General features: G+C 30.6%; 13 non-coding genes across 13 annotated transcripts; all 13 read right to left on the minus strand.

Annotated features, from left to right (window-relative positions):
- Nucleotides 1-17,657: 17,657 nt before the first annotated feature.
- Nucleotides 17,658-17,731, minus strand: TRNAN-GUU (transfer RNA asparagine (anticodon GUU)). The gene has a single exon. It is a non-coding gene; the product is annotated as a tRNA-Asn (tRNA).
- A 3,770-nt stretch (nt 17,732-21,501) lies between these two features.
- TRNAN-GUU (transfer RNA asparagine (anticodon GUU)) lies at nt 21,502-21,575 on the minus strand. Its single transcript has one exon. It is a non-coding gene; the product is annotated as a tRNA-Asn (tRNA).
- A 2,082-nt stretch (nt 21,576-23,657) lies between these two features.
- Nucleotides 23,658-23,731, minus strand: TRNAN-GUU (transfer RNA asparagine (anticodon GUU)). Its single transcript has one exon. It is a non-coding gene; the product is annotated as a tRNA-Asn (tRNA).
- A 1,681-nt stretch (nt 23,732-25,412) lies between these two features.
- Nucleotides 25,413-25,486, minus strand: TRNAN-GUU (transfer RNA asparagine (anticodon GUU)). Its single transcript has one exon. It is a non-coding gene; the product is annotated as a tRNA-Asn (tRNA).
- Nucleotides 25,487-27,497: 2,011 nt separating this feature from the next.
- TRNAN-GUU (transfer RNA asparagine (anticodon GUU)) lies at nt 27,498-27,571 on the minus strand. Its single transcript has one exon. It is a non-coding gene; the product is annotated as a tRNA-Asn (tRNA).
- Nucleotides 27,572-29,575: 2,004 nt separating this feature from the next.
- TRNAN-GUU (transfer RNA asparagine (anticodon GUU)) lies at nt 29,576-29,649 on the minus strand. Its single transcript has one exon. It is a non-coding gene; the product is annotated as a tRNA-Asn (tRNA).
- Nucleotides 29,650-31,658: 2,009 nt separating this feature from the next.
- Nucleotides 31,659-31,732, minus strand: TRNAN-GUU (transfer RNA asparagine (anticodon GUU)). The gene has a single exon. It is a non-coding gene; the product is annotated as a tRNA-Asn (tRNA).
- A 2,021-nt stretch (nt 31,733-33,753) lies between these two features.
- TRNAN-GUU (transfer RNA asparagine (anticodon GUU)) lies at nt 33,754-33,827 on the minus strand. Its single transcript has one exon. It is a non-coding gene; the product is annotated as a tRNA-Asn (tRNA).
- Nucleotides 33,828-38,011: 4,184 nt separating this feature from the next.
- Nucleotides 38,012-38,085, minus strand: TRNAN-GUU (transfer RNA asparagine (anticodon GUU)). The gene has a single exon. It is a non-coding gene; the product is annotated as a tRNA-Asn (tRNA).
- A 2,008-nt stretch (nt 38,086-40,093) lies between these two features.
- Nucleotides 40,094-40,167, minus strand: TRNAN-GUU (transfer RNA asparagine (anticodon GUU)). Its single transcript has one exon. It is a non-coding gene; the product is annotated as a tRNA-Asn (tRNA).
- Nucleotides 40,168-44,247: 4,080 nt separating this feature from the next.
- On the minus strand, nt 44,248-44,321 carry TRNAN-GUU (transfer RNA asparagine (anticodon GUU)). Its single transcript has one exon. It is a non-coding gene; the product is annotated as a tRNA-Asn (tRNA).
- A 4,083-nt stretch (nt 44,322-48,404) lies between these two features.
- Nucleotides 48,405-48,478, minus strand: TRNAN-GUU (transfer RNA asparagine (anticodon GUU)). The gene has a single exon. It is a non-coding gene; the product is annotated as a tRNA-Asn (tRNA).
- Nucleotides 48,479-58,615: 10,137 nt separating this feature from the next.
- Nucleotides 58,616-58,689, minus strand: TRNAN-GUU (transfer RNA asparagine (anticodon GUU)). The gene has a single exon. It is a non-coding gene; the product is annotated as a tRNA-Asn (tRNA).
- Nucleotides 58,690-72,089: the final 13,400 nt, after the last annotated feature.

A 72,089-nucleotide genomic window follows, 5' to 3' on the forward strand; every position in this document is an offset into this window, starting at 1 on the left:
CAAGCATCTCAATCAGATATCCACATAGCACGCGCTATAACCACACAAGGGGGCTCAATCAATAGGTTTGACTGCCGAAGCAAGTCGTCTGTACGGGCTGGGTTTGCTCTTAACCTTGCCATTACGAGGCTAAGGTGAAGCAGATGAAAGGTGAAGTGAGGATCAGACCTCACAGCTCTTATCCCTAACCAGGGAGAGCTTCTGACAAATGAGCATGGGTCCAGAATAGGGGAACCCTTCTATACTCGATGATTCTGACACAATGTGCACTGCACGGATCTTGGGCTTATAATCTCAATGCTACAACCATGTAATGGGAGCAAGGAGAAGACTCAACTGAATAGTGGGGGGTAGACTGCATACCCCTACCTTCCACCAATTGCCTTATTTAAAGGACTTTCACCTGCTTGGGCTTAAAAATAAACAACCACAATCATTGCCTCTTAAGGAGGACTTCAGACATTTTGCCCGGCCCGGTAACAGCCGGGTCTCCAGACTACATGAAGTTAGAGAGTTATACCTCTATGCAAGTTGCTTAAGCAAAGCAAAGCAAAAGTTCACAAGGAACTGAGCAACTAAAAGTACCTGGAAACAGTCAAACACAGTTAGTACTCAGACAGACAAAACTAAACAGCAAAAGTTCAAACAATTAGAATATACCACTCAATGCACAACACAAGGCAAGCTCAAAGCTTAAGCCTAAGCTTCACCACCTACAAAACCAAGTTATGTTAGTGTACAAACATCAAACAACACCATTTCAATCAATTTGATTCATTCTCCATGTGCATTATGCCTTTGATCCTGAAAAATCAAGCAAATATTAGCAACTAGACCACTAGGCCAAGCCTAGGGTCCAAAAGCAATAAAAATCCCTCAAACAGCAAGGCATTCACAAACCAATCTCAAATTAAAGTCAAACAAGAGCAAACATCATTGGCCTCATGTTTATATCATCCATCATGTTCATGTTATGCACAAAACAAAGCAAACTGGTTCAAATGAGGCACCAAGCATACAAACAGAACTATTGCATTCAAATCCACATCAAAACAATTCCAAAAATTCTCAAATTAATTACACCTAAACAGGGGATATTCAAGGTCTACCATGTCAAATTTGAGCTCATTTGGGAAAATGGAACCATGTCAATGAAAATCAACAAAAACAGACACAATTATAGGCTCCAAATCACAACATCAACACATGCTTCCACTTCAAAAATTCATATCTCAATGAAAACAATAAAGAAATGGATGAGACCAAAACAGGGAGGTCCTAACATGTGTCTACTACAATCATATCAAATTTCATGTCTATACAATACAATATGAGCATTTCACATTCAATCTACCAACCTATGTCACACAAGCTTGCACAATTGGTCAACAGAAATGAAAAATCACAATCAAATTGAAAATGCAATGTAAAATTCCACAAAAATTCACAGAGCATCCTAACATGTTAACTAACCATCATGCAAAATTTCACTTCAATCCAACAAGTATAGGTCACTCAAAAAAATCCAACAAGTTGACATAATGAGGTGTGACACAAATTGTCACACCTAAGTTCCAAAATTTGCTGCTCAATGACCAGGTATCAAAAATTCATGAAATTTACATGGAAATGAGCATCAATCAGTCAAGAATCATCACAAAAATTTTCAAGAATTTATTTAACACTATGAGCATTTCATGAACCAAATGGTAAAATGTATCAATTTTGAGCACATGTGAAATAAGCCTAGGTCAAACAATATTTTTGCCATGCACAACTTTGACCAATAGGTCAAAAATCATCTACATCCAACAAGGAAGTCAAAGAAACAATCCTCATATTTTTCTGAATTTTCTATAATTTTTTATGAATTTTTTAACATGTTAATAATTTTTTAGAATTTTTTAGAATTAATATTAATTAAATAATTAACCAATGGCAGTTTGGTAATTCCTGGGCGCGGGGGAGGGAAACTTCCAATTTGAATATTCAAACTGAAATTTGGATCAAACGCCTTGCCATCATCGTTCCAACTCAACTTTTTCCAGAAATATCAAGAACGCTCAAGAACACTCATTCTTCAAACCGTCACCAAAATGAACGAATAGATATCCGTTGGAACCGCACGAACGCGTAGATCACAAATATGAACTCCAATTAACCTAACAGTCCCTAAATCTCAAGAATCGAACGCGTTAGGGTTTGGTTACAAAACTTCAATCCTAGATTTCTCCCTACACAGTCATCCATTTGCAAAACCAAAACTATCATCATGACCTACAATCACTACACTACAAGACGCACATGAACATTGAGGCAAAGGCGTGATTCAAAAAATAAGAACCTGCTATGGCAGTGACGATTTCGTTGTTCTTGGAGCGTAATTCCTTCAAACAGATGTTATATAATGATGAGGAAGGTGATTGGAAGCCTTTGCCTAGCTCGAACCTGCTCCAGTCATGTGGAATTGGAATTTGCCATTGATGATGAGTTCTTGAACAGTCGCGATCGGCCAAGCTTTTGAGGTTCTTGATCACAAACAGATGGAGGAGAAGATGATGTGAGTTGAATGCAAAAGGAAGTTCGAGATTTGGTTCAGATTTGATGAAGTTTGATGAGATTGAAGCTTTTGTGTTCTTGATGAAATTGAGAGAATTGCAAGGGTTTTTTGATCTGAATTTGGTAATTGTGAAATTCTGTTATGATTAGGAAGGGATTATGATTATATATGAGTCCTTAATCCATGCTTAATCCACTTAATTAGCCAAATTGGAATGTTAGTGTAAATGGTTATTTGTAAGAAAGGGCAAAAATGGAATTTCCATGTAACAGCCAATGCCACCTGTTTTGACAGCACATACACCTTCCAATTATCATATGTGAGCTGTAGAAACTTGCCTCATGCTCATTGGTTGTGTAAATCTCAAAATCACCATGTGGATGCATTTGTCCATTTTTAACCATTGCATTTTTCAAGCCAAATCTCAATTTACAAGGCCTATGCATGAAGTGATGATTCCAACAAATTTTAAATGCCATTCATGAGGTGTAGCAAAAATCCCCACTCAAAAATTCCAATTATTTTGAAAGTTGGACAATTTTGCCCTTGGTCCAATTTAACTGTCCAGTTGAAAATTGACCTTTTGCATTGACCACTTTTGGAAAAATCCAATTATGCACCATGAAAGTACATGTCAAATGGAGTTTGTGCATATAAAGAACTTGCAATTTGGACAAACCATGTGGAAGTTATGGCCTCCTGATTATGGGTCATTTTTGAACTTCACTGAGCCATAATTTCCCAACCACACATGGGATTTTCAAGTTCTTGGACTTTTTGGAAAGGTGAGAACAAGATCTACAACTTTAATGTTGAACAATTTTTCATTTGAAGCTTCCTTGGACACGTGGCTTTGAGGTCAAAAACTTTCCATTTTTGGAAACTTCCATTACAAGTCACTTTCTATTTTTGGCAGTTTTTGTCCTGACTTGATTTTCTCCATTCTTAAGCTTTGAGATGTCATATAACACTTGTCCCAACATGAATGAAGTGTATCCAACTCATTTCCACCTCCAAATTCATCAGATCATGTACTGTTGACCACAGTTGACTTTTCATCAGATAGATAAATTTGGCAATGCATAGATCAAACTGAGCCCCAATCCTCAACTGAAATGGCTCAAGGGTGAAACCCTAGCCTCAATAAGCACAATATAATCACAAAATGAACCCCATAATCATCACAGACCTCATCTCCTGATCCAGCCCTGACTGGCCCAATGCAACTGATTAGGGTTGACCAGTGGTCAAAACCCTAATCTCAAGGAATGAGCTTCAATCTTCTGATGACATCCAATCATGATGATGATGATGTATCAATCCAATCAATATTAAGACCAACACCCTTGAGAATCATAACACCCTAATTCACAGCCCAATCCTCAGATGGCCCATGATCAGTCAATAAACCCTAGGCTTGCACTCGACTTCCTATCTCCTGATTAAGACTTGGGAAGATGGCTTGCATAATGTAACCACATGATATGCAACATGAAATGCCTAATGTCCTAAAATGAAATGCAAATATGTTAATGCTATCCCAAGAGAGGAGGGCAAATTTTGGGGTGTTACACCTAACTCCTTCATTTTTTACGATTTTGAGGTCAGACCAAGTGCATTGGAAAGCTTAATATGTCTACTTCAATTGTTATGTTGGACAAGTTTTCATAATCCTAAAATAAGTACATGTGATAATACAAAATATTATAGGTCACTTTGGATCAAAGCCATTGAATCTTGAAAAAGTCCAACTTCAAGTGCCCATAACGTTCTCATTTAAAATCCAAATGATGCACAATTTAAGTCCAAATTGATTTTTTTTGAAAATATCAACAACTTTGATGTTGGAGGTTTTGTCATTTCAAGCTTTCATCATTGAAACAAAAGGGCTTGGTAGACATCTCCTTTAACACAAACACATGGTTACTTCTTCTCCCCCTAAGTCTGTACAACACAGACATCTCCTTTAACAATAACAGCACCTGTAATAACAGCACCTGTAACAATCAGAGTCACCCTCTGACATCTGCTTCAACATCACATGTGCACCACATCTGACATCTCCTCCAACATCTGTAAACAGAACAGCATTCTGTCTTACATCAAACACATCTCCTTCAATAATAGTTGTTCATCTGTTCAGCTACACCAGCACATACATCTCCACATAGCTCCACATATTTAATTGCTCCACATAATCACTTCTCCCCCTTTTTAGTCAAAATAGACCACAGGTGACCAATTAGACAAAATAAATGTCAATCAGCCTAGCAGAGAATGTCACAAGAGATGTTATAACATATAAAATGTTAAAACATAATTGTTAGGAGATACAAACCATAATTATACACAGCTGTAATAGCTGAGATAATTAGAAATCCATGTAACTCATTAAGAGCCCAAAAATTACATCAAGGCATCAGTAAGGACTGCCACAAAATTACACACATTCCAAAAACAATAAAACATCCAAGCTTCCGAAACATAACATCATCCAGAACAACATTCAGAACAGGGGGACCAGTCTTCAGCACACAGCACACACAATCTTCATAACAAGGGGAACCATTACCACTCAGTTTGAGGAAGGAGCATCATCTTCACCTTCAGAATCAGAACTGCCACTAGATTGAGCATTGGACCTCTCACTTGAGGTATTGGCATCTGAATCCTTAGTCTCACCAGCCTTCTCCATCTCTTCCTTCTCTAAGCTACTAATAAGAATCTCCAAAGCCTCTTTCCTTTCCTTGGCAACCCTAATACCAGTATCCAGCTCCTTACAAGTTTCCTTCAATTGATCAATCAAGCTACCTTGAGAGGCAGGCTCCTTCCTTGCAGATGTCATGACAACATCATTGACATGGCTTCCTTCAAACAACTTGTAGTGAATGGACAGTGGAGGCTTCCTTCTGCTGGGAATATCACTTGTGTTGAGAATGCCTGGTTGCTGGCTTAAGATAATGCCACAAATGATGGATGGAAAGGCAATAGGCAGTTTTACTGCATTAGTAGAGGCATGTCTAACAATTTGATCAAACATAAACCTTCCAAAATCAAAGTTTAGCCTGGTTCCAATAGCATAAGTGATTCTTCCAAGACCATTAGAGATGGTTGAGATATGGTTAGTTGGTACCCAGTTGGTTGAACCAATCTTGTGCAAGATGGCATATTTAACAATTAACTTGCCAGCTGATAGATGCTTCTTACTAGGCCATTCCTTGACTTGGCCAGCAGTAATAGTCCTACAGACTTCATTGTCTGTAGCCTCTAAATCCACACCTCCTTCAGTTTCTCTCCCTAGGAACTTGTTGATTATGGTTGGGGAGAACCTCACACATCTACCTCTTACAAAGACCTTGCAGAATTCCTTGCTACTCTTTTCAGAAATATCCTCTGGGATATTCACAACAAACTCTTTCATTAACCCTTCAAAACATTGGGGCAAAGCAACAACAGTTTTCATCAGACTATCATTCTTGATCAATTCCATCACTTCCTTCACTTCTACAGCCTCCTTTCCCAGCTCCCTTTCAACAACAACCCTCCTTTGAATGACAAACTTCCACTTGGCAGCACCATCTTCTAGATGGAAAGAGATGTTGTCTAAGTGCACAACTGCCACTTTGGCTGGGGACTTTTGAACAGCCTGCCTTTTAGCAGGAGAGATGTCTGGGACATCGTCTTCGACATCCTCTTCAGAGTCAGAACTCTATCTGACCTTCCTCTTCTTAACCTTAACTTTACTCCATGATTTGGAGGGTCCTACACCAGCAGTCTTCTTCCTAGTTCTGGCTGTCAACATCTCAGCCACAGTCTTCCCTTTTTTGGTCTTCAATTTCCTAGCAACACTTGGTTTTACATGATGAACCAAGGTGTCCTCTTCTTCTTCTGAACTCTCTTCCTCCATATTAATAACATTCTCAGCAGTCTCATGAGAAACATCTGCTGGTTTCTTACTAGGCAAGGTTTTACCTAGAGAGCATAATCCCTCAGCAGCCATTTCTTTCTCTGATCAGATGAATCATCATCTTTCTCAGTTTGGGGTTCCACCTCAGGTGAGGGGTCCCTTCTAGACAGAGGGGTAGAAACACCCTTGACTGCATGCCCTTCGTTTAGAATCCTAGTTACTAGGTTCCTAATGGTTCGATTAGTAAAGTGCATGTCATCCTTATGAGGAGGTTTATCAGGAATGTTACCTTGATTACTTCCAGCCGTGGAAGAAGGGCCAGGGACGTCTCCTGGAATAACAGAGAGGGGAATAACCTCCAGAATATCTTCAACCAAAAACTCCATGGAGGGAGTCCTTCCTTTGTGAGTGGGTTTTGATCCTGAGGATGAGGGATGTTGTGACATTTTGTTGGACTTTTGAAAAAAATCTCTTTGCCCCAGCAGAGGTTTTCTGAGAAGTTGGATGAAGATGGAAATGGTTGTGTTGAGGTAGCGTGTGGAAATGGCATAGATACTAGTTCCAATACTAGGTAATGATTTATCATTAATGTGGCTCTTTCTTTTAAGTGGGAAGACAATATTTTTATTAACTTTTCCACTCCACTTTAATTGCTATAACTTCACAAGAATCAAAATCCCCAATTTCCCTCTTAAACATTCAAACTGATTATCATCCAAAACCCTTGCAAATTTGTCAGCTAATTGCATTTCATGCTTTAGAGCTGTGATTTTGTCTTCCACAAATTCTCTAATGGAGTGATGACAAAAATCAATGTGCTTGGTCCAACTGTGCTGAATAGGATTTTTGGACATAGTTGTAGCACTCAGGTTGTCATAGTACAATGTCATGACATCGTGTGTGACATTGTACTCAGTCAACATTAGTTTCAACCAACCCTGTTGAGAACAGCTACTTCCAGCTGCTATATATTCAGCTTGATATACAGCACAAACACCATTTTCATCTTTCAAAGGAGCAGGTGTCCTTTCACTCTCCATCCCAATCTGCTTAACATTTTTCTTGGCACATTCGCTTTGAGATAGACACATAGACCCATCTATCTGCTTGACTTGTAGCTCAAGTCCAACAAAGTTCTTTCCAACTTCAGATTGCATATGACTAGCAACATGTTCAACCATTTGATCCAACCTCCTATCTATTTGAGCCACCATGAGCTTTTCTCCTTTGGAAGTGATGTCAAGTCTGAGTTTCTGGTGTGACATCCTTGTCTGACATTTCCCACAGACTTGTCTTTCATCAATCTTGGGAGTTCCTCTAGCAGATATAATCATCTTCATCCCTTTTTCTTTGACTAAGGTACACTTTGAGGAATAACCAACTTGAGAGCTCCACATGTAACAATTGTCTTTGGTCCTGACTCCTTTCAGGATCACCTCAGTTTCTTTGTTAGTAATCAGACATTCAGTTTTAGTGAAGTTAACATTTAGACCTTGGTCACATAGTTGACTGATGCTTATTAGATTTGCAGTCAAGCCCTTAACAAGTAGGACCTTGTCAAGTTCAGGAACTCCAAGGCAATCAAGCTTACCTATCCCCTTGATTTCACCCTTTGCTCCATTACCAAAGGTTACATAGCTTATGGCATGAGGATGAAGGCCAGTTAGCAGGTATTTGTTTCCAGTCATGTGTCTGGAGCACCCACTGTCAAAATACCAATCTTCTTTGGCTGAAACTCTGAAGGAAGTGTGAGTTACTAGACTTGTAACATTAGTCTTAGGAACCCATTGCTTCTTGTTGACAGGCCTGTGATGTTTGGGTCTTGGTTGATAGTGAGTCTGATGATGAACAGGGCTAGGATAACCATACAACATATAGCAGAAGGGCTTCAGGTGGCCAAATTTTCCACAGTAGTGGCATCTTCATCTTTGGTGTTTCCCTTTCTGCTGTCTTCCCTTATGATGTTGTGACATATGATGTGACATCTCAGGTTTGCTTTTAATATGGTTGGTCATCTCTTCTAGTTTAGAATTTAAGAACATAGCTTCAGTTTTTAACTTGGAGATGGTTTCCACATGTTCTGCCTTCTCATTCTCCAGTTGTACTATCACTTTCTTCTGGCTTTCAACTTGTTGACTTTCATCTAGCTTGTCATTCAGAACCACTGCTTCTGTTTTTAATTTGGATATGGTTTCCAAGTGTTCTACCTTCTCATTCTCAAGTTGAGTTATTATCTTCTTCTGGCTTTCAACCTGTTTACACACCTCTGCACTTTTGTGACACAACTTTCTGTAGGTAGTGGCCAACTCTTCAAGGGTTACTTCATCATCACTTGAGTCATCCTCAGAACCCCATCTTCCAGTCAAGGCAGTCACCAGATTTGCAGACTCTTCTATTTCACTCTCATCAGACCAAGTGGCAGCAAGACTCATCTTCTGTTTCTTGAGGTAGGTTCCACATTTAGTTCTAATGTGTCCATACCCATCACATTCATAACACTGTACTTCTTTTCCTTCTTTGGGCTTATCATCTGACCTTGTTCTTTTTCCAGCATTGTTGGATTTACTGATGTCAGATGAGATGTTCTTGACATTAGCCTGAGATCTAACATCCATCTTTTTCAACAGTCTGTTGAACTGTCTTCCCAGCATTGCTACATCATTTTCCAGATCTTCATCAACATCCTGACCATTTTCATCCTCTGTGTTTGACATGAAGGCTATGCTTTTGGTTTTCTTTTCAGATCCATCACTCATTCCCATCTCAAATATTTGGAGGGGCCCAATTAGCTCATCAACTCTCATAGTGGAGATGTCATGAGACTCTTCTATGGCTGTCACCTTCATAGAAAATCTCTTAGGGAGTGACCTGAGTATTTTTCTTACTAATTTTTCATCTGACATCTTCTTTCCCAGGGCTCCTGAGGCATTAGCAATTTCAATGATACTCATATGAAATTCATGAATATTTTCATCTTCTTTCATCCTTAAATTTTTAAACTTGGTGGTGAGCAGCTGTAGTCTAGACATCTTTACCCTAGAGGTGCCTTCATGAGTGGTTTTGAGAATCTCCAAAGCATCTTTAGCCACCTCACAGTTGTTTACCAACCTGAAGATATTCTTGTCTACCCCATTGAATATGGCATTCAATGCTTTAGAATTTCCAAGGGCTAGATCATCCTCCTCCTTTGACCATTGTTCTTCAGACTTCTTGTCAGTTGTGGCTTCTCCCTCCTTAGTAATTACTGGATGTGCCCAGCCTGTTAACACAACCTTCCAAGCCTTATTATCCAGAGATTTTAAGAAAGCTACCATTCGAGGTTTCCAATAGTCATAGTTAGATCCATCCAAAATTGGTGGCCTGTGAATAGATCCTCCATCTCTCTCCATTATACCAGAAAGTATTGTCCCTAGATCTCACCCAGAACCAGAGCAGGATGCCTGCTCTGATACCAATTGAAATTCTGGTATCAGATATGAGATGTCGAAGGTAATGTCACGACACTAATATCTGAATAAAACACACAGGATAAAGATAAAGAATAGTAATGCAAGAGAAACAAGCAATTGTTAACCCAGTTCGGTGCAACTCACCTACGTCTGGGGGCTACCAAGCCAGGAAGGAAATCCACTAAATAGAATCAGTTCAAAGACTCTCAGTACACTCCATAAGTTACAGTCTTTTTCACCTAATCTCTACCCGTGTGATTTCTACCTAAGAACTCTTAGATATGAGAACCCACTCACTCCCCCTCAATCACACCTGTGATTATAAACAACAATTTCTTATGAAAAGAAGACACTCTTCAAAGACACACACTTGATCTTCAATCAAGTAGACACACACTTGATCTTCAATCAAGTAGACACACACTTGATCTTACTTAATAGCTTCAATCAAGTAGACACACACTTGATCTTACTTAATAGCTTCAATCAAGTAGACACACACTCATGCTTAAAAGCTTAGAGTGACAAATTACAACTCACAAATCAGACCAATTCAATCATCTATGGATGAATTGAATGGCTTACAAGTCACACGACCAAACAAGACACAAACCCTTATTCTCTCTCAGTATTTCGCTCTGTATTGGTTGTGTATCAAATCAGGTTTTTCCATGTCCTATTTATAGAAGCATTTAGCTGGGCTTAGACATCTTGAAAACACTAAAACTATTTTCCAATTAAATCTTCTCATGACAACTGGTTAGATCTCTTTGGAAAACAAGTAAATCAGGTTGCAATTAATGATTGAATGTGATTGTGAATCAGATCTTCAATCATACATAGATTGCCATTAAATGCGCAATCACATAACACATAACATTCACCCTGAATGCTCTGTGTACAGGATGTCATGACATCGGGTCTGACATCCTGGAACAATCCTGCATAATTCCATTTTAAATATCCAGCAGGTACATAATATCAGATGCCATGACATCGTGTATGACATCCTGAAACAATCCTGCATAATTATATTTTTAAACTCTAGCAGGTACATAGATATCTTAAGTTAAGACATCACATGCAACATCTTGTGAAAACTCTTTGTTTTACCAAAATTGCTGCCAACACTTAGAACCAACATGTTTGACTCCATTTAATTCATGGTACCGCGTGCTTGACTCATGTACATGGTAAGCGCGCGCTTGAGAGCCGTCTGATCAGCCATGTCAATTAATGAGCTCTGATCAGACGCCTGTGATTTTTTCTATTTTATTAATTTCTATTTTATTTTCTTTTAATCCATTTATTTTCAAAAATTCATAACTTCTTTATTTGGAATCAAAAAAAATATGGGACCAATTGCAAAAAATTTCTCTTAAATTCTAATTTCATAAAATGATTTTTAATTATTTTTGTGATTCCATTTAATATTTTTTGTGAATTATTTCATTTTTGATTGTTTTTAATTCATTTAAAATACTTTTTGATATTCAAAAATGCCAAAAATATTTTCTTAACATGTATGAATGATGATAAGTCTATGAAAAATATTCTCATCAATTTCTTAATTGGTTTAAGATTTATTTGAGATTTTAATTCATATATGTTATTTTTCTCCATTTTTAAATTGTTTAAAAATAGTTTCTGTTTTCAAAAAATGTTGAGAAAATTTGTCAAACTTTGTTTGACCGTGTTAGACTTATGATGATCCAATTGGACTTATCCAAGTTGATTTGAATTGGATTTGAAGTTTGACCTTTATTTGTTCATTTTATTTTAGGCATTATTTTAATTCCAAAAAATACCAAAAATATGTTTGACCTTTCTTGACTTCTAATCTTCACTTCACTTCTGTTTACCATTTATTGATGTTGATTCCATTCATGTTTGATCAATGTGTGTTGGTTATGACATTTGATTTCTCATTTTGGTTCATTTCATTTCCATCTTCATCTTCTTCTTTTTCTTTTGACCAATGAGTTAATGATTTGTGGTTAGCCTTGACATATGAGAGGCTTAACCTTCTTTGATCCAAATCAAATTCAATTGATCAAAGATCAAGTGAATTGCTTTGTGTCCAAGATAGATTGCTTCTTGGTCAAGCAAAGAACCTGAACTCCATACAAGGTCATTCTTCTTTTCTTTTGGCATGGCAAGTTGTGGGAGCTTGGCTTACTAGTCATGATCTCTAACTTGTGTTTATTTGCCTATAGTTTTATTAACCGGACTCAGATAGGTGTAACTACTACATTAGTCCACTTACGATTGCTTAACATATCGCTAAATTGCCTTATGGCACACTAACACTAACTACTAATCACTAACTTTTAATTCAAGAATTTAATTCTTGCAATTTACTTTAATTCAATTTAATTTCTTGCTCATTTATTCATATTGTCTTTGCCCTTTTCTCACTTGAGCTCATGTTTATGTTTATGCCATTTGCCTTTTGCTCACTTGAGCACATTATTGTGAATATACTATTGCCTTGTGCTTGTTTTGTCTTTGTTTGTGTGAACCCAATGCAAAAAGGAGAAAGGACTTAGAATTAGGACCTTACCTATGCTTAATGGAGTTCAAGAGCAACTAGGCCTCATGCCTTTAGAACGCAAAATTTGTTGAAGAGCAACTAGGCCTCATGCCTTTAGAATGCTTAATCCTGAAGTTGACTGAAACGGACCCCTAATCTAAACTCTCTTTGTCCATTCCTCTTATTGCATTATGAACTTTTTGATTGTTTGTTCTTGTGTGGCAGGGATTCCAAACTTGATCTAATTATAAGGACCATTGTCATGAGCATCCAAGATAAGAGAGACAAGTTCAAAATTGGAAGATCCTAGGAGCTTGATTGAATATTTGCTTGATTGCTTGAGTTAATTGCTTATTGCTTGCTAAGTCCAAAGGAAAGGAGCTCTTGAATCATCTTTATAATCTCAAGAAAGGAACTCCAAGGGTTTTATTTCTCTTCCCTCATCTTTGCATGTTTAGGACCTAGCCCTTCTCTTCTTCTCTCCACTCTAACCCAAGCCAAAACTCATTTTGTGCAAACATTGACATTGTTTTTTCAAAGCTAGAAACCTAGGCATTATGCCTTTGATTTTTCAAAACTCTTTTCATTAATACTTATTTTGAATTGAATCTTAAGTCAACTTTGACTTCATTTTGTGAATACTTCTAATTGGTGAATCCAACTCACTTCAAATTCTTTTGTGGTTCCAATGGCCACCTTTGTTAAAAACTTTTTCTCATAGACATTAGCCATAGGTTTGAGTTATCATAGTGGTTGATATAAACCTCACGTTATCCTTAGTGATTGGACTATAAGTCTTCCATATTTATTATAGGGTGGATCCCTCACTAGTATGTTGAAGTTCTCCTCACATGGTGGATTGTTGGTTTAGGTTGAGTTTTCTCCCTTTGATAACAAAAGACCTTAAGGCTTTTGTCAAATCAATTCACCAACTTATTTTAAGATTTTTACCTCGAACTACGAGGTTTTGATCCTACCTTTGTGATGGTACGTAGGGAATGGGTTTATCCATTCAAACAACAAAATTGTAAATATGTATATTCTTTTCTCATCTCCCCAATCATGTTTGCACAAATATTTTCACAAATACCAACCTACCATACAACATTTGCAAAAAGGGCTCCCTTAGAGTACTAAGGATGTTTTGGGTGCTTAAAACCTTCCCATTGCATAACCAACCCCCTTACCCAGATCTCTGACATTTTTATTAGTTTTTTATTTGATAAAACTTCTCAGTTTTTGTTCGCTTTCTAACCTTTCCTTTGGATAAATAGAAGAGCGGTGACGACTCGAATTGTATGATTTACTTTTGATTTAGTCAATAAATCTAAAGGTAACGAATACCCCGCTACACTAACCAATGGATAGTAACAGAATGTTCCAAAAACTAGTTTTCAAAGTTTTTTTTAATATAAATTTAACATCAATTTGGCATTGATGATATTTTTTAAGAAGATAATAGAATTTCATGTTAAAGATAGCGTCCAAGTTGATTTGAAGTCGGACACGTATACAAGACATCTTATGAATCTCCACTCCCATATTTCATATTGTAATTTATAAATTATATTAATTTCACATTCATAAAAAAATATAGCGAAAAATGTATGTTAGACACATGCTATGGTATTTGTTCAAGTTGTTGGGATGTTGTATTGTCCTTAAAGGACACAGAATAAATAAATTATTTTCCAATGATTTGAAGATTTCTTGGACATTCTTGAATAATGGTAGATAAATTTCCCTTTGAGGAAATTGATAATACCCTTACCTTGAAGACACTTTAACAATGATTTTAACACATTTTTTGACAAAATTAATCACCAACTCCCTTATCTTAACTTAATATTCTTCTTTAGTCCTTTAATTAAAAAAATATTACAAGTTAGTCTCTTAACTTCACTTATGTTATCCTATTTCGTCTCTTCCATCAAATTTCGATAGGAAAATGTTAAGTTCCAGTGACGTGGCGTGACAATAAGACAATTGGTACAAAACCGAGTCAACAGATTTAGTTAAAACAGATACACTGTTTAAAATGCAAAGGTTTTATTTTCAGAGGTTAAAACAAAACACGCAAAATTTAAATAGTGTATACATTTTTAATAATATACTACTCCAGCCTAATTTATAACCAAAAAAGACAAATTTTACGCTTATTAAGAAATATAGTTAAGTGCATTTATGTTTCTTAATTTCATGTGAGAGAGACAACACAATTACTAATATACCCTCAATTAAATTGTTTTCTACTAACAATATTAAGTAATTAATGCAGGGATACTTTTGGAATAAATGCATTAAATGCACCTAAATTTGTTGACATTTGCTTATATTTAAGGCCAAAAAAATTAGAAGACTTTTGCTTTTAAATAAGGCCAGAGGGAGTACGAAGCTTGAAGAGAGATAATAATATATAGCCAATTTAGGCATATTAAAGAACTACAACATAATTAGCTAATGGTAATAAACTTTTGAAAATTAATGTATAAAATTTATGAAGTTCCTTAGAAGGACAAAAAGATAAAATTAAATATTGATTTTTTTTTGAAAATGCGAGAATAGGGAATTGAACCTCCAACTTTATGATTATTAGGGTTAACTTTCAAATATTTTAACAAATTTTGATATTACAACTACCATTATAATATCTATTATTTATTCTAATTTACCTAACTCATGTTTCAGTAACTAATAGACTTGAAAATAATCATCAATGTTTTGTCAAAAATTTGCAACAAATGTATCTTTAAACCCACTATTGACATAAACATGATCTCTTCAATAAATAGCAACAAGATAGTAATTGGATATTTCAACGACTCTTTTTTAAATAAATATTCAAACTAATTCAAACATCACTTTTATATTTAAGAAAAATTATTATGTACCTAATAGATTTCCAATCTAAAGATATCGTCCATGCTGGTCCAATGTGGCTATGCAATCAATATGTCTTGTGGATATCTTCTTCCAAACATGTATTGTAGTTTAAGAATTATTTTGAACATCGTTTCCTAGATTATAATATTTAAAATGTGTCTTAGACAAACCCATATGTAATTCTGACATATATTGACAAACTATTGATATTTTATAAGGTAATTAATAAGTAAGTTGTGTTTTAATAATTATAGGCTTATTTAAAGATTCTTGAAATATAATTTATTATTTGTGCTCCGAGATAGTAATAATTCTAATGACGTTGAAAAGACTTAAGAAATTATTTTAACATTAAAAAATGTTATAATTTAAAATTAATGAAAACACTAGAAGGAAGGGTTGAACCTTCGACCTTGTGGTTAACAGCCACACGCTCTAACCAACTAAGCTATTCCAGCTACGCTTACACACTGATTTTGATTTCTTTATACTAATCTAATTTATTCAAATTTCAGTACCGTGCATACTTGAGAGTATGCATAAACTCTATGTCAAAAGCTTGCAACATATTTATCTTTGAATTGAGTATGGACATAAACATGACATCTTCCATGTCTAACTACAAGATCTAACCAATGGATAGTAACAGAATGTTCCAAAAACTAGTTTTCAAAGTTTTTTTTAATATAAATTTAACATCAATTTGGCATTGATGATATTTTTTAAGGAGATTACAGAATTTCATGTTAAAGATAGCGTCCAAGTTGATTTGAAGTCGGACACGTATACAAGACATCTTATGAATCTCCACTCCCATATTTCATATTGTAATTTATAAATTTTATTAATTTCACATTCATAAACAAATATAGCAGAAAATGTATGTTAGACACATGCTTTGGTATTTGTTCCAGTTGTTGGGATGTTGTATTGTCCTTAAAGGACATAGAATAAATAAGTTATTTTCCAATGATTTGAAGATTTCTTGGACATTCTTTAATAATGGTAGATAAATTTCCCTTTGAGGAAATTGATAATACCCTTACCTTGAAGACACTTTAACAATGACTTTAACACATTTTTTGACAGAATTAATCCCTAACTCCCTTATCTTAATTTAATATTCTTCTTTAGTCCTTTAATTAAAAAAATGTTACAAGTTAGTCTCTTAACTTCACTTATGTTATCCTATTTGGGCTCTTCCATCAATTCTCGATAGAAAAATGTTAAGTTCCAGTGACGTGGCGTGACAATAAGACAATTGGTACAAAAACCGAGTCAACATATTTAGTTAAAATAGATACACTGTTTAAAATGCAAAGGTTTTATTTTCAGAGGTTAAAACAAAACACGCAAAATTTAAATAGTGTATACGTTTTTAATAATATTCTACTCCAGCCTAATTTATAACCAAAAAAAAGACAAATTTTACGCTTATTAAGAAATATAGTTAAGTGCATTTAAGTTTCTTAATTTCATGTGAGAGAGACAACACAATTACTAATATACCCTCAATTAAATTATTTTCTACTAACAATATTAAATAATTAATGCAAGGATACTTTTGGAATAAAGGCATTAAATGCACCTAGATTTGTTGACATCTGCTTATATTTAAGGCCAAAAAATTAGAAGACTTTTGCTTATAAATAAGGCCGGAGGGAGTACGAAGCTTGAAGAGAGCTAATAATATATAGCCAATTTAGGCATATTAAAGAACTACAACATAATTAGCTAATGGTAATAAACTTTTGAAAATTAACGTATAAAAATTTATGAAGTTCCTTAGAAGGAGAAAAAGATAAAATTAAATATTGATGTTTTTTTGAAAATGCGAGAATAGGGAATTGAACCTCCAACTTTATGATTATTAGGGTTAACTTTCACACATTTTAACCAATTATGATATTACAACTACCATTATAATATCTATTATTTATTCTAATTTACCTAACTCATGTTTCAGTAACTAATAGACTTGAAAATAATCATCGATGTTTTGTCAAAATTTTGCAACAAATGCATCTTTAAACCTACTATTGACGTAAACATGATCTCTTCAATAAATAGCAACAAGATAGTAATTGGATATTTCAACGACTCTTTTTTAAATAAATATTCAAACTAATTCAAACATCACTTTTATATTTAAGAAAAATTATTATAGACCTAATAGATTTCCAATCTAAAGACATCGTCCAAGCTGGTCCAATGTGGCTATGCAATCAATATGTCATGTGGATATCTTCTTCCAAAAATGTATTGTAGTTTAAGAATTATTTTGAACATTGTTTCCTAGATTATAGTATTTAAAATTAATGAAAACGCTAAAAGGAGGGGTTGAACCTCCGACCTTATGGTTAACAGTCATATGCCCTAACCAACTAAGCTATTCCAGCTACTCTTACACATTAATTTTGATTTCTTTATATTAATCTAATTTATTCAAGTTTCAGTACCGCGCATACTTGAGAGTATGCATAAACTCTATGTCAAAAGCTTGCAACATATTTATCTTTGAAATGAGTATGGACATAAACATGACATCTTCTATGTCTTACAACAAGATCTAACCAATGGATAATAACAGAATGTTCCAAAAACTAGTTTTCAAAGTTTTTTTTAATATAAATTTAACATCAATTTGGCATTGATGATATTTTTTAAGGAGATTATAGAATTTCATGTTAAAGATAGCGTTCAAGTTGATTTGAAGTCGGACACGTATACAAGACATCTTATGAATCTCTACTCCCATATTTCATATTGTAATTTATAAATTATATTAATTTCACATTCATAAACAAATATAGCGAAAAATGTATGTTAGACACATGCTTTGGTATTTGTTCCAGTTGTTGGGATGTTGTATTGTCCTTAAAGGACATAGAATAAATAAGTTATTTTCCAATGATTTGAAGATTCCTTGGACATTCTTGAATAATGGTAGATAAATTTCCCTTTGAGGAAATTGATAATACCCTTACCTTGAAGACACTTTAACAATGATTTTAACACAGTTTTTGACAGAATTAATCACCCACTCCCTTATCTTAATTTAATATTCTTCTTTAGTCCTTTAATTAAAAAAATGTTACAAGTTAGTCTCTTAACTTCACTTATGTTATCCTATTTGGTCTCTTCCATCAATTCTAAAAATGTTAAGTTCCAGTGACGTGGCGTGACAATAAGACAATTGGTACAAAACCGAGTCAACATATTTAGTTAAAACAGATACACTGTTTAAAATGCAAATGTTTTTATTTTCAGAGGTTAAAACAAAACACGCAAAATTTAAATAGTGTATACGTTTTTAATAATATTCTACTCCAGCCTAATTTATAACCAAAAAAGACAAATTTTATGCTTATTAAGAAATATAGTTAAGTGCATTTAAGTTTCTTAATTTCATGTGAGAGAGACAACACAATTACTAATATACCCTCAATTAAATTGTTTTCTACTAACAATATTAAATAATTAATGCAAGGATACTTTTGGAATAAAGGCATTAAATGCACCTAGATTTGTTGACATCTGCTTATATTTAAGGCCAAAAATTAGAAGACTTTGGCTTATAAATAAGGCCGGAGGGAGTACGAAGCTTGAAGAAAGCTAATAATATATAGCCGATTTAGGCATATTAAAGAACTACAACATAATTAGCTAATGGTAATAAACTTTTGAAAATTAACGTATAAAAATTTATGAAGTTCCTTCGAAGGACAAAAAGATAAAATTAAATATTGATTTTTTTTTTGAAAATGCGAGAATAGGGAATTGAACCTCCAACTTTATGATTATTAGGGTTAACTTTCACACATTTTAACCAATTATGATATTACAACTACCATTATAATATCTATTATTTATTCTAATTTACCTAACTCATGTTTCAGTAACTAATAGACTTGAAAATAATCATCAATGTTTTGTCAAAAATTTGCAACAAATGTATCTTTAAACCTACTATTGACGTAAAAATGATCTCTTCAATAAATAACAACAAGATAGTAATTTGATATTTCAAAGACTCTTTTTTAAATAAATATTCAAACTAATTCAAACATCACTTTTATATTTAAGAAAAAATATTATAGACATAATAGATTTCCAATCTAAAGACATCGTCCATGTTGGTCCAATGTGGCTATGCAATCAATATGTCATGTGGATATCTTCTTCCAAAAATGTATTGTAGTTTAAGAATTATTTTGAAAATCGTTTCCTAGATTATAACATTTAAAATGTGTCTTAGACAAACCCATATGTAATTCATACATATATTGACAAACTATTGATATTTTATAAGGTAATTAATAAGTAAATTGTGTTTTAATAATTATAGCCTTATTTAAAGATTCTTGAAATATAATCTATTATTTGTGCTCCGAGATAGTGATAATTCTCATGACGTTGAAAAGACTTAAGAAATTATTTTAACATTAAATAATTTAAAATTAATGAAAACGCTAGAAGGAGAGGTTGAACCTCCGACCTTGTGGTTAACAGTCATATGCTCTAATCAACTGAGCTATTCTAGCTACGCTTACACATTAGTTTTGATTTCTTTATATTAATCTAATTTATTCAAATTTCAGTACCGCACATACTTGAGAGTATGCATAAACTCTATGTCAAAAGCTTGCAACATATTTATCTTTGAATTGAGTATGGACATAAACATGACATCTTCCATGTCTAACTACAAGATCTAACCAATGGATAGTAACAGAATGTTCCAAAAACTAGTTTTCAAAGTTTTTTTTAATATAAATTTAACATCAATTTGGCATTGATGATATTTTTTAAGGATATTATAGAATTTCATGTTAAAGATAGCGTCCAAGTTAATTTGAAGTCGGACACGTATACAAGACATCTTATGAATCTCCACTCCCATATTTCATATTGTAATTTATAAATTTTATTAATTTCACATTCATAAACAAATATAGCAGAAAATGTATGTTAGACACATGCTTTGGTATTTGTTCCAGTTGTTGGGATGTTGTATTGTCCTTAAAGGACATAGAATAAATAAGTTATTTTCCAATGATTTGAAGATTTCTTGGACATTCTTTAATAATGGTAGATAAATTTTCCCTTTGAGGAAATTGATAATACCCTTACCTTGAAGACACTTTAACAATGACTTTAACACATTTTTTGACAGAATTAATCCCCAACTTCCTTATCTTAATTTAATATTCTTCTTTAGTCCTTTAATTAAAAAAATGTTACAAGTTAGTCTCTTAACTTCACTTATGTTATCCTATTTGGGCTCTTCCATCAATTCTCGATAGAAAAATGTTAAGTTCCAGTGACGTGGCGTGACAATAAGACAATTGGTACAAAACCGAGTCAACATATTTAGTTAAAATAGATACACTGTTTAAAATGCAAAGGTTTTATTTTCAGAGGTTAAAACAAAACACGCAAAATTTAAATAGTGTATACGTTTTTAATAATATTCTACTCCAGCCTAATTTATAACCAAAAAAAAGACAAATTTTACGCTTATTAAGAAATATAGTTAAGTGCATTTAAGTTTCTTAATTTCATGTGAGAGAGACAACACAATTACTAATATACCCTCAATTAAATTATTTTCTACTAACAATATTAAATAATTAATGCAAGGATACTTTTGGAATAAGGGCATTAAATGCACCTAGATTTGTTGACATCTGCTTATATTTAAGGCCAAAAAATTAGAAGACTTTTGCTTATAAATAAGGCCGGAGGGAGTACGAAGCTTGAAGAGAGCTAATAATATATAGCCAATTTAGGCATATTAAAGAACTACAACATAATTAGCTAATGGTAATAAACTTTTGAAAATTAACGTATAAAAATTTATGAAGTTCCTTAGAAGGAGAAAAAGATAAAATTAAATATTGATATTTTTTTGAAAATGCGAGAATAGGGAATTGAACCTCCAACTTTATGATTATTAGGGTTAACTTTCACACATTTTAACCAATTATGATATTACAACTACCATTATAATATCTATTATTTATTTTAATTTACCTAACTCATGTTTCAGTAACTAATTGACTTGAAAATAATCATCGATGTTTTGTCAAAATTTTGCAACAAATGCATCTTTAAACCTACTATTGAACATTGTTTCCTAGATTATAGTATTTAAAATTAATGAAAACGCTAAAAGGAGGGGTTGAACCTCCGACCTTATGGTTAACAGTCATATGCCCTAACCAACTAAGCTATTCCAGCTACTCTTACACATTAATTTTGATTTCTTTATATTAATCTAATTTATTCAAGTTTCAGTACCGCGCATACTTGAGAGTATGCATAAACTCTATGTCAAAAGCTTGCAACATATTTATCTTTGAAATGAGTATGGACATAAACATGACATCTTCTATGTCTTACAACAAGATCTAACCAATGGATAATAACAGAATGTTCCAAAAACTAGTTTTCAAAGTTTTTTTAATATAAATTTAACATCAATTTGGCATTGATGATATTTTTTAAGGAGATTATAGAATTTCATGTTAAAGATAGCGTTCAAGTTGATTTGAAGTCGGACACGTATACAAGACATCTTATGAATCTCTACTCCCATATTTCATATTGTAATTTACAAATTATATTAATTTCACATTCATAAACCAATATAGCGAAAAATGTATGTTAGACACATGCTTTGGTATTTGTTCCAGTTGTTGGGATGTTGTATTGTCCTTAAAGGACATAGAATAAATAAGTTATTTTCCAATGATTTGAAGATCCTTGGACATTCTTGAATAATGGTAGATAAATTTCCCTTTGAGGAAATTGATAATACCCTTACCTTGAAGACACTTTAACAATGATTTTAACACAGTTTTTGACAGAATTAATCACCCACTCCCTTATCTTAATTTAATATTCTTCTTTAGTCCTTTAATTAAAAAAATGTTACAAGTTAGTCTCTTAACTTCACTTATGTTATCCTATTTGGTCTCTTCCATCAATTCTCGATAGAAAAATGTTAAGTTCCAGTGACGTGGCGTGACAATAAGACAATTGGTACAAAACCGAGTCAACATATTTAGTTAAAACAGATACACTGTTTAAAATGCAAATGTTTTATTTTCAGAGGTTAAAACAAAACACGCAAAATTTAAATAGTGTATACGTTTTTAATAATATTCTACTCCAGCCTAATTTATAACCAAAAAAGACAAATTTTATGCTTATTAAGAAATATAGTTAAGTGCATTTAAGTTTCTTAATTTCATGTGAGAGAGACAACACAATTACTAATATACCCTCAATTAAATTGTTTTCTACTAACAATATTAAATAATTAATGCAAGGATACTTTTGGAATAAAGGCATTAAATGCACCTAGATTTGTTGACATCTGCTTATATTTAAGGCCAAACATTAGAAGACTTTGGCTTATAAATAAGGCCGGAGGGAGTACGAAGCTTGAAGAAAAGCTAATAATATATAGCCGATTTAGGCATATTAAAGAACTACAACATAATTAGCTAATGGTAATAAACTTTTGAAAATTAACGTATAAATATTTATGAAGTTCCTTCGAAGGACAAAAAGATAAAATTAAATATTGATTTTTTTTTTGAAAATGCGAGAATAGGGAATTGAACCTCCAACTTTATGATTATTAGGGTTAACTTTCACACATTTTAACCAATTATGATATTACAACTACCATTATAATATCTATTATTTATTCTAATTTACTTAACTCATGTTTCAGTAACTAATAGACTTGAAAATAATCATCAATGTTTTGTCAAAAATTTGCAACAAATGCATCTTTAAACCTACTGTTGACGTAAACATGATCTGTTCAATAAATAGCAACAAGATAGTAATTGGATATTTCAACGACTCTCATTTAAATAAATATTCAAACTAATTCAAACATCACTTTTATATTTAAGAAAAATTATTATAGACCTAATAGATTTCCAATCTAAAGACATCTTCCATGTTGGTCCAATGTGGCTATGCAATCAATATGTCATGTGGATATCTTCTTCCAAAAATGTATTGTAGTTTAAGATTATTTTGAAAATCGTTTCCTAGATTATAATATTTAAAATGTGTCTTAGACAAACCCATATGTAATTCTGACATATATTGACAAACTATTGATATTTTATAAGGTAATTAATAAGTAAGTTGTGTTTTAATAATTATAGGCTTATTTAAAGATTCTTGAAATATAATCTATTATTTGTGCTCCGAGATAGTGATAATTCTCATGATGTTGAAAAGACTTAAGAAATTATTTTAACATTAAAAAATGTTATAATTTAAAATTAATGAAAACGCTAGAAGGAGGGATTGAACCTCCGACCTTGTGGTTAACAGCCACACGCTCTAAACGACTGAGTTATTCCAGCTACTCTTACACATTGATTTTGATTTCTTTATATTAATCTAATTTATTCAAATTTCAGTACCGCGCATACTTGAGAGTATGCATAAACTCTATGTCAAAAGCTTGCAACATATTTATCTTTGAATTGAGTATGGACATAAACATGACATCTTCCATGTCTAACTACAAGATCTAACCAATGGATAGTAACAGAATGTTCCAAAAACTAGTTTTCAAAGTTTTTTTAAATATAAATTTAACATCAATTTGGCATTGATGATATTTTTTAAGGAGATTATAGAATTTCATGTTAAAGATAGCGTCCAAGTTGATTTGAAGTCGGACACGTATACAAGACATCTTACGAATCTGCACTCCCATATTTCATATTGTAATTTATAAATTATATTAATTTTACATTCATAAACAAATATAGCGAAAAATGTATGTTAGACACATGGTTTGGTATTTGTTCCAGTTGTTGGGATATTGTATTGTCCTTAAAGGACATAGAATAAATAAGTTATTTTCCAATGATTTGAAGATTTCTTGGACATTCTTTAATAATGGTAGATAAATTTCCCTTTGAGGAAATTGATAATACCCTTACCTTGAAGACACTATAACAATGACTTTAACACATTTTTTGACAGAATTAATCACCAACTCCCTTATCTTAATTTAATATTCTTCTTTAGTCCTTTAATAAAAAAAATGTTACAAGTTAGTCTCTTAACTTCACTTATGTTATCCTATTTGGGCTCTTCCAACAATTCTCGATAGAAAAATGTTAAGTTCCAGTGACGTGGCGTGACAATAAGACAATTGGTACAAAACCGAGTCAACATATTTAGTTAAAATAGATACAATGTTTAAAATGCAAAGGTTTTATTTTCAGAGGTTAAAACAAAACACGCAAAATTTAAATAGTGTATACGTTTTTAATAATATTCTACTCAGGCCTAATTTATAACCAAAAAAGACAAATTTTACGCTTATTAAGAAATATAGTTAAGTGCATTTAAGTTTCTTAATTTCATGTGAGAGAGACAACACAATTACTAATATACTCTCAATTAAATTGTTTTCTACTAACAATATTAAATATCTAATGCAAGGATACTTTTGGAATAAGGGCATTAAATGCACCTAGATTTGTTGACATCTGCTTATATTTAAGGCTAAAAAATTAAAAGACTTTTGCTTATATATAAGGCCGGAGGGAGTACGAAGCTTGAAGAGAGCTAATAATATATAGCCAATTTAGACATATTAAAGAACTATAACATAATTAGCTAATGGTAATAAACTTTTGAAAATTAACGTATAAAAATTTATGAAGTTCCTTAGAAGGACAAAAAGATAAAATATAATATTGATTTTTTTTTTGAAAATGCGAGAATAGGGAATTGAACCTCCAACTTTATGATTATTAGGGTTAACTTTCACACATTTTAACCAATTATGATATTACAACTACCATTATAATATCTATTATTTATTCTAATTTACCTAACTCATGTTTCAATAACTAATAGACTTGAAAATAATCATCAATGTTTTGTCAAAACTTATCACTTTTATATTTAAGAAAAATTGTTATATGTGGATATCTTCTTCCAAAAATGTATTGTAGTTTAAGATTATTTTGAAAATCGTTTCCTAGATTGTAGTTTAAGATAAATATTTAAAATTAATGAAAACGCTAGAAGGAGGGGTTGAACCTCCGACCTTGTGGTTAACAGCCACACGGTCTAACCAACTGAGCTATTCCAACTACTCTTACGCATTGATTTTGATTTCTTTATATTAATCTAATTTGTTCAAATTTTAGTACCGCGCATACTTGAGAGTATGCATAAACTCTATGTCAAAACCTTGCAACATATTTATCTTTGAAATGAGTATGGACATAAACATGACATCTTCTATGTCTAACAACAAGATCTAACCAATGGATAGTAACAGAATGTTCCAAAAACTAGTTTTCAAAGTTGTTTTTTAATATAAATATAACATCAATTTTGCATTGATGATATTTTTTAAGGAGATAACTAAATTTCATGTTAAAGATAGCGTCCAAGTTGATTTGAAGTCGGACACGTATACAAGACATCTTATGAATCTCCACTCCCATATTTCATATTGTAATTTATAAATTATATTAATTTCATATTCATAAACAAATATAGCGAAAAATGTATGTTAGACACATGCTTTGGTATTTGTTGCAATGTTGGGATGTTGTATTGTCCTTAAAGGACATAGAATAAATAAGTTATTTTCCAATGATTTGAAGATTTCTTGGACATTCTTGAATAATGGTAGATAAATTTCTCTTTGAGGAAATTGATAATAACCTTACCTTGAAGACACTTTAACAATGATTTTAAAACATTTTTTGACAGAATTAATCACCAATTCCCTTATCTTAATTTAATATTCTTCTTTAGTCCTTTAATTAAAAAATGTTACAAGTTAGTCTCTTAACTTCACTTATGTTATCCTATTTGGTCTCTTCATCAATTCTCGATAGAAAAATGTTAAGTTCCAGTGACGTGGCGTGACAATAAGACAATTGGTACAAATCCAGTCACATATTTAGTTAAAAAAGATACACTGTTTAAAATGCAAAGGTTTTATTTTCAGAGGTTAAAACAAAACACGCAAAATTTAAATAGTGTATACGTTTTAATAATATTCTACTCCAGCCTAATTTATAACCAAAAAAGACAAATTTTACGCTTATTAAGAAATATAGTTAAGTGCATTTAAGTTTCTTAATTTCATGTGAGAGAGACAACACAATTACTAATATACCCTCAATTAAATTTTTTCTACTAACAATATTAAATAATAATGCAAGGATACTTTGGAATAAAGGCATTAAATGCACCTAGATTTGTTGACATCTGCTTATATTTAAGGCCAAAAAATTAGAAGACTTTTGCTTATAAATAAGGCCGGAGGGAGTACGAAGCTTGAAGAGAGCTAATAATATATAGCCAATTTAGGCATATTAAAGAACTACAACGTAATTAGCTATGGTAATAAACTTTTGAAAATTAACGTATAAAAATTTATGAAGTTCCTTAGAAGGACAAAAAGATAAAATTAAATATTGATTTTTTTTTTGAAAATGCGAGAATAGGGAATTGAACCTCCAACTTTATGATTATTAGGGTTAACTTTCACACATTTTAACCAATTATGATATTACAACTACCATTATAATATCTATTATTTATTCTAATTTACCTAACTCATGTTTCAGTAACTAATAGACTTGAAAATAATCATCAATGTTTTGTGAAAATTTTGCAACAAATGCATCTTTAAACCTACTATTGACGTAAAGATGATCTCTTCAATAAATAGCAACAAGATAGTAATTGGATATTTCAACGACTCTTTTTTAAATAAATATTCAAACTAATTCAAACATCACTTTTATATTTAAGAAAAGTTATTATAGATCTAATAGATTTCCAATCTAAAGACATCGTCCATGCTGGTCCAATGTGGCTATGCAATCAATATGTCATGTGGATATCTTCTTCCAAAAATGTATTGTAGTTTAAGATTATTTTGAAAATCGTTTCCTAGATTATAATATTTAAAATGTGTCTTAGACAAACCCATATGTAATTCTAACATATATTGACAAACTATTGATATTTTATAAGGTAATTAATAAGTAAGTTGTGTTTTAATAATTATAGGCTTATTTAAAGACATAAGAAATTATTTTAACATTAATAAATGTTATAATTTAAAATTAATGAAAACGCTAGAAGGAGGTGTTGAACCTCCGACCTTGTGGTTAACAGCCACACACTCTAACCAACTGAGCTATTCCAACTACTCTTACGCATTGATTTTGATTTCTTTATATTAATCTAATTTATTCAAATTTCAGTACCGCGCATACTTGAGAGTATGCATAAACTCTATGTCAAAAGCTTGCAACATATTTATCTTTGGAATGAGTATGGACATAAACATGACATCTTCTATGTCTAACAACAAGATCTAACCAATGGATAGTAACAGAATGTTCCAAAAACTTGTTTTCAAAGTTGTTTTTTAATATAAATATAACATCAATTTTGCATTGATGATATTTTTTAAGGAGATAATAGAATTTCATGTTAAAGATAGCGTCCAAGTTGATTTGAAGTCGGACACGTATACAAGACATCTTATGAATCTCCACTCCCATATTTCATATTGTAATTTATAAATTATATTAATTTCACATTCATAAAAAATATAGCGAAAATGTATGTTAGACACATGCTTTGGTATTTGTTGCAATTGTTGGGATGTTGTATTGTCCTTAAAGGACATAGAATAAATAAGTTATTTTCCAATGATTTGAAGATTTCTTGGACATTCTTGAATAATGGTAGATAAATTTCTCTTTGAGGAAATTGATAATACCCTTACCTTGAAGACACTTTAACAATGATTTTAAAACATTTTTTGACAGAATTAATCACCAACTCCCTTATCTTAATTTAATATTCTTCTTTAGTCCTTTAATTAAACAAATGTTACAAGTTAGTCTCTTAACTTCACTTATGTTATCCTATTTGGTCTCTTCCATCAATTCTCGATAGAAAAATGTTAAGTTCCAGTGACGTGGCGTGACAATAAGACAATTGGTACAAAATCCAGTCAACATATTTAGTTAAAACAGATACACTGTTTAAAATGCAAAGGTTTTATTTTCAGAGGTTAAAACAAAACACGCAAAATTTAAATAGTGTATACGTTTTAATAATATTCTACTCCAGCCTAATTTATAACCAAAAAAGACAAATTTTACGCTTATTAAGAAATATAGTTAAGTGCATTTAAGTTTCTTAATTTCATGTGAGAGAGACAACACAATTAATAATATACCCTCAATTAAATTGTTTTCTACTAACAATATTAAATAATTAATGCAAGGATACTTTTGGAATAAAGGCATTAAATGCACCTAGATTTGTTGACATCTGCTTATATTTAAGGCCAAAAAATTAGAAGACTTTTGCTTATAAATAAGGTCGGAGGGAGTACGAAACTTGAAGAGAGCTAATTTAGGCATATTAAAGAACTACAACGCAATTAGCTATGGTAATAAACTTTTGAAAATTAACGTATAAAAATTTATGAAGTTCCTTAGAAGGACAAAAAGATAAAAATTAAATATTGATTTTTTTTTTGAAAATGCGAGAATAGGGAATTGAACCTCCAACTTTATGATTATTAGGGTTAACTTTCACACATTTTAACCAATTATGATATTACAACTACCATTATAATATCTATTATTTATTCTAATTTACCTAACTCATGTTTCAGTAACTAATAGACTTGAAAATAATCATCAATGTTTTGTGAAAATTTTGCAACAAATGCATCTTTAAACCTACTATTGACGTAAAGATGATCTCTTCAATAAATAGCAACAAGATAGTAATTGGATATTTCAACGACTCTTTTTTAAATAAATATTCAAACTAATTCAAACATCACTTTTATACTTAAGAAAAGTTATTATAGATCTAATAGATTTCCAATCTAAAGACATCGTCCATGCTGGTCCAATGTGGCTATGCAATCAATATGTCATGCGGATATCTTCTTCCAAAAATGTATTGTAGTTTAAGATTATTTTGAAAATCGTTTCCTAGATTATAATATTTAAAATGTGTCTTAGACAAACCCATATGTAATTCTAACATATATTGACAAACTATTAATATTTTATAAGGTAATTAATAAGTAAGTTGTGTTTTAATAATTATAGGCTTATTTAAAGACTTAAGAAATTATTTTAACATTAATAAATGTTATAATTTAAAATTAATGAAAACGCTAGAAGGAGGTGTTGAACCTCCGACCTTGTGGTTAACAGCCACACGCTCTAACCAACTGAGCTATTCCAACTACTCTTATGCATTGATTTTGATTTCTTTATATTAATCTAATTTATTCAAATTTCAGTACCGCGCATACTTGAGAGTATGCATAAACTCTATGTCAAAAGCTTGCAACATATTTATCTTTGGAATGAGTATGGACATAAACATGACATCTTCTATGTCTAACAACAAGATCTAACCAATGGATAGTAACAGAATGTTCCAAAAAACTTGTTTTCAAAGTTGTTTTTTAATATAAATATAACATCAATTTTGCATTGATGATATTTTTTAAGGAGATAATAGAATTTCATGTTAAAGATAGCGTCCAAGTTGATTTGAAGTCGGACACGTATACAAGACATCTTATGAATCTCCACTCCCATATTTCATATTGTAATTTATAAATTATATTAATTTCACATTCATAAAAAAATATAGCGAAAAATGTATGTTAGACACATGCTTTGGTATTTGTTGCAATTGTTGGGATGTTGTATTGTCCTTAAAGGACATAGAATAAATAAGTTATTTTCCAATGATTTGAAGATTTCTTGGACATTCTTGAATAATGGTAGATAAATTTCTCTTTGAGGAAATTGATAATACCCTTACCTTGAAGACACTTTAACAATGATTTTAAAACATTTTTTGACAGAATTAATCACCAATTCCCTTATCTTAATTTAATATTCTTCTTTAGTCCTTTAATTAAACAAATGTTACAAGTTAGTCTCGTAACTTCACTTATGTTATCCTATTTGGTCTCTTCATTCAATTCTCGATAGAAAAATGTTAAGTTCCAGTGACGTGGCGTGACAATAAGACAATTGGTACAAAATCCAGTCAACATATTTAGTTAAAACAGATACACTGTTTAAAATGCAAAGGTTTTATTTTCAGAGGTTAAAACAAAACACGCAAAATTTAAATAGTGTATACGTTTTTAATAATATTCTACTCCAGCCTAATTTATAACCAAAAAAGACAAATTTTACGCTTATTAAGAAATATAGTTAAGTGCATTTAAGTTTCTTAATTTCATGTGAGATAGACAACACAATTACTAATATACCCTCAATTAAATTTTTTTCTACTAACAATATTAAATAATTAATGCAAGGATACTTTTGGAATAAAGGCATTAAATGCACCTAGATTTGTTGACATCTGCTTATATTTAAGGCCAAAAAATTAGAAGACTTTTGCTTATAAATAAGGTCGGAGGGAGTACGAAACTTGAAGAGAGCTAATTTAGGCATATTAAAGAACTACAACGCAATTAGCTATGGTAATAAACTTTTGAAAATTAACGTATAAAAATTTATGAAGTTCCTTAGAAGGACAAAAAGATAAAATTTAAATATTGATTTTTTTTTTGAAAATGCGAGAATAGGGAATTGAACCTCCAACTTTATGATTATTAGGGTTAACTTTCACACATTTTAACGAATTATGATATTACAACTACCATTATAATATCTATTATTTATTCTAATTTACCTAACTCATGTTTCAGTAACTAATAGACTTGAAAATAATCATCAATGTTTTGTGAAAATTTTTGCAACAAATGCATATTTAAACCTACTATTGACGTAAAGATGATCTCTTCAATAAATAGCAACAAGATAGTAATTGGATATTTCAACGACTCTTTTTTAAATAAATATTCAAACTAATTCAAACATCACTTTTATATTTAAGAAAAGTTATTATAGATCTAATAGATTTCCAATCTAAAGACATCGTCCATGCTGGTCCAATGTGGCTATGCAATCAATATGTCATGTGGATATCTTCTTCCAAAAATTTATTGTAGTTTAAGATTATTTTGAAAATCGTTTCCTAGATTATAATATTTAAAATGTGTCTTAGACAAACCCATATGTAATTCTGACATATGTTGACAAACTATTGATATTTTATAAGGTAATTAATAAGTAAGTTGTGTTTTAATAATTATAGGCTTATTTAGAGACTTAAGAAATTATTTTAACATTAAAAAATGTTATAATTTAAAATTAATGAAAACGCTAGAAGGAGGGGTAGAACCTCCGACCTTGTGGTTAACAGCCACGCGCTCTAACCAACTGAGCTATTCCAGCTACTCTTACGCATTGATTTTGATTTCTTTATACTAATCCAATTTATTCAAATTTCAGTACCGCACATACTTGAGAGTATGCATAAACTCTATGTCAAAAGCTTGCAACATATTTATCTTTGGAATGAGTATGGACATAAACATGACATCTTCTATGTCTAACAACAAGATCTAACCAATGGATAGTAACAGAATGTTCCAAAAACTTGTTTTCAAAGTTGTTTTTTAATATAAATATAACATCAATTTTGCATTGATGATATTTTTTAAGGAGATAATAGAATTTCATGTTAAAGATAGCGTCCAAGTTGATTTGAAGTCGGACACGTATACAAGACATCTTATGAATCTCCACTCCCATATTTCATATTGTAATTTATAAATTATATTAATTTCACATTCATAAAAAAATATAGCGAAAAATGTATGTTAGACACACGCTTTGGTATTTGTTGCAATTGTTGGGATGTTGTATTGTCCTTAAAGGACATAGAATAAATAAGTTATTTTCCAATGATTTGAAGATTTCTTGGACATTCTTGAATAATGGTAGATAAATTTCTCTTTGAGGAAATTGATAATACCCTTACCTTGAAGACAATTTAACAATGATTTTAAAACATTTTTTGACAGAATTAATCACCAACTCCCTTATCTTAATTTAATATTCTTCTTTAGTCCTTTAATTAAACAAATGTTACAAGATAGTCTCTTAACTTCACTTATGTTATCCTATTTGGTCTCTTCCATCAATTCTCGATAGAAAAATGTTAAGTTCCAGTGACGTGGCGTGACAATAAGACAATTGGTACAAAATCCAGTCAACATATTTAGTTAAAAAAGATACACTGTTTAAAATGCAAAGGTTTTATTTTCAGAGGTTAAAACAAAACACGCAAAATTTAAATAGTGTATACGTTTTTAATAATATTCTACTCCAGCCTAATTTATAACCAAAAAAGGCAAATTTCACGCTTATTAAGAAATATAGTTAAGTGCATTTAAGTTTCTTAATTTCATGTGAGATAGACAACACAATTACTAATATACCCTCAATTAAATTGTTTTCTACTAACAACATTAAATAATTAATGCAAGGATACTTTTGGAATAAAGGCATTAAATGCACCTAGATTTGTTGACATCTGCTTATATTTAAGGCCAAAAAATTAGAAGACTTTTGCTTATAAATAAGGCCGGAGGGAGTACGAAGCTTGAAGAGAGCTAATAATATATAGCCAATTTAGGCATATTAAAGAACTACAACGTAATTAGCTATGGTAATAAACTTTTGAAAATTAACGTATAAAAATTTATGAAGTTCCTTAGAAGGACAAAAAGATAAAATTAAATATTGATTTTTTTTTTGAAAATGCGAGAATAGGGAATTGAACCTCCAACTTTATGATTATTAGGGTTAACTTTCACACATTTTAACCAATTATGATATTACAACTACCATTATAATATTTATTATTTATTCTAATTTACCTAACTCATGTTTCAGTAACTAATAGACTTGAAAATAATCATCAATGTTTTGTGAAAATTTTGCAACAAATGCATCTTTAAACCAAATATTGACGTAAACATGATCTGTTCAATAAATAGCAACAAGATAGTAATTGGATATTTCAACGACTCTTTTTTAAATAAATATTCAAACTAATTCAATCATCACTTTTATATTTAAGAAAAATTATTATAGATCTAATAGATTTCCAATCTAAAGACATCGTCCATGTTGGTCCAATGTGGCTATGCAATCAATATGTCATGTGGATATCTTCTTCCAAAAATGTATTGTAGTTTAAGATTATTTTGAAAATCGTTTCCTAGATTATAATATTTAAAATGTGTCTTAGACAAACCCATATGTAATTCTGACATATGTTGACAAACTATTGATATTTTATAAGGTAATTAATAAGTAAGTTGTGTTTTAATAATTATAGGCTTATTTAGAGACTTAAGAAATTATTTTAACATTAAAAAATGTTATAATTCAAAAATTAATGAAAACACTAGAAGGAGGGGTTGAACCTCCGACCTTGTGGTTAACAGCCACGCGCTCTAACCAACTGAGCTATTCCAGTTACTCTTACGCATTGATTTTGATTTCTTTATATTAATCTAATTTATTCAAATTTCAGTACCGCGCATACTTGAGAGTATGCATAAACTCTATGTCAAAAGCTTGCAACATATTTATCTTTGAAATGAGTATGGACATAAACATGACATCTTCCATGTCTAACTACAAGATCTAACCAATGGATAGTAACAGAATGTTCCAAAAACTAGTTTTCAAAGTTGTTTTTTAATATAAATTTAACATCAATTTTGCATTGATGATAATTTTTAAGGAGATAATAGAATTTCATGTTAACGATAGCGTCTAAGTTGATTTGAAGTCGGACACGTGTACAAGACATCTTATGAATCTCCACTCCCATATTTCATATTGTAATTTATAAATTATATTAATTTCACATTCATAAACAAATATAGCGAAAAATGTATGTTAGACACATGCTTCGGTATTTGTTGCAATTGTTGGGATGTTGTATTGTCCTTAAAGGACATAGAATAAATAAGTTATTTTCCAATGATTTGAAGATTTCTTGGACATTCTTAAATAATGGTAGATAAATTTCTCTTTGAGGAAATTGATAATACCCTTACCTTGAAGACACTTTAACAATGATTTTAAAACATTTTTTGAGAGAATTAATCACTGACTCCCTTATCTTAATTTAATATTCTTCTTTAGTCCTTTAATTAAAAAAATGTTACAAGTTAGTCTCTTAACTTCACTTATGTTATCCTATTTGGTCTCTTCCATCAATTCTCGATAGAAAAAAGTTAAGTTCCAGTGACGTGGCGTGACAATAAGACAATTGGTACAAAATCCAGTCAACATATTTAGTTAAAACAGATACACTGTTTAAAATGCAAAGGTTTTATTTTTAGAGGTTAAAACAAAACACGCAAAATTTAAATAGTGTATACGTTTTTAATAATATTCTACTCCAGCCTAATTTATAACCAAAAAAGACAAATTTTACGCTTATTAAGAAATATAGTTAAGTGCATTTAAGTTTCTTAATTTCATGTGAGATAGACAACACAATTACTAATATACCCTCAATTAAATTGTTTTCTACTAACAATATTAAATAATTAATGCAAGGATACTTTTGGAATAAAGGCATTAAATGCACCTAGATTTGTTGAATAATTAATGCAAGGATACATCTGCTTATATTTAAGGCCAAAAAATTAGAAGACTTTTGCTTATAAATAAGGCCGGAGGGAGTACGAAGCTTGAAGAGAGCTAATAATATATAGCGAATTTAGGCATATTAAAGAACTACAACGGAATTAGCTATGGTAATAAACTTTTGAAAATTAACGTATAAAAATTTATGAAGTTCCTTAGAAGGACAAAAAGATAAAATTAAATATTGATTTTTTTTTTTGAAAATGCGAGAATACGGAATTGAACCTCCAACTTTATGATTATTAGGGTTAACTTTCACACATTTTAACCAATTATGATATTACAACTACCATTATAATATCTATTATTTATTCTAATTTACCTAACTCATGTTTCAGTAACTAATAGACTTGAAAATAATCATCAATGTTTTGTCAAAAATTTGCAACAAATGCATCTTTAAACCTACTATTGACGTAAACATGATCTCTTCAATAAATAGCAACAAGATAGTAATTGGATATTTCAACGACTCTTTTTAAATAAATATTCAAACTAAATTAAACATCACTTTTATATTTAAGAAAAATTATTATAGACCTAATAGATTTCCAATCTAAAGACATCGTCCATGCTGGTCCAATGTGGCTATGCAATCAATATGTCATGCGGATATCTTCTTCCAAAAATGTATTGTAGTTTAAGATTATTTTGAAAATAGTTTCCTAGATTATAATATTTAAAATGTGTCTTAGACAAACCCATATGTAATTCTGACATATATTGACAAACTATTGATATTTTATAAGGTAATTAATAAGTAAGTTGTGTTTTAATAATTATAGGCTTATTTAAAGACTTAAGAAATTATTTTAACATTAAAAAATGTTATAATTTAAAATGAAGGAGGGGTTGAACCTCCGACCTTGTGGTTAACATCCACACGCTCTAACCAACTGAGCTATTCCAACTACTCTTACACATTGATTTTGATTTCTTTATATTAATCTAATTTATTCAAATTCCAGTACCGCATACTTGAGAGTATGCATAAACTCTATGTCAAAACCTTGCAACATATTTATCTTTGAAATGAGTATGGACATAAACATGACATCTTCCATGTCTAACTACAAGATCTAACCAATGGATAGTAACAGAATGTTCCAACAACTAGTTTTCAAAGTTGTTTTTTAATATAAATTTAACATCAATTTTGCATTGATGTTATTTTTTAAGGAGATAATAGAATTTCATGTTAACGATAGCGTCTAAGTTGATTTGAAGTCGGACACGTGTACAAGACATCTTATGAATCTCCACTCCCATATTTCATATTGTAATTTATAAATTATATTAATTTCACATTCATAAACAAATATAGCGAAAAATGTATGTTAGACACATGCTTTGGTATTTGTTCCAGTTGTTGGGATATTGTATTGTCCTTAAAGGACATAGAATAAATAAGTTATTTTCCAATGATTTGAAGATTTCTTGGACATTCTTTAATAATGGTAGATAAATTTCCCTTTGAGGAAATTGATAATACCCTTACCTTGAAGACACTTTAACAATGACTTTAACACATTTTTTGACAGAATTAATCACCAACCCCTTATCTTAATTTAATATTCTTCTTTAGTCCTTTAATTAAAATAATGTTACAAGTTAGTCTCTTAACTTCACTTATGTTATCCTATTTGGGCTCTTCCATCAATTCTCGATAGAAAAATGTTATGTTCCAGTGACGTGGCGTGACAATAAGACAATTGGTACAAAACCGAGTCAACATATTTAGTTAAAATAGATACACTGTTTAAAATGCAAAGGTTTTATTTTCAGAGGTTAAAAAAAAACACGCAAAATTTAAATAGTGTATACGTTTTTAATAATATTTCAACTCAAGCCTAATTTATAACCAAAAAAAGACAAATTTTACGCTTATTAAGAAATATAGTTAAGTGCATTTAAGTTTCTTAATTTCATGTGAGAGAGACAACACAATTACTAATATACCCTCAATTAAATTATTTTCTACTAACAATATTAAATAATTAATGCAAGGATACTTTTGGAATAAAGGCATTAAATGCACCTAGATTTGTTGACATCTGCTTATATTTAAGACCAAAAAATTAGAAGACTTTTGCTTATAAATAAGGCCGGAGGGAGTACGAAGCCTGAAGAGAGCTAATAATATATAGCCAATTTAGGCACATTAAAGAACTACAACATAATTAGCTAATGGTAATAAACTTTTGAAAATTAACGTATAAAAATTTATGAAGTTCCTTCGAAGGACAAAAAGATCAAATTAAATATTGATTTTTTTTTTTGAAAATGCGAGAATAGGGAATTGAACCTCCAACTTTATGATTATTAGGGTTAACTTTCACACATTTTAACCAATTATGATATTACAACTACCATTATAATATCTATTATTTATTCTAATTTACCTAACTCATGTTTCAGTAACTAATAGACTTGAAAATAATCATCAATGTTTTGTCAAAATTTTGCAACAAATGCATCTTTAAACCTACTATTGACGTAAACATGATCTCTTCAATAAATAGCAACAAGATAGTAATTGGATATTTCAACGACTCTTTTTTAAATAAATATTCAAACTAATTCAATCATCACTTTTATATTTAAGAAAAATTATTATGTACCTAATAGATTTCCAATCTAAAGACATCGTCCATGTTGGTCCAATGTGGCTATGCAATCAATATGTCATGTGGATATCTTCTTCCAAAAATGTATTGTAGTTTAAGAATTATTTTGAAAATCGTTTCCTAGATTATAATATTTAAAATGTGTCTTAGACAAACCCATATGTAATTCTGACATATATTGGCAAACTATTGATATTTTATAAGGTAATTAATAAGTAAATTGTGTTTTAATAATTATAGCCTTATTTAAAGATTCTTGAAATATAATCTATTATTTGTGCTCCGAGATAGTGATAATTCTCATGACGTTGAAAAGACTTAAGAAATTATTTTAACATTAATAAATGTTATAATTTAAAATTAATGAAAACGCTAGAAGGAGGTGTTGAACCTCCGACCTTGTGGTTAACAGCCACACGCTCTAACCAACTGAGCTATTCCAGCTACTCTTATGCATTGATTTTGATTTCTTTATATTAATCTAATTTGTTCAAATTTCAGTACCGCACATACTTGAGAGTATGCATAAACTCTATGTCAAAAGCTTGCAACATATTTATCTTTGGTATGAGTATGGACATAAACATGACATCTTCTATGTCTAACTACAAGATCTAACCAATGGATAGTAACAGAATGTTCCAAAAACTAGTTTTCAAAGTTTTTTTTTAATATAAATTTAACATCAATTTGGCATTGATGATATTTTTTAAGGAGATTATAGAATTTCATGTTAAAGATAGCGTCCAAGTTGATTTGAAGTCGGACACGTATACAAGACATCTTATGAATCTCCACTCCCATATTTCATATTGTAATTTATAAATTATATTAATTTCACATTCATAAACAAATATAGCGAAAGATGTATGTTAGACACATGCTTTGTTATTTGTTCCAGTTGTTGGGATATTGTATTGTCCTTAAAGGACATAGAATAAATAAGTTATTTTCCAATGATTTGAAGATTTCTTGGACATTCTTGAATAATGGTAGATAAATTTCCCTTTGAGGAAATTGATAACACAATTACCTTGAAGACACTTTAACAATGATTTTAACACATTTTTTGACAGAATTAATCACCAACTCCCTTATCTTAATTTAATATTCTTCTTTAGTCCTTTAATTAAACAAATGTTACAAGTTAGTCTCTTAACTTCACTTATGTTATCCTATTTGGTCTCTTCCATCAATTCTCGATAGAAAAATGTTAAGTTCCAGTGACGTGGCGTGACAATAAGACAATTGGTACAAAATCCAGTCAACATATTTAGTTAAAACAGATACACTGTTTAAAATGCAAAGGTTTTATTTTCAGAGGTTAAAACAAAACACGCAAAATTTAAATAGTGTATACGTTTTTAATAATATTCTACTCCAGCCTAATTTATAACCAAAAAAGACAAATTTTACGCTTATTAAGAAATATAGTTAAGTGCATTTAAGTTTCTTAATTTCATGTGAGAGAGACAACACAATTAATAATATACCCTCAATTAAATTGTTTTCTACTAACAATATTAAATAATTAATGCAAGGATACTTTTGGAATAAAGGCATTAAATGCACCTAGATTTGTTGACATCTGCTTATATTTAAGGCCAAAAAATTAGAAGACTTTTGCTTATAAATAAGGCCGGAGGGAGTACGAAGCTTGAAGAGAGCTAATTTAGGCATATTAAAGAACTACAACATAATTAGCTATGGTAATAAACTTTTGAAAATTAACGTATAAAAATTTATGAAGTTCCTTAGAAGGACAAAAAGATAAAATTAAATATTGATTTTTTTTTTGAAAATGCGAGAATAGGGAATTGAACCTCCAACTTTATGATTATTAGGGTTAACTTTCACACATTTTAACCAATTATGATATTACAACTACCATTATAATATATCTATTATTTATTCTAATTTACCTAACTCATGTTTCAGTAACTAATAGACTTGAAAATAATCATCAATGTTTTGTCAAAATTTTGCAACAAATGCATCTTTAAACCTACTATTGACGTAAACATGATCTCTTCAATAAATAGAAACAAGATAGTAATTGGATATTTCAACGACTCTTTTTTAAATAAATATTCAAACTAATTCAAACATCACTTTTATATTTAAGAAAAATTATTATAGACCTAATAGATTTCCAATCTAAAGACATCGTCCATGCTGGTCCAATGTGGCTATGCAATCAATATGTCATGTGGATATCTTCTTCCAAAAATGTATTGTAGTTTAAGATTATTTTGAAAATCGTTTCCTAGATTATAATATTTAAAATGTGTCTTAGACAAACCCATATGTAATTCTGACATATATTGACAAACTATTAATATTTTATAAGGTAATTAATAAGTAAGTTGTGTTTTAATAATTATAGGCTTATTTAAAGACTTAAGAAATTATTTTAACATTAATAAATGTTATAATTTAAAATTAATGAAAACGCTAGAAGGAGGTGTTGAACCTCCGACCTTGTGGTTAACAGCCACACGCTCTAACCAACTGAGCTATTCCAGCTACTCTTACACATTGATTTTGATTTCTTTATATTAATCTAATTTATTCAAATTTCAGTACCGCGCATACTTGAGAGTATGCATAAACTCTATGTCAAAAGCTTGCAACATATTTATCTTTGGAATGAGTATGGACATAAACATGACATCTTCTATGTCTAACAACAAGATCTAACCAATGGATAGTAACAGAATTTTCCAAAAACTAGTTTTCAAAGTTTTTTTTTAATATAAATATAACATCAAATTTGCATTGCTGATATTTTTTAAGGAGATAATAGAATTTCATGTTAAAGATAGCGTCCAAGTTGATTTGAAGTCGGACACGTATACAAGACATCTTATGAATCTCCACTCCCATATTTCATATTGTAATTTATAAATTATATTAATTTCACATTCATAAAAAAATATAGCGAAAAATGTATGTTAGACACATGCTTTGGTATTTGTTGCAATTGTTGGGATGTTGTATTGTCCTTAAAGGACATAGAATAAATAAGTTATTTTCCAATGATTTGAAGATTTCTTGGACATTCTTGAATAATGGTAGATAAATTTCTCTTTGAGGAAATTGATAACACAATTACCTTGAAGACACTTTAACAATGATTTTAACACATTTTTTGACAGAATTAATCACCAACTCCCTTATCTTAATTTAATATTCTTCTTTAGTCCTTTAATTAAACAAATGTTACAAGTTAGTCTCTTAACTTCACTTATGTTATCCTATTTGGTCTCTTCCATCAATTCTCGATAGAAAAATGTTAAGTTCCAGTGACGTGGCGTGACAATAAGACAATTGGTACAAAATCCAGTCAACATATTTAGTTAAAACAGATACACTGTTTAAAATGCAAAGGTTTTATTTTCAGAGGTTAAAACAAAACACGCAAAATTTAAATAGTGTATACGTTTTTAATAATTCTACTCCAGCCTAATTTATAACCAAAAAAGACAAATTTTACGCTTATTAAGAAATATAGTTAAGTGCATTTAAGTTTCTTAATTTCATGTGAGAGAGACAACACAATTACTAATATACCCTCAATTAAATGTTTTCTACTAACAATATTAAATAATTAATGCAAGGATACTTTTGGAATAAAGGCATTAAATGCACCTAGATTTGTTGACATCTGCTTATATTTAAGGCCAAAAATTAGAAGACTTTTGCTTATAAATAAGGTCGGAGGGAGTACGAACTTGAAGAGAGCCAATTTAGCATATTAAAGAACTACAACATAATTAGCTATGGTAATAAACTTTTGAAAATTAACGTATAAAAATTTATGAAGTTCCTTAGAAGGACAAAAAGATAAAATTAAATATTGATTTTTTTTTGAAAATGCGAGAATAGGGAATTGAACCTCCAACTTTATGATTATTAGGGTTAACTTTCACACATTTTAACCAATTATGATATTACAACTACCATTATAATATCTATTATTTATTCTAATTTACCTAACTCATGTTTCAGTAACTAATAGACTTGAAAATAATCATCAATGTTTTGTAAAATTTGCAACAAATGCATCTTTAAACCTACTATTGACGTAAACATGATCTCTTCAATAAATAGCAGCAAGATAGTAATTGGATATTTTAACGACTCTTTTTTAAATAAATATTCAAACTAATTCAAACATCACTTTTATATTTAAGAAAAATTATTATAGACCTAATAGATTTCCAATCTAAAGACATCGTCCATGCTGGTCCAATGTGGCTATGCAATCAATATGTCATGTGGATATCTTCTTCCAAAAATGTATTGTAGTTTAAGATTATTTTGAAAATCGTTTCCTAGATTATAATATTTAAAATGTGTCTTAGACAAACCCATATGTAATTCTAACTTATATTGACAAACTATTGATATTTTATAAGGTAATTAATAAGTAAGTTGTGTTTTAATAATTATAGGCTTATTTAAAGACTTAAGAAATTATTTTAACATTAAAAAATGTTATAATTTAAAATTAATGAAAACGCTAGAAGGAGGGTTGAACCTCCGACCTTGTGGTTAACTGCCACACGCTCTAACCAACTGAGCTATTCCAGCTACTCTTACGCATTGATTTTGATTTCTTTATATTAATCTAATTTATTCAAATTTCAGTACCGCGCATACTTGAGAGTATGCATAAACTCTATGTCAAAAGCTTGCAACATATTTATCTTTGGAATGAGTATGGACATAAACATGACATCTTCTATGTCTAACAACAAGATCTAACCAATGGATAGTAACAGAATGTTCCAAAAACTAGTTTTCAAAGTTGTTTTTTAATATAAATAACATCAATTTTGCATTGATGATATTTTTAAGGAGATAATAGAATTTCATGTTAAAGATAGCGTCCAAGTTGATTTGAAGTCGGACACGTATACAAGACATCTTATGAATCTCCACTCCCATATTTCATATTGTAATTTATAAATTATATTAATTTCACATTCATAAAAAATATAGCGAAAAATGTATGTTAGACACATGCTTTGGTATTTGTTGCAATTGTTGGGATGTTGTATTGTCCTTAAAGGACATAGAATAAATAAGTTATTTTCCAATGATTTGAAGATTTCTTGGACATTCTTGAATAATGGTAGATAAATTTCTCTTTGAGGAAATTGATAATACCCTTACCTTGAAGACAATTTAACAATGATTTTAAAACATTTTTTGACAGAATTAATCACCAACTCCCTTATCTTAATTTAATATTCTTCTTTAGTCCTTTAATTAAACAAATGTTACAAGTTAGTCTCTTAACTTCACTTATGTTATCCTATTTGGTCTCTTCCATCAATTCTCGATAGAAAAATGTTAAGTTCCAGTGACGTGGCGTGACAATAAGACAATTGGTACAAAATCCAGTCAACATATTTAGTTAAAAAAGATACACTGTTTAAAATGCAAAGGTTTTATTTTCAGAGGTTAAAACAAAACACGCAAAATTTAAATAGTGTATACGTTTTTAATAATATTCTACTCCAGCCTAATTTATAACCAAAAAAGACAAATTTTACGCTTATTAAGAAATATAGTTAAGTGCATTTAAGTTTCTTAATTTCATGTGAGATAGACAACACAATTACTAATATACCCTCAATTAAATTGTTTTCTACTAACAATATTAAATAATTAATGCAAGGATACTTTTGGAATAAAGGCATTAAATGCACCTAGATTTGTTGACATCTGCTTATATTTAAGGCCAAAAAATTAGAAGACTTTTGCTTATAAATAAGGCCGGAGGGAGTACGAAGCTTGAAGAGAGCTAATAATATATAGCCAATTTAGGCATATTAAAGAACTACAACGTAATTAGCTATGGTAATAAACTTTTGAAAATTAACGTATAAAAATTTATGAAGTTCCTTAGAAGGACAAAAAGATAAAATTAAATATTGATTTTTTTTTTGAAAATGCGAGAATAGGGAATTGAACCTCCAACTTTATGATTATTAGGGTTAACTTTCACACATTTTAACCAATTATGATATTACAACTACCATTATAATATCTATTATTTATTCTAATTTACCTAACTCATGTTTCAGTAACTAATAGACTTGAAAATAATCATCAATGTTTTGTGAAAATTTTGCAACAAATGCATCTTTAAACCTAATATTGACGTAAACATGATCTCTTCAATAAATAGCAACAAGATAGTAATTGGATATTTCAACGACTCTTTTTAAATAAATATTCAAACTAATTCAAACATCACTTTTATATTTAAGAAAAATTATTATAGATCTAATAGATTTCCAATCTAAAGACATCGTCCATGCTGGTCCAATGTGGCTATGCAATCAATATGTCATGTGGATATCTTCTTCCAAAAATGTATTGTAGTTTAAGATTATTTTGAAAATCGTTTCCTAGATTATAATATTTAAAATGTGTCTTAGACAAACCCATATGTAATTCTAACATATATTGACAAACTATTGATATTTTATAAGGTAATTAATAAGTAAGTTGTGTTTTAATAATTATAGGCTTATTTAAAGACTTAAGAAATTATTTTAACATTAAAAAATGTTATAATTAAATTAATGAAACATGAAGGAGGGGTTGAACCTCCGACCTTGTGGTTAACAGCCACACGCTCTAACCAACTGAGCTATTCCAGCTACTCTTACACATTGATTTTGATTTCTTTATATTAATCTAATTTATTCAAATTCAGTACCGCGCATACTTGAGAGTATGCATAAACTCTATGTCAAAAGCTTGCAACATATTTATCTTTGAAATGAGTATGGACATAAACATGACATCTTCTATGTCTAACAACAAGATCTAACCAATGGATAGTAACAGAATGTTCCAAAAACTAGTTTTCAAAGTTGTTTTTTAATATAAATTTAACATCAATTTTGCATTGATGATAATTTTTAAGGAGATAATAGAATTTCATGTTAACGATAGCGTCCAAGTTGATTTGAAGTCGGACACGTATACAAGACATCTTATGAATCTCCACTCCCATATTTCATATTGTAATTTATAAATTATATTAATTTCACATTCATAAACAAATATAGCGAAAAATGTATGTTAGACACATGCTTTGGTATTTGTTGCAATTGTTGGGATGTTGTATTGTCCTTAAAGGACATAGAATAAATAAGTTATTTTCCAATGATTTGAAGATTTCTTGGACATTCTTGAATAATGGTAGATAAATTTCTCTTTGAGGAAATTGATAATACCCTTACCTTGAAGACACTTTAACAATGATTTTAAAACATTTTTTGACAGAATTAATCACCAACTCCCTTATCTTAATTTAATATTCTTCTTTAGTCCTTTAATAAAAAAATGTTACAAGTTAGTCTCTTAACTTCACTTATGTTATCCTATTTGGTCTCTTCCATCAATTCTCGATAGAAAAAGTTAAGTTCCAGTGACGTGGCGTGACAATAAGACAATTGGTACAAAACCGAGTCAACATATTTAGTTAAAAGATACACTGTTTAAAATGCAAAGGTTTATTTTCAGAGGTTAAAACAAAACACGCAAAATTTAAATAGTGTATACGTTTTTAATAATATTACTCCAGCCTAATTTATAACAAAAAAGACAAATTTTACGCTTATTAAGAAATATAGTTAAGTGCATTTAAGTTTCTTAATTTCATGTGAGATAGACAACACAATTACTAATATACCCTCAATTAAATTGTTTTCTACTAACAATATTAAATAATTAATGCAAGGATACTTTTGGAATAAAGGCATTAAATGCACCTAGATTTGTTGTGCATTTGCTTATATTTAAGGCCAAAAATTAGAAGACTTTTGCTTATAAATAAGGCCGGAGGGAGTACGAAGCTTGAAGAGAGCTAATAATATATAGCGAATTTAGGCATATTAAAGAACTACAACGGAATTAGCTATGGTAATAAACTTTTGAAAATTAACGTATAAAAATTTATGAAGTTCCTTAGAAGGACAAAAAGATAAAATTAAATATTGATTTTTTTTTTTGAAAATGCGAGAATACGGAATTGAACCTCCAACTTTATGATTATTAGGGTTAACTTTCACACATTTTAACCAATTATGATATTACAACTACCATTATAATATCTATTATTTATTCTAATTTACCTAACTCATGTTTCAGTAACTAATAGACTTGAAAATAATCATCAATGTTTTGTCAAAAATTTGCAACAAATGCATCTTTAAACCTACTATTGACGTAAACATGATCTCTTCAATAAATAGCAACAAGATAGTAATTGGATATTTCAACGACTCTTTTTTAAATAAATATTCAAACTAAATTAAACATCACTTTTATATTTAAGAAAAATTATTATAGACCTAATAGATTTCCAATCTAAAGACATCGTCCATGCTGGTCCAATGTGGCTATGCAATCAATATGTCATGCGGATATCTTCTTCCAAAAATGTATTGTAGTTTAAGATTATTTTGAAAATAGTTTCCTAGATTATAATATTTAAAATGTGTCTTAGACAAACCCATATGTAATTCTGACATATATTGACAAACTATTGATATTTTATAAGGTAATTAATAAGTAAGTTGTGTTTTAATAATTATAGGCTTATTTAAAGACTTAAGAAATTATTTTAACATTAAAAAATGTTATAATTTAAAATGATGGAGGGGTTGAACCTCCGACCTTGTGGTTAACAGCCACACGCTCTAACCAACTGAGCTATTCCAGCTACTCTTACACATTGATTTTGATTTCTTTATATTAATCTAATTTATTCAAATTCCAGTACCGCGCATACTTGAGAGTATGCATAAACTCTATGTCAAAAGCTTGCAACATATTTATCTTTGAAATGAGTATGGACATAAACATGACATCTTCTATGTCTAACAACAAGATCTAACCAATGGATAGTAATAGAATGTTCCAAAAACTAGTTTTCAAAGTTGTTTTAATATAAATTTAACATCAATTTGCATTGATGATTTTTTAAGGAGATAATAGAATTTCATGTTAACGATAGCGTCCAAGTTGCTTTGAAGTCGGACACGTATACAAGACATCTTATGAATCTCCACTCCCATATTTCATATTGTAATTTATAAATTATATTAATTTCACATTCATAAACAAATATAGCGAAAAATGTATGTTAGACACATGCTTTGGTATTTGTTCCAATTGTTGGGATGTTGTATTGTCCTTAAAGGACATAGAATAAATAAGTTATTTTCCAATGATTTGAAGATTTCTTGGACATTCTTGAATAATGGTAGATAAATTTCCCTTTGAGGAAATTGATAATACCCTTACCTTGAAGACACTTTAACAATGATTTTAACACATTTTTTGACAGAATTAATCACCAACCCCTTATCTTAATTTAATATTCTTCTTTAGTCCTTTAATTAAAAAATGTTACAAGTTAGTCTCTTAACTTCACTTATGTTATCCTATTTGGTCTCTTCCATCAATTCTCGATAGAAAAATGTTAAGTTCCAGTGACGTGGCGTGACAATAAGACAATTGGTACAAAACCGAGTCAACATATTTAGTTAAAAAAGATACACTGTTAAAATGCAAAGGTTTATTTTCAGAGGTTAAAACAAAACACGCAAAATTTAAATAGTGTATACGTTTTTAATAATATTCTACTCCAGCCTAATTTATAACCAAAAAAGACAAATTTTACGCTTATTAAGAAATATAGTTAAGTGCATTTAAGTTTCTTAATTTCATGTGAGAGAGACAACACAATTACTAATATACCCTCAATTAAATTGTTTTCTACTAACAATATTAAATAATTAATGCAAGGATACTTTTGGAATAAAGGCATTAAATGCACCTAGATTTGTTGACATTTGCTTATATTTAAGGCCAAAAATTAGAAGACTTTTGCTTATAAATAAGGCCGGAGGGAGTACGAAGCTTGAAGAGAGCTAATAATATATAGCCAATTTAGACATATTAAAGAACTACAACATAATTAGCTAATGGTAATAAACTTTTGAAAATTAACGTATAAAAATTTATGAAGTTCCTTAGTAGGACAAAAAGATAAAATATAATATTGATTTTTTTTTTGAAAATGCGAGAATAGGGAATTGAACCTCCAACTTTATGATTATTAGGGTTAACTTTCACACATTTTAACCAATTATGATATTACAACTACCATTATAATATCTATTATTTATTCTAATTTACCTAACTCATGTTTCAGTAACTAATAGACTTGAAAATAATCATCAGTGTTTTGTCAAAAATTTGCAACAAATGCATCTTTAAACCTACTATTGACGTAAACATGATCTCTTCAATAAATAGCAACAAGATAGTAATTGGATATTTCAACGACTCTTTTTTAAATAAATATTCAAACTAATTCAAACATCACTTTTATATTTAAGAAAAATTATTATATACCTAATAGATTTCCAATCTAAAGACATCGTCCATGTTGGTCCAATGTGGCTATGCAATCAATATGTCATGTGGATATCTTCTTCCAAAAATGTATTGTAGTTTAAGAATTATTTTGAAAATCGTTTCCTAGATTATAATATTTAAAATGTGTCTTAGACAAACCCATATGTAATTCTGACATATATTGGCAAACTATTGATATTTTATAAGGTAATTAATAAGTAAATTGTGTTTTAATAATTATAGGCTTATTTAAAGACTTAAGAAATTATTTTAACATTAAAAAATGTTATAATTTAAATTAATGAAAACGCTAGAAGGAGGGGTTGAACCTCCGACCTTGTGGTTAACAGCCACACGCTCTAACCAACTGAGCTATTCCAGCTACTCTTACACATTGATTTTGATTTCTTTATATTAATCTAATTTATTCAAATTTCAGTACCGCGCATACTTGAGAGTATGCATAAACTCTATGTCAAAAGCTTGCAACATATTTATCTTTGAAATGAGTATGGACATAAACATGACATCTTCTATGTCTAACAACAAGATCTAACCAATGGATAGTAACAGAATGTTCCAAAAACTAGTTTTCAAAGTTTTTTTTTATATAAATTTAACATCAATTTGGCATTGATGATATTTTTTAAGGAGATATAGAATTTCATGTTAAAGATAGCGTCCAAGTTGATTTGAAGTCGGACACGTATACAAGACATCTTATGAATCTCCACTCCCATATTTCATATTGTAATTTATAAATTATATTAATTTCACATTCATAAACAAATATAGCGAAAAATGTATGTTAGACACATGCTTTGGTATTTGTTCCAGTTGTTGGGATGTTGTATTGTCCTTAAAGGACATAGAATAAATAAGTTATTTTCCAATGATTTGAAGATTTCTTGGACATTCTTGAATAATGGTAGATAAATTTCCCTTGAGGAAATTGATAACACCCTTACCTTGAAGACACTTTAACAATGATTTTAACACATTTTTGACAGAATTAATCACCAACTCCCTTATCTTAATTTAATATTCTTCTTTAGTCCTTTAATTAAACAAATGTTACAAGTTAGTCTCTTAACTTCACTTATGTTATCCTATTTGGTCTCTTCCATCAATTCTCGATAGAAAAATGTTAAGTTCCAGTGACGTGGCGTGACAATAAGACAATTGGTACAAAACCAGTCAACATATTTAGTTAAAACAGATACACTGTTTAAAATGCAAAGGTTTTATTTTCAGAGGTTAAAACAAAACACGCAAAATTTAAATAGTGTATACGTTTTTAATAATATTCTACTCCAGCCTAATTTATAACCAAAAAAGACAAATTTTACGCTTATTAAGAAATATAGTTAAGTGCATTTAAGTTTCTTAATTTCATGTGAGAGAGACAACACAATTACTAATATACCCTCAATTAAATTGTTTTCTACTAACAATATTAAATAATTAATGCAAGGATACTTTTGGAATAAAGGCATTAAATGCACCTAGATTTGTTGACATCTGCTTATATTTAAGGCCAAAAAAATAGAAGACTTTTGCTTATAAATAAGGCCGGAGGGAGTACGAAGCTTGAAGAGAGCTAATTTAGGCATATTAAAGAACTACAACGCAATTAGCTATGGTAATAAACTTTTGAAAATTAACGTATAAAAATTTATGAAGTTCCTTAGAAGGACAAAAAGATAAAATTAAATATTGATTTTTTTTTTGAAAATGCGAGAATAGGGAATTGAACCTCCAACTTTATGATTATTAGGGTTAACTTTCACACATTTTAACCAATTATGATATTACAACTACCATTATAATATCTATTATTTATTCTAATTTACCTAACTCATGTTTCAGTAACTAATAGACTTGAAAATAATCATCAATGTTTTGTCAAAATTTGCAACAAATGTATCTTTAAACCTACTATTGACGTAAAATGATCTCTTCAATAAATAGCAACAAGATAGTAATTGGATATTTCAACGACTCTTTTTTAAATAAATATTCAAACTAATTCAAACATCACTTTTATATTTAAGAAAAAATATTATAGATCTAATAGATTTCCAATCTAAAGACATCGTCCATGCTGGTCCAATGTGGCTATGCAATCAATATGTCATGTGGATATCTTCTTCCAAAAATGTATTGTAGTTTAAGATTATTTTGAAAATCGTTCCTAGATTATAATATTTAAAATGTGTCTTAGACAAACCCATAGGTAATTCTGACATATATTGACAAACTATTGATATTTTATAAGGTAATTAATAAGTAAGTTGTGTTTTAATAATTATAGCTTATTTAAAGACTTAAGAAATTATTTTAACATTAAAAAATGTTATAATTTAAAATGATGGAGGGGTTGAACCTCCGACCTTGTGGTTAACAGCCACACGCTCTAACCAACTGAGCTATTCCAGCTACTCTTACACATTGATTTTGATTTCTTTATATTAATCTAATTTATTCAAATTTCAGTACCGCGCATACTTGAGAGTATGCATAAACTCTATGTCAAAAGCTTGCAACATATTTATCTTTGGAATGAGTATGGACATAAACATGACATCTTCTATGTCTAACAACAAGATCTAACCAATGGATAGTAACAGAATGTTCCAAAAACTAGTTTTCAAAGTTTTTTTTTAATATAAATTTAACATCAATTTTGCATTGATGATATTTTTTAAGGAGATAATAGAATTTCATGTTAAAGATAGCGTCCAAGTTGATTGAAGTCGGACACGTATACAAGACATCTTCTGACTCTCCATTCCCATATTTCATATTGTAATTTATAAATTATATTAATTTCACATTCATAAACAAATATAGCGAAAAATGTATGTTAGACACATGCTTTGGTATTTGTTGCAATTGTTGGGATGTTGTATTGTCCTTAAAGGACATAGAATAAATAAGTTATTTTCCAATGATTTGAAGATTTCTTGGACATTCTTGAATAATGGTAGATAAATTTCTCTTTGAGGAAATTGATAATACCCTTACCTTGAAGACACTTTAACAATGATTTTAAAACATTTTTTGACAGAATTAATCACCAACTCCCTTATCTTAATTTAATATTCTTCTTTAGTCCTTTAATTAAAAAAATGTTACAAGTTAGTCTCTTAACTTCACTTATGTTATCCTATTTGGTCTCTTCCATCAATTCTCGATAGAAAAATGTTAAGTTCCAGTGACGTGGCGTGACAATAAGACAATTGGTACAAAACCGAGTCAACATATTTAGTTAAAAAGATACACTGTTTAAAATGCAAAGGTTTTATTTCAGAGGTTAAAACAAAACACGCAAAATTAAATAGTGTATACGTTTTTAATAATATTTACTCCAGCTAATTTATAACCAAAAAAGACAAATTTTACGCTTATTAAGAAATATAGTTAAGTGCATTTAAGTTTCTTAATTTCATGTGAGATAGACAACACAATTACTAATATACCCTCAATTAAATTGTTTTCTACTAACAATATTAAATAATTAATGCAAGGATACTTTTGGAATAAAGGCATTAAATGCACCTAGATTTGTTGACATTTGCTTATATTTAAGGCCAAAAATTAAAAGACTTTTGCTTATAAATAAGGCCGGAGGGAGTACGAAGCTTGAAGAGAGCTAATAATATATAGCCAATTTAGGCATATTAAAGAACTACAACGTAATTAGCTATGGTAATAAACTTTTGAAAATTAACGTATAAAAATTTATGAAGTTCCTTAGAAGGACAAAAAGATAAAATAAATATTGATTTTTTTTTGAAAATGCGAGAATAGGGAATTGAACCTCCAACTTTATGATTATTAGGGTTAACTTTCACACATTTTAACCATATTATTATTACAACTACCATTATAATATCTATTATTATTCTAATTTACCTAACTCATGTTTCAGTAACTAATAGACTTGAAAATAATCATCAATGTTTTGTCAAAAATTTGCAACAAATGCATCTTTAAACCTACTATTGACGTAAATATGATCTCTTCAATAAATAGCAACAAGATAGTAATTGGATATTTCAACAACTCTTTTTTAAATAAATATTCAAACTAAATTAAACATCACTTTTATATTTAAGAAAAATTATTATAGACCTAATAGATTTCCAATCTAAAGACATCGTCCATGCTGGTCCAATGTGGCTATGCAATCAATATGTCATGTGGATATCTTCTTCCAAAAATGTATTGTAGTTTAAGATTATTTTGAAAATAGTTTCCTAGATTATAATATTTAAAATGTGTCTTAGACAAACCCATATGTAATTCTGACATATATTGACAAACTATTGATATTTTATAAGGTAATTAATAAGTAAGTTGTGTTGTAATAATTATAGGCTTATTTAAAGACTTAAGAAATTATTTTAACATTAAAAAATGTTATAATTTAAAATGAAGGAGGGGTTGAACCTCCGACCTTGTGGTTAACAGCCACACGCTCTAACCAACTGAGCTATTCCAGCTACTCTTACACATTGATTTTGATTTCTTTATATTAATCTACTTTTTATTCAAATTCCAGTACCGCGCATATTTGAGAGTATGCATAAACTCTATGTCAAAAGCTTGCAACATATTTATCTTTGAAATGAGTATGGACATAAACATGACATCTTCTATGTCTAACAACAAGATCTAACCAATGGATAGTAATAGAATGTTCCAAAAACTAGTTTTCAAAGTTGTTTTTTAATATAAATTTAACATCAATTTGGCATTGATGATATTTTTTAAGGAGATAATAGAATTTCATGTTAACGATAGCGTCCAAGTTGATTTGAAGTCGGACACGTATACAAGACATCTTATGAATCTCCACTCCCATATTTCATATTTTAATTTATAAATTATATTAATTTCACATTCATAAACAAATATAGCGAAAAATGTATGTGAGACACATGCTTTGGTATTTGTTGCAATTGTTGGGATGTTGTATTGTCCTTAAAGGACATAGAATAAATATGTTATTTTCCAATGATTTGAAGATTTCTTGGACATTCTTGAATAATGGTAGATAAATTTCTCTTTGAGGAAATTGATAATACCCTTACCTTGAAGACACTTTAACAATGATTTTAAAACATTTTTTGACAGAATTAATCACCAACTCCCTTATCTTAATTTAATATTCTTCTTTAGTCCTTTAATTAAAAAAATGTTACAGGTTAGTCTCTTAACTTCACTTATGTTATCCTATTTGGTCTCTTCCATCAATTCTCGATAGAAAAATGTTAAGTTCCAGTGACGTGGCGAGACAATAAGACAATTGGTACAAAACCGAGTAAACATATTTAGTTAAAACATACACTGTTTAAAATGCAAATGTTTTATTTTCAGAGGTTAAAACAAAACACGCAAAATTTAAATAGTGTATACGTTTTTAATAATATTTTACTCCACCCTAATTTATAACAAAAAAAGACAAATTTTACGCTTATTAAGAAATATAGTTAAGTGCATTTAAGTTTCTTAATTTCATGTGAGATAGACAACACAATTACTAATATACCCTCAATTAAATTGTTTTCTACTAACAATATTAAATAATTAATGCGAGGATACTTTTGGAATAAAGGCATTAAATGCACCTAGATTTGTTGACATTTGCTTATATTTAAGGCCAAAAATTAGAAGACTTTTGCTTATAAATAAGGCCGGAGGGAGTACGAAGCTTGAAGAGAGCAAATAATATATAGCCAATTTAGGCATATTAAAGAACTACAACGTAATTAGCTATGGTAATAAACTTTTGAAAATTGACGTATAAAAATTTATGAAGTTCCTTAGAAGGACAAAAAGATAAAATTAAATATTGATTTTTTTTTTCAAAATGCGAGAATAGGGAATTGAACCTCCAACTTTATGATTATTAGGGTTAACTTTCACACATTTTAACCAATTATGATATTACAACTACCATTATAATATCTATTATTTATTCTAATTTACCTAACTCATGTTTCAGTAACTAATAGACTTGAAAATAATCATCAATGTTTTGTCAAAAATTTGCAACAAATGCATCTTTAAACCTACTATTGACGTAAACATGATCTCTTCAATAAATAGCAACAAGATAGTAATTGGATATTTCAACAACTCTTTTTTAAATAAATATTCAAACTAAATTAAACATCACTTTTATATTTAAGAAAAATTATTATAGACCTAATAGATTTCCAATCTAAAGACATCGTCCATGCTGGTCCAATGTGGCTATGCAATCAATATGTCATGTGGATATCTTCTTCCAAAAATGTATTGTAGTTTAAGATTATTTTGAAAATAGTTTCCTAGATTATAATATTTAAAATGTGTCTTAGACAAACCCATATGTAATTCTGACATATATTGACAAACTATTGATATTTTATAAGGTAATTAATAAGTAAGTTGTGTTTTAATAATTATAGGCTTATTTAAAGACTTAAGAAATTATTTTAACATTAAAAAATGTTATAATTTAAAATGAAGGAGGGGTTGAACCTCCGACCTTGTGGTTAACAGCCACACGCTCTAACCAACTGAGCTATTCCAGCTACTCTTACACATTGATTTTGATTTCTTTATATTAATCTACTTTTTATTCAAATTCCAGTACCGCGCATATTTGAGAGTATGCATAAACTCTATGTCAAAAGCTTGCAACATATTTATCTTTGAAATGAGTATGGACATAAACATGACATCTTCTATGTCTAACAACAAGATCTAACCAATGGATAGTAATAGAATGTTCCAAAAACTAGTTTTCAAAGTTGTTTTTTAATATAAATTTAACATCATTTGGCATTGATGATTTTTTTAAGGAGATAATAGAATTTCATGTTAACGATAGCGTCCAAGTTGATTTGAAGTCGGACACGTATACAAGACATCTTATGAATCTCCACTCCCATATTTCATATTTTAATTTATAAATTATATTAATTTGACATTCATAAACAAATATAGCGAAAAATGTATGTGAGACACATGCTTTGGTATTTGTTGCAATTGTTGGGATGTTGTATTGTCCTTAAAGGACATAGAATAAATATGTTATTTTCCAATGATTTGAAGATTTCTTGGACATTCTTGAATAATGGTAGATAAATTTCTCTTTAAGGAAATTGATAATACCCTTACCTTGAAGACACTTTAACAATGATTTTAAAACATTTTTTGACAGAATTAATCACCAACTCCCTTATCTTAATTTAATATTCTTCTTTAGTCCTTTAATTAAAAAAATGTTACAAGTTAGTCTCTTAACTTCACTTATGTTATCCTATTTGGTCTCTTCCATCAATTCTCGATAGAAAAATGTTAAGTTCCAGTGACGTGGCGGGACAATAAGACAATTGGTACAAAACCGAGTAAACATATTTAGTTAAAACATACACTGTTTAAAATGCAAATGTTTTATTTTCAGAGGTTAAAACAAAACACGCAAAATTTAAATAGTGTATACGTTTTTAATAATATTTTACTCCACCCTAATTTATAACCAAAAAAGACAAATTTTACGCTTATTAAGAAATATAGTTAAGTGCATTTAAGTTTCTTAATTTCATGTGAGATAGACAACACAATTACTAATATACCCTCAATTAAATTGTTTTCTACTAACAATATTAAATAATTAATGCGAGGATACTTTTGGAATAAAGGCATTAAATGCACCTAGATTTGTTGACATTTGCTTATATTTAAGGCCAAAAATTAGAAGACTTTTGCTTATAAATAAGGCCGGAGGGAGTACGAAGCTTGAAGAGAGCAAATAATATATAGCCAATTTAGGCATATTAAAGAACTACAACGTAATTAGCTATGGTAATAAACTTTTGAAAATTGACGTATAAAAATTTATGAAGTTCCTTAGAAGGACAAAAAGATAAAATTAAATATTGATTTTTTTTTTCAAAATGCGAGAATAGGGAATTGAACCTCCAACTTTATGATTATTAGGGTTAACTTTCACACATTTTAACCAATTATGATATTACAACTACCATTATAATATCTATTATTTATTCTAATTTACCTAACTCATGTTTCAGTAACTAATAGACTTGAAAATAATCATCAATGTTTTGTCAAAAATTTGCAACAAATGCATCTTTAAACCTACTATTGACGTAAACATGATCTCTTCAATAAATAGCAACAAGATAGTAATTGGATATTTCAACGACTCTTTTTTAAATAAATATTCAAACTAATTCAAACATCACTTTTATATTTAAGAAAAATTATTATAGACCTAATAGATTTCCAATCTAAAGACATCGTCCATGCTGGTCCAATGTGGCTATGCAATCAATATGTCATGTGGATATCTTCTTCCAAAAATGTATTGTAGTTTAAGAATTATTTTGAACATTGTTTCCTAGATTATAATATTTAAAATGTGTCTTAGACAAACCCATATGTAATTCTGACATTTATTGACAAACTATTGATATTTTATAAGGTAATTAATAAGTAAGTTGTGTTTTAATAATTATAGGCTTATTTAAAGATTCTTGAAAGATAATCTATTATTTGTGCTCCGAGATAGTGATAATTCTCATGACATTGAAGAGACTTAAGAAATTATTTTAACATTAAAAAATGTTATAATTTAAAATTAATGAAAACCCGCGAAGGAGGGGTTGAACCTCCAACCTTGTGGTTAACAGCCACACACTCTAACCAACTGAGCTATTCCAGCTACGCTTATACATTGATATTGATTTCTTTATATTATTCTAATTTATTCAAATTTCAGTACCACGCATACTTGAGAGTATGCATAAACTCTATGTCAAAAGCTTGCAACATATTTATCTTTGAATTGAGTATGGACATAAACATGACATCTCCTACGTCTAACTACAAGATCTAACCAATGGATAGTAACAGAATGTTCCAAAAACTAGTTTTCGAAGTTTTTTTTAATATAAACTTAACATCAATTTGGCATTGATGATATTTTTTAAGGAGATTATAGAATTTCATGTTAAAGATAGCGTTCAAGTTGATTTGAAGTCGGACACGTATACAAGACATCTTATGAATCTCCACTCCCATATTTCATATTGTAATTTATAAATTATATTAATTTCACATTCATAAACAAATATAGCGAAAAATGTATGTTAGACACATGCTTTGGTATTTGTTGCAATTGTTGGGATGTTGTATTGTCCTTAAAGGACATAGAATAAATAAGTTATTTTCCAATGATTTGAAGATTTCTTGGACATTCTTGAATAATGGTAGATAAATTTCTCTTTGAGGAAATTGATAATACCCTTACCTTGAAGACACTTTAACAATGATTTTAAAACATTTTTTGACATAATTAATCACCAACTCCCTTATCTTAATTTAATATTCTTCTTTAGTCCTTTAATTAAAAAAATGTTACAAGTTAGTCTCTTAACTTCACTTATGTTATCCTATTTGGTCTCTTCCATCAATTCTCGATAGAAAAATGTTAAGTTCCAGTGACGTGGCGTGACAATAAGACAATTGGTACAAAACCGAGTCAACATATTTAGTTAAAACATATACACTGTTTAAAATGCAAATGTTTTATTTTCAGAGGTTAAAACAAAACACGCAAAATTTAAATAGTGTATACGTTTCTAATAATATTCTACTCCAGCCTAATTTATAACCAAAAAAGACAAATTTTACGCTTATTAAGAAATATAGTTAAGTGCACTTAAGTTTCTTAATTTCATGTGAGAGAGACAACATAATTAAATATTGATTTTTTTTTTTGAAAATGCGAGAATAGGGAATTGAACCTCCAACTTTATGATTATTAGGGTTAACTTTCACACATTTTAACCAATTATGATATTACAACTACCATTATAATATCTATTATTTATTCTAATTTACCTAACTCATGTTTCAGTAACTAATAGACTTGAAAATAATCATCAATGTTTTGTCAAAAATTTGCAACAAATGCATCTTTAAACCTACTATTGACGTAAACATGATCTCTTCATTAAATAGCAACAAGATAATAATTGGATATTTCAACGACTCTTTTTTAAATAAATATTCAAACTAATTCAAACATCACTTTTATATTTAAGAAAAATTATTATAGACCTAATAGATTTCCAATCTAAAGACATCGTCCATGCTGGTCCAATGTGGCTATGCAATCAATATGTCATGTGGATATCTTCTTCCAAAAATGTATTGTAGTTTAAGAATTCTTTTGAACATTGTTTCCTAGATTATAATATTTAAAATGTGTCTTAGACAAACCCATATGTAATTCTGACATATATTGACAAACTATTGATATTTTATAAGGTAATTAATAAGTAAGTTGTGTTTTAAAAATTATAGGCTTATTTAAAGATTCTTGAAAGATAATCTATTATTTGTGCTCCGAGATAGTGATAATTCTCATGCCATTGAAAAGACTTAAGAAATTATTTTAACATTAAAAAATGTTATAATTTAAAATTAATGAAAACCCTAGAAGGAGGGGTTGAACCTCCGACCTTGTGGTTAACAGCCACACGCTCTAACCAACTGAGCTATTCCAGCTACGCTTACACATTGATATTGATTTATTTATATTATTCTATTTTATTCAAATTTCAGTACCACGCATACTTGAGAGTATGCATAAACTCTATGTCAGAAGAGGAGCACCTGGTAAACTTGCAGAAGTTGTTTGACATACTAAGAAAATTCAAACTGAGGTTGAATCCAAACAAGTGTACGTTTGGAGTGAGATCCGGTAAGCTGTTGGGTTTCATTGTCAGTGAGAAAGGGATTGAGGTTGATCCAGCGAAAGTAAAAGCTATTCAAGAGATGCCTGAACCAAAAACTGAAAAGCAGGTTCGTGGGTTTTTAGGGAGATTGAACTACATTGCAAGGTTTGTATCTCACCTAACGGCCACATGTGAACCGATATTCAAATTGCTAAGGAAGAATCAAGCAATCAGGTGGAATGATGACTGTCAAAAAGCTTTGGACAAGATAAAAGAGTATTTACAGAAACCTCCAATCCTTATACCTCCAGTTCCTGGGAGGCCTCTGATAATGTACTTGTCAGTGACTGAGAATTCGATGGGGTGTGTATAGGGACAGCATGACGAGTCTGGTCGAAAAGAGAATGCCATATACTACCTTAGCAAAAAGTTTACCGACTGTGAAATCAAATATTCGCAGCTCGAGAAAACTTGATGTGCTTTGGCCTGGGCTGCTCGCCGACTGAGGCAGTATATGTTGAACCATACTACCTTATTGATTTCTAAGATGGATCTAGTGAAGTACATCTTTGAGAAGTCGGCTCTCACCAGACGTGTTGCCCGTTGGCAGATGATCTTAACAGAGTATGATATCCAGTACACGTCGCAGAAGGCCATCAAAGGTAGTATTCTGTCAGACTACCTTGTCGAGCAACCGGTCGATGATTATCAGCCGATGATGTTTGAATTCCCTGATGAAGACATCATGTATCTTAAGATGAAAGATTGTGAAGAGCCTCTTGTCGAGGAAGGACCGGATCCTGATGACAAGTGGACACTGATGTTTGATGGGGCTGTGAATGTGAATGGCAACGATGTTAGGGCAGTGCTTATCAATCCTAAAGGTGCTCATATACCTTTTTCTGCCAGACTGACTTTTGACGTGACCAACAATGAGGCGGAGTATGAGGCTTGTATCATGGGGATAGAAGAAGCCATCGATCTAAGGATCAAAACTCTGGATATTTATGGAGATTCCGCTCTAGTGATTAACCAGGTCAATGGAGATTGGAATACTAATCAGCCGCATTTGATTCCTTACAGAGATTACACTAGAAGGATACTGACGTTCTTCAAGAAGGTGAAGCTGTACCACGTCCCCCGAGATGAAAATCAGATGGCTGATGCCTTGGCTACTTTGTCTTCTATGATCAAAGTTCATTGGTGGAATCATGTGCCACATGTTACGGTGAATCGACTCGAGAGGCCTGCGTATGTGTTTGCAGCCGAGTCTGTTATTGATGAGAAGCCGTGGTACTTTGACATCAAGAACTTCCTCAAGAGCCAGGAGTATCCTGAAGGAGCGTCAAAGAATGACAAGAAAACCCTGAGAAGGCTAGCTGGAAGCTTTTATTTGAATCAGGATGATGTGTTATACAAGAGGAACTTTGACATGGTTCTGCTCAGATGCGTGGATAGACACGAAGCAGACATGTTGATGCAAGAAGTGCATGAAGGATCTTTTGGTACCTATGTTGGTGGTCATGCAATGTCCAAGAAATTGTTGAGAGCCGGTTATTACTGGATGACTATGGAATCCGATTGTTTCAAATACGCTCGGAAATGCCATAAATGTCAGATCTATGCTGATAAGGTGCATGTACCACCAAGCCCTCTGAATGTCATGAATTCGCCTTGGCCGTTCGCCATGTGGGGCATTGATATGATTGGGAAGATTGAGCCTACTGCTTCTAATGGACAACACTTCATCCTGGTTGCGATTGATTACTTCACCAAATGGGTGGAAGCAGCTTCCTATGCTAATGTCACCAAGCAAGTGGTCGCCCGGTTCATCAAGAAGGAAATCATCTGTCGTTATGGGGTTCATGAGAGAATTATTACTGATAATGGTTCGAATCTCAATAACAAGATGATGAAAGAGCTTTGTACAGATTTCAAGATTGAACATCACAATTCTTCTCCTTACAGACCAAAGATGAATGGTGCTGTAGAGGCGGCAAACAAGAACATTAAGAAGATTGTGCAGAAGATGGTCGTGACGTACAAGGATTGGCATGAGATGTTGCCTTTCGCTTTGCATGGGTACCGTACCTAAGTACGTACATCGACCGGGGCAACCCCTTACTCCCTTGTGTATGGTATGGAAGCAGTCCTACCTGTTGAAGTGGAGATTCCTTCTCTGAGAGTCCTATTGGATGTCAAGCTTGACGAAGCTGAATGGATCCGAACAAGGTTTAATGAGTTGAGCCTTGTCGAGGAGAGACGGTTAGAAGCTATGTGCCATGGGCAGTTGTATCAGAGAAGGATGAAGAGAGCCTTTGATCAGAAAGTGCGTCCTCGAAGCTATCAGACTGGTGATTTAGTTTTGAAGAGGATCCTTCCTCCCGGTACAGATAACAGGGGCAAATGGACTCCTAATTACGAAGGTCCATATGTTGTTAAGAAGGTTTTCTCCGGTGGAGCCTTGATGCTTACAACTATGGATGATGAAGATTTTCCGTCCCCTGTTAACTCAGATGTAGTCAAAAAATACTTCGCATAAATTGACCCGCTGGACGAAAAGAATAAAATAGTCCAGGCAAAAAAGGGCATCCCGGCGAACCAAAAGAAAAAAAAGAAAAGGTTCGGGCAAAAGTTAGGGATAAAAAATGAAAAGAATTTGTACACCCGGTAAGTCAAAAACCCGCAAGGGAGGCTTAGGCAAAAATGGGTATCCTGGTGGATTGAAAACCCGAAAGGGCGATCCAGGCAAAAGAGGGATTAAAGCGAAGACTATAGTCTGAGTTATCTATACTTCATCGCACTTCAGTGTCTACCATCTCGAAAGATGCGACCGGTCCAATCATTCTTCTCAAAAAGCAAGGAATTTGGGGAGAAATTGATGATCTGTGAGTCATAACAGAATTGGGAAATAGTGGATGCCGTGTTCACATTGCCATTAGGATAGATTTTTCCTTTTGTGCGCAATGACCTCTTCCTAGGAATTTCTTCCCGATGTATTCGCCTTTTCAGGCCCATTTTTCAATCAATAAAAGTCGTTATTCAGATAAATTGCTCTCTTGTTTTTATTTTTACTGTTTTGTTTGCAAAAACGTCCGGATTTTTTATAAACATTGCATATAAAAACATGAAGGCTAGACAATAACGTGCAGAAAGATAAAACATTTGAAAATCATTTTGAATGTTGAGTACACCTGGGTGTATCTTGCCCATGCAATCCCCTGGGGCATGTTTGTCTTGTGGTTGCAGGTTATCGACTTTGATTCCTGGCTGAAGCAGGTAAGCCACGGTTTGTTCAAGGATGTTGTCAGCACTGTCCAGTAGTGTGAGAGGATGGGGATCTTCCCCAGCAGATGAAGCGAGTTCAGGACTGGTCTACCCACCGTAGTCAAGATCAGGAGTTCCTCAGCAGGATTGAGGATGTTTCCCCAGTAAGCTTGGAAGTGGCTGTTTCCCCAAGCAAGTCTGAAAGCTATTATAATTGTTCTTCCCCGGCAGAGGCGTCTGTGGGTAGTGTGTTCCTCAGTAGCAAGTACAAAGGCTATTGTTTCCCCAGCCAGTCTGAAGATTAATTCCCACCGAGTCGGAAGGATGTTGTATCCCCAGCGGAGGTGTCAGTGAGTAGTTTATTCCTCAGCAGTCGGGTTTGAAGTATTGTAATCCTCAGCAGGGTTGTGAAGGCCTATCCTCAACAGGGTTGTGAACGCCTTTCCCCATCAGGGTTGTGAATGTTTCCCCTAGCAGCTCTCACCAGCAGAGGTTTGTGTTGATGGTTTTCCCCAGCAAGTTCCCCAAGTGGATCAGGTTCGGCGAAAGTTATCCCCAGTAAAGTTTATCCTACCTGTGGATTAGCAGCTATCCTCAGCAGAGGTGAGCATTGGTTGTTTCCCTTGGCGGAGTCCCCAAGTGGATCAGGTTCGGCAAAAATTATCCTCAGTAGAGTTTATCCTACCTGTGGATTGGCAGCTACCCTCAACAGAGCATTGGTTGTTTCCCTAACGGAGTCCCCGAGTGGATTGGATTAAGTGGGAGTTGTCTCCGGTGGGATCTTTTCTTTCTCCGGCAGCAATGCTATTCCCCAGCACGTTCGAGAAGTTGGTGCTATTCCGGAAATGGGAGAGAAAGATCTTCAACTTTCATGTTGGATAAAATTTCATTTGAAGCTTTCTTGATGATGTAAACTTGAGTTGAAGTTGGTCCAAAACCTTTCCATTTTTGGAAAGTTCAAATTATAGGTCACTTGCTATTTTGAGAAAGTCTTGACCTGACTTCAAATTCTTCAATGTGAGTGTTTGAAATGCCAAATGAGACTTGTTTGAACATGAATGAAGCATCTCTAACCACTTCCCACCTCCAAATCCACAGTTGACTTTGCAGTTGACTTTTGTTGACTTCTGTGGGCCTCAGATGATTTGGTCATGTACTAATGAGTTCTGAGCCTTCAACACTTAGCCAAATTGCTTCAAAATGATCCTTGAGTCATGTGAGCTCAATGGAACAACCCTAGGGCTTTGATCTCATGGAAAAGGCTCTTGTTGCCTTGCACAGTTGAATCTCCTGACCAGTCTTGCCTGATGAGATGCAATGGACTATGCAATATGAATGCAATGTTAATGACCTAAAAATGAAATGTATATACAAATGGGAGATGCAAATTTGAGGTGCTACACTTATATTTAAGGCCAAAAAATTAGAAGACTTTTGCTTATAAATAAGGCCGGAGGGAGTACGAAGCTTGAAGAAAGCTAATAATATATAGCCAATTTAGGCATATTAAAAAACTACCACCATATAATTAGCTAATGGTAATAAACTTTTCAAAATTAACGTATAAAAATTTATGAAGTTCCTTAGAAGGACAAAAAGATAAAATTAAATATTGATTTTTTTTTGAAAATGCGAGAATAGGGAATTGAACCTCCAACTTTATGATTATTAGGGTTAACTTTCACAGATTTTAACCAATTATGATATTACAACTACAATTATAATATCTATTATTTATTCTAATTTACCTAACTCATGTTTCAGTAACTAATAGACTTGAAAATAATCATCAATGTTTTGTCAAAAATTTGCAACAAATGTATCTTTAAACCTACTATTGACGTAAAAATGATCTCTTCAATAAATAACAACAAGATAGTAATTGGATATTTCAACGACTCTTTTTTAAATAAAAATTCAAACTAATTCAAACATCACTTTTATATTTAAGAAAAGTTATTATAGACCTAATAGATTTCCAATCTAAAGACATCGTCCATGCTGGTCCAATGTAGCTATGCAATCAATATGTCATGTGGATATCTTCTTCAAAAAATGTATTGTAGCTTAAGAATTATTTTGAAAATCGTTTCCTAGATTATAATATTTAAAATGTGTCTTAGACAAACCCATATGTAATTCTGACATATATTGACAAACTATTGATATTTTATAAGGTAATTAATAAGTTGTGTTTTAATAATTATAGGCTTATTTAAAGATTCTTGAAATATAATCTATTATTTGTGCTCCGAGATAGTGATAATTCTCATGACGTTGAAAAGACTTAAGAAATTATTTTAACATTAAAAAATGTTATAATTTAAAATTAATGAAAACGCTAAAAGGAGGGGTTGAACCTCCGACCTTATGGTTAACATTCATATGCCCTAACCAACTAAGCTATTCTAGATACACTTACCCATTAAATTTGATTTCTTTATATTAATCTAATTTATTCAAATTTCAGTACCGCGCATACTTGAGAGTATGCATAAACTCTATGTCAAAAGCTTGCAACATATTTATCTTTGAATTGAGTATGGACATAAACATGACATCTTCTATGTCTAACTACAAGATCTAACCAATGGATAGTAATAGAATATTCCAAAAACTAGTTTTCAAAGTTTTTTTTAATATAAATTTAACATCAATTTGGCATTGATGATGTTTTTTAAGGAGATAATACAATTTCATGTTAAAGATAGCGTCCAAGTTGATTTGAAGTCGGACACGTATACAAGACATCTTATGAATCTCCACTCCCATATTTCATATTGTAATTTATAAATTATATTAATTTCACATTCATAAACAAATATAGCGAAAAATGTATGTTAGACACATGCTTTGGTATTTGTTCCAGTTGTTGGGATGTTGTATTGTCCTTAAAGGACATAGAATAAATAAGTTATTTTCCAATTATTTGCTGATTTCTTGGACATTCTTGAATAATGGTAGATAAATTTCCCTTTGAGGAAATTGATAATACCCTTACCTTGAAGACACTTTAACAATGATTTTAACACATTTTTTGACAGAATTAATCACCAACTCCCTTATCTTAATTTAATATTCTTCTTCAGTCCTTTAATTAAAAAAATGTTACAAGTTAGTCTCTTAACTTTACTTATGTTATCCTATTTGGTCTCTTCCATCAATTCTCGATAGAAAAATGTTAAGTTCCAGTGACGTGGCGTGACAATAAGACAATTGGTACAAAACCGAGTCAACATATTTAGTTAAAACAGATACACTGTTTAAAATGCAAATTGTTTTATTTTCAGAGGTTAAAACAAAACACGCAAAATTTAAATAGTGTATACGTTTTTAATAATATTCTACTCCAGCCTAATTTATAACCAAAAAAGACAAATTTTACGCTTATTAAGAAATATAGTTAAGTGCATTTAAGTTTCTTAATTTCATGTGAGAGAGAGAACACAATTACTCATATACCCTCAATTAAAATGTTTTCTACTAACAATATTAAATAATTAATGCAAGGATACTTTTGGAATAAAGGCATTAAATGCACCTAGATTTGTTGACATTTGCTTATATTTATGGCCAAAAAATTATAAGACTTTTGCTTCTAAATAAGGCCGGAGGGAGTACGAAACTTGAAGAGAGCTAATAATATATAGCCGATTTAGGCATATTAAAGAACTACAACATAATTAGCTAATGGTAATAAACTTTTGAAAATTAACGTATAAAAATTTATGAAGTTCCTTCGAAGGACAAAAAGATAAAATTAAATATTGATTTTTTTTTAAAATGCGAGAATAGGGAATTGAACCTCCAACTTTATGATTATTAGGGTTAACTTTCACACATTTTAACCAATTATGATATTACAACTACCATTATAATATCTATTATTTATTCTAATTTACCTAACTCATGTTTCAGTAACTAATAGACTTGAAAATAATCATCAATGTTTTGTCAAAAATTTGCAACAAATGTATCTTTAAACCTACTATTGATGTAAAAATGATCTCTTCAATAAATAACAACAAGATAGTAATTGGATATTTCAATGACTCTTTTTTAAATAAATATTCAAACTAATTCAAACATCACTTTTATATTTAAGAAAAATTATTATAGACCTAATAGATTTCTAATCTAAAGACATCGTCCATGCTGGTCCAATGTGGCTATGCAATCAATATGTCATGTGGATATCTTCTTCCAAAAATGTATTGTAGTTTAAGAATTATTTTGAAAATCGTTTCCTAGATTATAATATTTAAAATGTGTCTTAAACAAACCCATATGTAATTCTGACATATATTGACAAACTAGTGATATTTTATAAGGTAATTAATAAGTAAGTTGTGTTTTAATAATTATAGGCTTATTTAAAGATTCTTGAAATATAATCTATTATTTGTGCTCCGAGATAGTGATAATTCTCATGATGTTGAAAAGACTTAAGAAATTATTTTAACATTAAAAAATGTTATAATTTAAAATTAATGAAAACGCTAAAAGGAGGGATTGAACCTCCGACCTTGTGGTTAACAATCATATGCCCTAACCAACTAAGCTATTCCAAGAACGTTTACACATTAATTTTGATTTCTTTATAATAATCTAATTTATTCAAATTTCAGTACCGCGCATACTTGAGAGTATGCATAAACTCTATGTCAAAAGCTTGCAACATATTTATCTTTGAATTGAGTATGGACATAAACATGATATCTTCTATGTCTAACAACAAGATCTAACCAATGGATAGTAACAAAATGTTCCAAAAACTAGTTTTCAAAGTTTTTTTTAATATAAAATTAACATCAATTTGGCATTGATGATATTTTTTAAGGAGATAATAGAATTTCATGTTAAATATAGCGTCCAAGTTGATTTGAAGTCGGACACGTATACAAGACATCTTATGAATCTCCACTCCCATATTTCATATTGTAATTTATAAATTATATTAATTTCACATTCATAAACAAATATAGCGAAAAATGTATGTTAGACACATGCTTTGGTATTTGTTCCAGTTGTTGGGATGTTGTATTGTCCTTAAAGGACATAGAATAAATAAGTTATTTTCCAATGATTTGAAGATTTCTTGGATATTCTTGAATAATGGTAGATAAATTTCCCTTTGAGGAAATTGATAATACCCTTACCTTGAAGACACTTTAACAACGATTTTAACACATTTTTTGACAGAATTAATCACCAACTCCCTTATCTTAATTTAATATTCTTCTTAGTCCTTTAATTAAAAAAATGTTACAAGTTAGTCTCTTAACTTTACTTATGTTATCCTATTTGGTCTCTTCCATCAATTCTCAATAGAAAAATGTTAAGTTCCAGTGACGTGGCGTGACAATAAGACAATTGGTACAAAACCGAGTCAAAATATTTAGTTAAAACAGATACACTATTTAAAATGCAAAGGTTTTATTTTCAGAGGTTAAAACAAAACACGCAAAATTTAAATAGTGTATGCGTTTTTAATAATATACTACTCCAGCCTAATTTATAACCAAAAAAGACAAATTTTATGCTTATTAAGAAATATAGTTAAGTGCATTTACGTTTCTTAATTTCACGTGAGAGAGACAACACAATTACTAATATACCCTCAATTAAATTGTTTTCTACTAACAATATTAAGTAATTAATGCATGGATACTTTTGGAATAAAGGCATTAAGTGCACCTAGATTTGTTGACATTTGCTTATATTTAAGGCGAAAAAAATTAGAAGACTTTTGCTTATAAATAAGGCCAGAGGGAGTATGAAGCTTGAAGAGAGCTAATAATATATAGCCGATTTAGGCATATCAAAGAACTACAACATAATTAGCTAATGATAATAAATGTTTGAAAATTAACGTATAAAAATTTATGAAGTTCCTTAGAAGGACAAAAAGATAAAATTAAATATTTAATTTTTTTTGAAAATGCGAGAGTAGGGAATTGAATCTCCAACTTTATGATTAGTAGGGTTAACTTTCACACATTTTAACCAATTATGATATTACAACTACCATTATAATATCTATTATTTATTCTAATTTACCTAATTCATGTTTCAGTAACTGATAGACTTGAAAATATTCATCAATGTTTTGTGAAAAATTTGCAACAAATGTATCTTTAAACCTACTATTGACATAAACATGATCTCTTCAATAAATAGCAACAAGATAGAAATTGGATATTTCAACGACTCTTTTTTAAATAAATATTCAAAATAATTCAAACATCACTTTAATATTTAAGAAAAATTATTATATACCTAATAGATTTCCAATCTAAAGACATCGTCCATGCTGGTCCAGTGTGGCTATGCAATCAATATGTCATGTGGATATCTTCTTCCAAAAATGTATTGTAGTTTAAGAATTATTTTGAACATCGTTTCCTAGACTATAATATTTAAAATGTGTCATAGACAAACCCATATGTAATTCTGACATATATTGACAAACTATTGATATTTTATAAGGTAATTAATAAGTAAATTGTGTTTTAATAATTATAGGCTTATTTAAAGATTCTTGAAATATAATCTATTATTTGTGCTCCGAGATAGTGATAATTCTCATGACGTTGAAAAGACTTAAGAAATTATTTCAACATTAAAAAATGTTATAATTTAAAATTAATGAAAACGCTACAAGGAGTGGTTGAACGTCTGACCTTGTGGTTAACAGCCACACGCTCTAACCAACTGAGTTATTCCAGCTACGCTTACACATTGATTTTGATTTCTTTATATTAATCTAATTTATTCAAATTTTAAATACCACACATACTTGAGAGTATGCATAAACTCTATGTCAAAAGCTTGCAACATATTTATCTTTGAATTGAGTATGGACATAAACAGGACATCTTCTATGTCTAACAACAAGATCTAACCAATGGATAGTAACAGAATGTTCCAAAAACTAGTTTTCAAAGTTTTTTTTAAATATAAATTTAACATCAATTTGGCATTGATGATATTTTTTAAGGAGATAATAGAATTTCATGTTAAAGATAGCGTCCAAGTTGATTTGAAGTCGGACACGTATACAAGACATCTTATGAATCTCCACTCCCATATTTCATATTGTAATTTTTAAATTATATTAATTTCACATTCATAAACAAATATAGCGAAAAATGTATGTTAGACACATGCTTTGGTATTTGTTCCAGTTGTTGGGATGTTGTATTGTCCTTAAAGGACATAGAATAAATAAGTTATTTTCCAATGATTTGAAGATTCCTTGGACATTTTTGAATAATGGTAGATAAATTTCCCTTTGAGGAAATTGATAATACCCTTACATTGAAGACACTTTAACAATGATTTTAACACATTTTTTGACAGAATTAATCAGCAACTCCCTTATCTTAATTTAATATTCTTCTTTAGTCCTTTAATTAAAAAAATGTTACAAGTTAGTCTCTTAACTTCACTTATGTTATCCTATTTGGTCTCTTCCATCAATTCTCGATAGAAAAATGTTAAGTTCCAGTGACGTGGCGTGACAATAAGACATTGGTACAAAACCGAGTCAACATATTTAGTTAAAAGAGACACACTGTATAAAATGCAAAGGTTTTATTTTCAGAGGTTAAAACCAAACACGCAAAATTTAAATAGTGTATGCATTTTTAATAATATACTACTCCAGCCTAATTTATAAACAAAAAAGACAAATTTTACGCTTATTAAGAAATATAGTTAAGTGCATTTACGTTTCTTAATTTCATGTGAGAGAGATAACACAATTACTAATATACCCTCAATTAAATTGTTTTCTACTAACAATATTAAGTAATTAATGCAGGGATACTTTTGGAATAAAAGCATTAAATGCACCTAGTTTGTTGACATTTGCTTATATTTAAGGCCAAAAAAATTAGAAGACTTTTGCTTATAAATAAGGCCGGAAAAGTTAGGGTTGTATAATATTAGACAAATCATGATAGAAATCTGTTTTAAAAATCTGGAAATTTTTCGTGAACCAATCAATTGTTTAAACTTTCTATTTTTTGATTCCTTTGTATTTTTCACATATGGGGTTCGAATCCGGGACCTCCTTGAAATTGTACAAGCCTTACCACTAGGCCAAATATGTGGTTGTTGAATACTTATGCAATGAATAAATGTTAATCTAAATCTTGATTAAGATAGATTAATGAATTAATTGAGGGTTATAACTCCGTTTTGGATGCGGACGGATGCGTTAGTAAGATAACGAAAAAGACTATTATTAGGATACCATGGATTAGTATATCATGTGATTTACAAATTCTATGAATTATATTATGATGGATGCTAAACATTGTTGATATGTTTGATTGTGAAATAACATGATTAAAAACCTTACAAAGATGAGTGAGGAAACCTAGGAGAATAACTTGATTAATAACTTAGAAATATAATCTAGGTTATGGGACATGTGTGATATGTATGAGAATACAGTATTCATTCGTACGACGCTTATGTGAGGTCGCAGACGAATTGTTGTCATGATTGAGAATGAAACGCAGTGTATGGAACATGCCATGTTATTGTTGTGTATTGTGGTGAATACAGTTACCAGTGATTGATGAATTTTATTATGGTTCATGGAACCGATGATTTGTGAAACCAATCATGTATTAAGAATGTGTGTTTTTCTGTGATGGTACACATCTCTATTGGTATGCTTAGACGTGTAAGCATTGGGATGTGGGACCAATGATTCGAGCCTCAATTGGGTTTGAGCCCCAACCATGGCAGACATGGGGGAAAGGTGGACACCTATGTGGGTTAGAGTCCCATACGGTGAAAGATACCCTAGGTGGATTAGAGTCCCATACGGGTGACGGTCGCTTGAACTGGGGATTAAGCCTCATAGAGGACCCGATATCCACCGCGAAAGTCGAACCATACGAGCATGCATGAACCGGGCCTGGCTTAGACGTAAGTCCGTTCGGGAATTGATGTTTCGTGATCTGAATAATGATCGTGGTTGAGTTATGAGAACTCAGGTACATGTTTCCATACAATTGCGAGTTAGTTCCCCATCGCTCAAGTCTTTGTTCCCTTGTTGACTTGAGTTGGATATGAGTTGAATTTTGATTAGAAACCCTGTAGAGCCGAGTGGACCCATAGGATAGGAGAACTCACTGAGATTATTATCTCATTCCATTATTGTTGTTATTTTTCAGGTAATCCTTACAGGTTGAATCTATGATAAGTTGTTATGGATGTTTCAAGGGATGCTGTTTATCTTGATCTTCCACTGTGGAGTTGTGTGCAATGAAGATATTGCACATAGTTCTTAGATTTTTATTGTTTAGGCATTATTGTATAACATGTTCCATTGATGTAATTAGTTTGGACATGTATATATATTGATTCCATTAGGCACTTATGTTGGATCGGTACCAATTATTAACACTTGTATGATATTATTCTAGATATATACTATACAGGTTGTTACAGTTAACTTTCACACATTTTAACCAATTATGATATTACAACTACCATTATAATATCTATTATTTATTCTAATTTACCTAACTCATGTTTCAGTAACTAATAGACTTGAAAATAATCATCAATGTTTTGTCAAAAATTTGCAACAAATGTATCTTTAAACCTACTATTGACATAAACATGATCTCTTCAATAAATAGCAACAAGATAGTAATTGGATTTTTCAATGACTCTTTTTTAAATAAATATTCAAACTAATTCAAACATCACTTTTATATTTCAGAAAAATTATTATATACCTAATAGATTTCCAATCTAAAGACATCGTCCATGCTGGTCCAATGTGGCTATGCAATCAATATGTCATGTGGATATCTTCTTCCAAAAATGTATTGTAGTTTAAGAATTATTTTGAACATCGTATCCTAGACTATAATATTTAAAATGTGTCATAGACAAACCCATATGTAATTCTGACATATATTGACAAACTATTGA

The sequence above is a fragment of the Lathyrus oleraceus genome, chromosome 6 (assembly GCF_024323335.1).
Source record: "Lathyrus oleraceus cultivar Zhongwan6 chromosome 6, CAAS_Psat_ZW6_1.0, whole genome shotgun sequence".
Lineage (NCBI taxonomy): Eukaryota > Viridiplantae > Streptophyta > Magnoliopsida > Fabales > Fabaceae > Lathyrus > Lathyrus oleraceus.